Source organism: Temnothorax longispinosus, chromosome 10 (assembly GCF_030848805.1).
Source record: "Temnothorax longispinosus isolate EJ_2023e chromosome 10, Tlon_JGU_v1, whole genome shotgun sequence".
NCBI classification, from domain to species: domain Eukaryota; kingdom Metazoa; phylum Arthropoda; class Insecta; order Hymenoptera; family Formicidae; genus Temnothorax; species Temnothorax longispinosus.
Genome location: NC_092367.1, coordinates 11,986,417 through 12,058,505, shown reverse-complemented (window position 1 = coordinate 12,058,505; position 72,089 = coordinate 11,986,417). Strand labels below are relative to the sequence as shown.

Genomic DNA, 72,089 nt, shown 5'->3' with positions numbered 1-72,089 from the left:
TGGAAACCCCAATGCTGCCTTCATTAACCTTATCTCCTTTAACAGAGAACACCCTCAGGAGTTGGATATTTATACAGATGGTTCTAAGAGCGACACCTTGGTGGGCTGTGCTATCTTTGTTCCATCAATGAATATTACTAAAACGTACAATCTAAATCGGTATACTAGCTCTTTCTCGGCTGAGATTCTGGCCATTACTAAATCAATCGACCTAATTTGGGAGTTTGGATGGGATTGGGTAAACATTTGCTCGGACTCGTTGAGTGCCCTTATGGCATTGCGGAATCCTAGATCCTCTAACTTCTATAAGCTTTGTCCTCTAATCGCAGACCTAAAATCTAAACTCAATCATGCCCTTGATAATAATAAATCTATTAGATTCACTTGGTGCCCTGCTCATATAGGTATATACGGTAACGAAAGAGCTGACAATGCTGCCAGGACCGCTGCGGCTGAGGGAGTTCCTTTGGCGAATAAGGTATCCCATAAAGATTTTCTGCTTCACTGCTTGACTCCTATAAAGAGACCGACACAGAATTCTTGGAGAGAATTAATCTCGGAACCGGAAATTTCTATATGACAAATTTTTTCAAGACAGGAATTAATATTATCTATCTATCGAAATTTAATATAGATAGGCGTTGGATCGGTATGATTTCTCGAATTGTTGTCGGTTATGCTTATATACTAATGTAACCAAATATAAATTTGGACTATGCGACTCGACTGATTGCCCATGTGGCTTTGATTACCAAGATATTGATCATTTGTTCTGGTCATGCGTTTTATATACCAAAAAAGAGAAAGGAAAAAACTTATCAATAATCTCTTTAAATATAAACTCTTTGCTCCTTTCTCTGTAGTTTACTTGTTTAACAATCTAAACAGACAAATTCTTAAAACAATTATACATTTTTTGAATGAGTGTAAATTAGATCTATAATCCTCGATACTCTGCTATGACTCCCTCCCTACCGACGGATGGAGAATGAGAACTATGTAGCAAGAGGGCGACTCTTCCCCCGGAGAGCCCCCCACTCTATCTTGTGAGAAAGCGTGGTACTAAGGTTCCGACGGAACCTGGAATCCATACGGGGCATAAAGAAGAAGAAGAAGATTCGAGTTGCTGAGCGAGAAGTACGGAACGGACTTAGTAGAGAGAGAATAATAAGTGCGTGCGAGACATAGCGATAGAGATAGATCGGTCGAAAAAGCCATGCGGTAAATGAACGAGGGATTGTTCCCGGACTTTATGTACGTTTGTAAAATAAAGAACGATTGAATCACAAATATAGACTACAGATTTATCTCAGAAGTGGGATTTACCTGGCGCTGCCTGGCTGCGCGTTTGTATGAGGTGCGCGAAGATTGAGTATAGAGTTCGACGAAATGAATCGAGTGAGATTGGAACAACTAAACGTTGAGGGTTTGCGAGAAGTGGCTCGGCAGAATAATCTCGAAATACGTGGAGATAGAAGCACGCTATTCGATCGGATTTCGGACTATTTCGAGAGAACGGGCTAGCCGGAGGGAGTCACGGTTGCAGCGCATAATTCGGAAGAGGCGAATATGGGAGCGGAGCTCCAGTTGCAAGAGAAAACTAGTGTCAGGGACACTAGAGAAAACGGGTGACGAGTCCTCTGTGCCCGGTGGGTTGTTGGCGGTGGGACGGCTGCATCCGGAGGATTTCCAACAATTGGTTCATGCGGTGACGCGGGCATTCGAAGGTCTGGTGCCCAGAGCTCAGCCAGAGATGTCTGCAAGGAGCACGCCGGTGATGGACGGAGCAGCGGCGTCTTGTGCCAGTGAGGCCACGGCCGGTTCCGGGCAGAATTGGAGTCAGATTAAATTCTCGACCAAGCTAATACCCGCATTTGCCGGTGGAGAGGAGGAGAACGTGGTTCAGTGGATCGAACGTATTGGCAGTATCGGCAGGCTGCACAAGGTGTCTGACGAGGTTTTATTGCTGTCGGCGGTAAGTCAGCTAAATCATAGAGCCCTTAAGTCAGTGGAATCGGTGGCCACGTGGGAGGAATTAAAATTTCAATTACGTCGCTATTTCGAGCGAAAAGAAACGTATACCTTTATATTAAATAGAGTGAGCGCTAGATCGTGGAGAGCTCAGTCTGAAAAATTCGTGGACTATGCTGAAGACAAGCTTAAGCTTATGCAGCAGTTGAATGTCTCTGAGAAAGAGAAAATCGAGCTATTGGCGGACGGTGTCAAGGAACATTGGTTGAGAAGTTTGGCGTTAGGTTTCTGGGGGGAGTCTGTGCCGGATTTTATTAATTATATGCGTAAAATTTCCGAGAATAATGTGGCTGCCCGACGTCCGGGGCTGGAGGCAAGAGCGGCAGAGAGACCGGGACCATCCACGGGGCGGCCGGGTGCGGTGACGTGCTTTACTTGTAAACGGCCAGGTCACCTTTCTAAGGATTGCCGCTACAATTCGAGACCGACCTGTTTCAAATGCGGTCAACTGGGTCATCTCAGTAGCGCCTGTCCAACGGGAGGACGGACTCCGTCGGGAGCATCGCTGAATCAGCTGAGTGACGAGCCGGAGGCGGAATCAACGAGCGAGTCAACGATCAACGTGGCGGTAAATCATCGGGCGGAGGAAGCGTGCGTGCGAGTTGCGTTTGTCGAAAATGACGATAGATTCTTGAGTGCGCTTGTAGACACGGGTAGTCCGGTAGATTAAGAAATCGGCATATGCGAAATTCTGCGGGAACAATAAATTATTGAAAGTTAGCGATTTCGGTTAGAGTTTATTTAAAGGATACATCTTTGTTTAGATACTCACCTCGTAGAATGTCTTTCGCGGAAAGAAAAATTCTACGGGAAATTACCGACGACTTATTAAAGAGAGGCATTATTAAGCCAAGTAGATCTCCTTATTGCGCGAGAGTAGTTTTGGTTACTAGAGCCAACGGTAAAGCATGTATGTGTATAGATCTAAGACCGTTAAATCAACGAATAGACCCGCAAAAATTTCCTTTCCCTGTTATTGAGGATCAAATCGACCAATTCCAATTGCATGGAAAAATTATCTTTACAAAGCTCGACTTAAAAGATGGTTTTTATCAGATTCCGATACATCCGGAGGATACAAAATATTTCTCTTTTGCAACATCCGATGGGCAATTTGAAAGCGTGATGATGCCGTTTGGTTATTCAGAAGGTCCCGCTGAATTTCAAAAACGATTGCTCGAAATTTTCGAGGAGCTTAGGCGAAAAAATAAGTTGTTAATTTATTTCGATGATATGTTCATTGCAACCGAAACGGTGGAAGAAAATCTAGAAATCTTGAGAGAGGTGTTAATTATTTAAAAAAAATACGGTTTGGAACTAAATTTAACTAAGTGTATATGTTTTTGAAGAAAGAAATAGAATTTTTAGGATATAACATATCAAAGCATGGTGTAACCTTGTGTGAAAAACATGTTCAGGCGATATTGGATTTTCCTCGACCTACGACGGTGAAGCAAATTCAGTCGTTTTTAGGTCTAACAAACTATTTTCGGCGATTTATAAAAGATTACGCTCTAAGGGCAAGGCCGTTGCAAAATCTGACGGAAAGCGATTCTACGTTCGATTTCAATATCGACTGTATGCAAGCTTTTGAGACTTTGAAAAGAGAATTAACTTCATCTCCGGTTCTGTGCATTTACAATCCAGCGGCCGAAACTGAGTTGCACACGGATGCTAGCGGTTTGGGTTTTGGAGCGATTCTTTTCCAGAGGCAGGGGACCGGTAGTATGGCCTCCATAGCTTATTTTAGTAGAGCTACTACGGATGTCGAAAAGAGATATCATAGTTATGAGCTGGAGACGCTGGCTATTGTCAAGGCATTGGAACGGTTTCATGTCTATTTGCAGGGTATCTCTTTTCGAATAATAACGGATTGCAATTCATTGGTTTTGGCGATGAAAAAAATTAATATAAATCCTAGAATCGCGCGTTGGACATTGAACATGCAAAATTATAAATTTGAGATGGTTCATCATTCTGCAGAGAAAATGAAACACGTGGATACGTTGAGTAGAAATATACAGTCAATTAATGCAATAACGATCTAAGACGAGCTTATGTATCGTCAGTTAATGGATCCAAAATTTAAGGAAATTGCCGAAATCGTCGAATTGAGAGGTAGCGTTAATCTCACCTTGATAGATAGGTTGTTATTCCGAGTTTGTAAAGATAAACCGTTATTCGTTGTTCCGGAAGGCATGATTGTAAACATCATTCGTATACATCACGACGACATGGGTCACGTAGGGCTAGACAAGACTATACACGGAATTCTTAGTCATTATTGGTTTCCCGCGTTAAAACTTAAAATTAGACAGTACATAGACAATTGTGTAAAGTGTCTGACTTATTCGCTTACAGCTGGAAAAACGGAGGGAGAGTTAGAGATTTTCGAGAAGGAGGACACTCCAATGCAAACATTACATATGGACCATTTTGGTCCGCTCGAAGTTACCTCAGATGGATATAAGTATCTTCTGGTTGTGGTTGACGCGTTTTCAAAATTTGTTTGGTTGCTTCCAACTAAAACCACTGGTTCGGAGGAAGTGATTCAAGTGCTGATACCTATCTTTGCGCTTTTTGGTTGTCCAAGGAGAATTATCAGTGACCGCGGTACGTCGTTCACGTCTCATATCTTTAAAGAGTTTGTTAACGGTAAGAATATCAAACATGTACTGACTGCCGTTGCGTCTCCGTGGGCAAATGGGCAGGTGGAGCGCGTCAACAGATTTCTAAAGTCTACGTTGTCTAAAATTGTGGATAATCCGGCTGATTGGAAGAATGAGATTGGCACAGCACAATATGTCATAAATAATACTTTGCATAAGGCCATTAATGCGACACCCAGTAAAGTTTTGTTGGGTTATGATAGTAGAAATGTTTTAGATGATAAATTGCGTGAAATAATTAATTCACTGCGAGGAATCGATGAAAATTATTGTGAGGAGCGACAGCAAGTAAGAGATGTGGCGAAGACTATTAATCGAAAGATGCAGGAATATAACAAGCAACAATACGATAATTAAGCGTCATAAGAAATGTACACGGTATAAGGAAGGAGATCTTGTTATGGTTCGGGTAACGCAACATAAACCGGGGACAAACAAGAAATTATTACAGAAATATAAAGGGCCATATCAGATTAAAGCGGTGCTTCAGAAAAATAGATTCGTAGTAACTGATATACCAGGATATCCCCTTACGTCAAAGCCGTACAATACTATTCTCTCTCCCGATAAGTTAAAGCCATGGATACGAATAAATGAACCCTCGGCGGAATCAGAGTTAGGCGACATCAAAGCACCACTAGATATACAAAATTCCGATAACGACGCCGAAGTATAAATTGTATGTTGATGGTATCCGTAAAATAATGACAAGTCAAATTGTAAATTGCGCTGGATTATTTATTAACGAATTATTTAACAGAATGTAACAGTTCGAGGACGAACTGCATGGTCAGGACGGCCGGATCTGTAAGATTTTCGAATAAGTATAAGCGGACAAATTTCAAATAGAGATAGGCACGTGTCAGTTGAATGGCGTTAGCATGAAAATAAGTAGGAAGTCTCTGGAAAGGTGAAATAGAGTAGGGGAAGCCTTCGCGCGTGCCGAAGGAAGGCACGAACGGACAGCAGAGAGATTCGAGTCGCTGAGCGAGAAGTACGGAACGGACTTAGTAGAGAGAGAATAATAAGTGCGTGCGAGACATAGCGATAGAGATAGATCGGTCGAGAAAGCCATGCGGTAAATGAACGAGGGATTGTTCCCGGACTTTATGTACGTTTGTAAAATAAAGAACGATTGAATCACAAATATAGACTACACAGGTAACGTCGACGCGATCTCGAAATCGCTCGCGGCACCCTTATCACGAATAACACAAAGACAAAGACAGCGATTTTATATTTACGCGTTGAACAATAATCGTCTCGCACAATCGCGAATGACGACGCAGCGCTGGTCTTTACGCAGCGCGTAGGCAGGTACCCCGCAGGGCCACTCTCCGACGACACGCGATAAGGGAATACCGACGCGAACCCCGAGAGCAGATTGCTGACGCTTGTTACCACGCGAAAATTTCAAATGCGCGAAACTCCATCTACGACCGGATGCCGCGAATCCACGATCTCGCGACCCCGCGATCGCGATCCCCAGGAGGCCGATCCTAGCAGCGCACAGATATGTCGTCGCGAGGCTCCTTATTGTGTCCGCCACCGACCGTCAACACCAAGTCGAGAACTCACGAAACTCGGTCGCGAGTCGAAATTCCACGAGACTCTAGATTATGCCGTTTCCAGCTATTTTTCCCCGCCACGTCCGGCGTACGTCGCGTCCGACGATGTGCACTAACACCAACTCGAAAACCGCTACACATACGCGATATCCGAGAACGGCAGGTCGGGGCGGAACAAAACGCGACATTCGCGGCTTTACCGTGGCTGTTTACACACTAATTACGGTGGAGGGCAACCTCACCGGTCCCATTGATTCCCGGGCGATTCTGAAGCATCGTCACAGGCGCCGGGGATGATCCATTCGCTCGGAATCCGGAGGCTCGATAATTTCCTCGACAGACTTTATTCGCGAGACGTCTGCTTGAGTCGGCGAGCGAAAGCGAACCAGGAGAGATCTGGAGAGATTAGAGATGGGCAGGCGGTTCGTGAACCGTTCAATTGAACCGGTTCACATCAAGGAACGTTTCAGAAACGGTTCGTAAAAAAAGAACCATGGTTCATTTCCTAGTTCCCAACTCCCTCCACTATATAGCATTATGGAGGATAAATGTTACTAACTAGAAATTCTAGAGATATCGAACAATCGAAGAACCAGTTTTCTAGCTCTGGTAACTTAGCCGGTCAACTTCGACTTTATTAATTTTCATATTTTTTTATCGTTTGTTGGTCGTTTGTTGGTGATTGTTGGCCTAATTACAACGTTTGTTGGTTCTTAATTTTTTTTTAAATTTAAAAAGAAAAATTAGCATTAAGTTAGCCGGAAAAATTTTATTTTTAATTTCAAAAAAGCCTAATCGATGCGTAATCGTTTGCTGATGATTGTTGGTCTAATTTTAGCGTTTGTTGGTTTATTATTAGTCTTAAAAACGAAAAAAAACGAAAAATTATCTCACATATTAAAGTAATCGAAGATTGGTTTATTTGCCTACGACTTAAGCTTTATTTCTATCAATTTAAGGCTAACATCTATAAAACTGCCATATGAATACGGGCCTTAACATCGGCAGAAAGTCGCGAAAAGATCAAGAAACATGGTGGTTCGTGGGAAGCACACACACACAACGGGAGGGGTGCGAGGGGGGGGCCTTTGGCCCCCCCTCCCCCGCACCCACCTCGCCGGTAGGCTGCGTGGACCTCGCTTTACAACATAAAGTACATGCTAAGTTGTAAAACGAAATTATAAAGCACATGCATGGAGGGGTGCAAGGAGACTTACATGCGTGAGCGCACGTGAATAGAAAGGCTTTTCTCCCCTGCACCCTCCCCCATGCATGTACTTTATAATTTCGTTTTACAACTTAGCATGTACTTTATGTTGTAAAGCGAGGTCCACGCAGCCTACCGGCGAGGTGGGTGCGGGGGAAGGGGGGGCCGAAGGCCCCCCCTTCGCACCCCCCCGTTGTGTGTGTGTGTGTGTGTGTGCTTCCCACGAACCACCATGTTTCTTATCTTTTCGTGATTTTCTGCCGATGTTAAGGCCCGTATTCATATGGCAGTTTTATAGATGTTAGCCTTAAATTGATAGAAATAAAGCTTAAGTCGTAGGCAAATAAACCAATCTTCGATTACTTTAATATGTGAGATAATTTTTCGTTTTTTTTTCGTTTTTAAGACTAATAATAAACCAACAAACGCTAAAATTAGACCAACAATCATCAGCAAACGATTACGCATCGATTAGGCTTTTTTGAAATTAAAAATAAAATTTTTCCGGCTAACTTAATGCTAATTTTTCTTTTTAAATTTAAAAAAAAATTAAGAACCAACAAACGTTGTAATTAGGCCAACAATCACCAACAAACGACCAACAAACGATAAAAAAATATGAAAATTAATAAAGTCGAAGTTGACCGGCTAAGTTACCGGAGCCCAGTTTTCTTGGTAATCAATTATTTTCCTATTGGCTCCTACACATGGGACGCAACACGCTTGCGCGGCAAGAAGCGACGCAGTAGCCAATCAAAGTTCGCCAACTGTCGCCGCGCGGTAACTGTTAAGCCCCTTGCACAATGCCAGGCAACAGGCAATAGGAACAGGGAATAGAAATCAGAAATCATGTATAAATGCAGAATAAACAGTGACACAGGCAATAGACACAAAGTTTCCGTCACGTTGGAAATTCTGTGCCTATTGCCTATTGCCAACCAATCATAGCATTTGAATTTTTTAGGTTGTAATTAACGATTTTTTGGTTATTTCCTGTTCCTATTGCCTGTTGCCTGGCATTGTGCAAGGGGCTTTACCGCGTTCAGTTGCGCATTCCGTGTGCACGTGCAGCCGTGCAGCTCATTTTACTTCGTCGAAAATGCTAATTATGTACGTGTTAAACAATTTGGTGTGTATCGCCGATTGCGAGCGACTTGGGGCTCGATTTGACGCGAGTGCAGCGAATAATTCCGTCCTTACAAGAGTCCCCCGGTCGTATTGTTTTATTTAACAGAAACTCGGCGACGATTCGCTTGTTTCATTGTGTTGATCACGGCGGTGAAACGTAAAATCAGAGGTCGACGAAGACGAACAACGACGACGAGGACAATCCGTAAGTACTATGTGGCCTATGTGCAGCGTGTAATTTCTCTGTTTATGCTTTGTTCCATTACCTGTTTGTACCTTAGATTTACCCAGCTACTCTACGGTTTACTCGTTTACTGCTCTTCTACGGGTCCTAATCCTAAAGCATCAGTCGAAACAGCGAGGTCTCGTATGGAGCCGTTAACAACGGCTACGCTCTCCGGCGGAGAACCTTGATCGGTTTAGCTTTGCACCATATGATGGCCAAATCTAGCGACTTGGATACTTGGATTGGCAAATCGAGCAGCTAAAAAAGTAACTATCTCTATTTCTTGTAAACAGCTATCACTTATCAGAATTTGACAATCATTGGCTGCGTTTAGCCGATACTCCGCTAGCCTAGCAATCGTGAGCAGTCGCTCGTTCTTCTTCTTCTTTCTGCCCAGAAAGTTTCTGGGCAGATTTCTAATATGTATTGATCGATGACGTTTTTTTATTATTTAGTAATTAATATTTTTAGATTAAAATGTCTTGGCCCCGAGGTACGAGCAACATTTGGTATCATTTTACCAAGGATAAGAAAGATAAAAAAGGACGATGTCGGTATTGCAATCAGGATATATCAATGCCTGGAGGATCATCCACTGGGAACCTCAAAAGGCATTTAAAAAGTAAACATCCAACTGTGCCACTTTTGCGGGAAGATTCACCTTCAGCAGACGGTCGATCGCGATCTCTCTCAGACACTCCAAACTTAGTCAATCAACAGTGTTCAATAAGTAGATATGTTGATATTATTAAACCTGTATCGTTAAATAAAAGCAGATTAATTGACATTCAATTATTAAGAACGGTGTGCAAGGAGTATCAGCCATTTTCAATAGTAGAAGACAAAGAATTTAAGAAGTTTGTCAACCTTTTGTGCCCTAGTTATAGTTTGCCTAGTCGCAAAACATTGTCCAATTCTCTATTGTCTTCCATACACAACGAAATTATAATTAAAATATCTAGTCGATTAGCTGATTCGCAAGCCATCTGCTTAACGTGCGACGGTTGGACAAATATTAATAATATAAGTTTTTCCTGTATAAAAAAATCGAAATAAAATAATGTATGTATAAATAAACCAAGATTTTTATAAAGAAAAAAGAACCGTAAAATGAACCGTACGAAAGAACCGACTCATTTTAGGGAGTGAACTGACTCCGAACCACTCACTGAGATGAACCGTTTGCCCATCTCTAGGAGAGATCGAGCGTGATCCACTCGATGTGGAATCGAAAGCGCGCCCCTCCTTGGGGGTTGCGTGCCATGGTAATCAGGCGCGTTGTCGCGACCAATCGGGGCTGAGCGCGTCGCGGATCACACGCGCGCTGTCGCAGGCTTCCTGCGAGAATCCTTTGCGCCCCCAGGTGTCCTTGGTGCCGTAGATTTTTCCGCCCGATGTTTAGTGTGTTCGGGCTCGACTCCCTCGTCCGAAGGTCTCCTCGCCAACCGAAGAAACGCTGGCCAGGCGTCCCAGATCCGCTTGGATGTCCCGGGGTTGGTTTGGAGGTAGCTCTCGCCTTCTAGGGGGAGAAAGGCCTTATCGCGGCCCTCTCGGCCTCTCGCCGATCAGCTGCGCCGTGCGTGTCTATTCCACGCCCCGCGGTCGGACTCCTCAATGGGTCTCGCAATATCCTCGCGCCGCTCAGTCTCTTGCCGTGGGTCTCGCTCCCGTCGCCGGCTTCCGCAATCCCGGTCCCGAAGCGCAATGCCTCGGCGAGGTGCCACATTTTCATACAATACAAAATAAAATAAAATGAATAAATGATACGCATTCTCATGGTGGAAGAACACAGGTGTGCTCATACTCGTGATGAATTTCATACGGTTCTGCGCAGATGCCAGATGCAGCCATTTTTAAGTGGCAGTTTCAAATCATTTAAGGTTGTACCAAGTGACTTTGTGACATATCATGAGTAAAAAAGTGACGCATATATAAAAGGAAGAAAACAAGAAAAATGAGAAAAATTACTAACATTAAAAATAAGTACGCATTACATGTATATGTTTTTATATACTTTGTAATTATATCATATACGTATGCAATATTAATCTCATATATTTTTCAAACTGATTTATTCTTCAACGATTGTTCTTCTTATATATAAATTAAACACAAAAATAAATAAGTGAAACATAAAAATAAATAAGTAAGGCTCGCACCGCAGCCTCGCACAAGACTCTCGTATGATAGCGTAGCGTAAAGCCCCTTGCACAATGCCAGGCAACAGGCAATAGGAACAGGAAATAACCAAAAAATCGTTAATTACAACCTAAAAAATTCAAATGCTATGATTGGTTGGCAATAGGCAATAGGCACAGAATTTCCAACGTGACGGAAACTCTGTGTCTATTGCCTGTGTCACTGTTTATTCTGCATTTATACATGATTTCTGATTTCTATTTCCTGTTCCTATTGCCTGTTGCCTGGCATTGTGCAAGGGGCTTTATAACTTATAAACGTGGATCAACACACAAGAAACGTATCGGTTAGAGCCTCCGCACAAAACTTCCCTATGGTAACGTAACGTAGATCAACGCACAAGAAACGTATTGACGTATAACGCTGTAACCGATACGTTTCTTGTGCGTTGACCCACTTTTCGTTACACTACGTTACCACACAAAAGTCTTGTGCGGAGGCTCTGACATTAATGACATAACGCCAAATTCAAACTGTACAGCGGCAAGATGGAGGTATCTGGCATCAATTTCTTATTGGCTGTTAGAAATATATGCGCATGAGCACACCTGTGTTCTTCCACCATGCGCATTCTAAAGTTTCGGTAGGCCCTTTGGAGATTTCGCGGTCGCTCTCGTGGTTCGCCCGTGGGCGCGAACCCGCGCCTTGTGATGGCGGCGGGGCGCTGCCACGCGCGGCGAACCGTTCACGTCACAGTAGATATACGCATACCTAACTGTTGTAAACATTTTCTCTTTTATCAAAATTTTCCACAGTTTGTCGAGAAGAACATGCTAATCTATTTTGAGACAACCGAGCTTCTCATGCTTCTTCTGTTTCATTAAGGTATTCTTTTCATGACACCAAAGTCTTAAGGGGATGCTGGAGCCGTCTGTTTTACCGGCATTTTTTGTCGGCACGTAGCGTCGTATTAATTTGACAGAATTAAAAATTCTTCTCCAGAATTGCAGTACATACATTAATGATTCAGGGGAACTCCGATTTTATATAGAAAACGAGAAAAAATTACGGAAGTACAGATTTCCTTATCCTACTTTTATCCCAATATGGCGTCTCGAGTTGCGGCGAGCTGTCAGCTCGTCACAAGATGTATTTCATATAAGAGATATACCATTGGTACGAACGCGAAAACAAGTTCCCCCGAATTGCACAACAAGAAAAACATCGATAAACCCTCGAAATCAAGATTTGGAAGCGTAATATAAAAGTATAATGTCGATGTGCATCGTACGTATGTGTGCGTGCAATGTAGTGTGCTATCCTTGTCTATATCTTTGTCCATACAAGGACAGATATAGTCGATAACATAGAAAATGGTAATTTTGTCGGTTATACAGACGGCTCCAGCAACTGGCGAACTTCCTCGATGTCGATAATGTCAACCTTTCTAATTTTTGTTTTCCCTATATCTGTCTTTGTCTAACGAAATGACATCTGTCCTTTTTTCGATTGCTCGCCATCTTACGCAAGATCCGGCAACTACTGTTGCTGCTCTTCTTGTCATCCTGCATCCGTATTTGCATTACTAAAATAATTATTAGATGGATCTTTTTTTGTACGCATTGAATCTTATACTTCTACTTACACGATATTATTCCTACATGTTTTCCCAAGGGTGGATGATAAACATTATGTACGTATAAATTGTAGAATTTTTGTTTTAAGCAAACATTGTCGTCAGGTGACAGCTGTGTATGTGCCCCAATAAGTAATATTTTTAATTTTTTGGTGCTTTTGATATAAAATCGCGTTTTTCACCCTAGATTTTTGTGCGGACTTTAATTCTAGACCAAAAACTTGCAATTCTGTAAAGCCAATTAAAAGATCTATCGATTAACGATAATGTCGGTAAATCATACGGCTGCAGGATCCCCTTAAGAATTAACTGATTTTTTGGTACGAGAAAGTTAAAATGCATATCTTTACGCCAGAAAAAAACCACATTACCGAACATATAAAGAAGAATTATGATTTTGCAAATTTGATATTTTATATGTGACGTTATCGAAAAAGTCTATTTTCTACATTTCAATGTAATAATTTGTTTATCTTAAGATTTAAGATATTAAATATTAACTGCGCTACATATTCGCTAAACTCTATACTTTCGATAGTGCCGATAAAAATACAGTCACCGAATATTTAAACAAAATATTTATGTTAAAAGTTGACTTGAAATGTGGTTTATAGATGAATATTTTTGATGGCGACTTTCAAGGAATTATTTGGCAACGCTGGCGCTGCAAGCTGTACGCTCATGTCACATTTCATTCATAACGTACGGTTTATTATCAACTTTTATTTTCACAAATTGTCCCTTATTTTTGCCCACATTACTCCTCACTTTATGTTTCTTATCACTCATTATTATTATAAAATCTCTCTTTGATGAAAAGAAAATGTCACAATATTCTTTGATTAATGAAATTGACACTTAACATTGGCACTTTTATTATCAACTTCACATTTTACAATCGACGCCCTGAAAAGCACAGCGTTGCTATATTGTTCTGACAGTAAAATTTACCGAAAAATGAAAAATTTCTAGATACACATAATATTTTCACTTTTTTCTTATAATTAAACATAATAATCAATTATAACTTGATTTTATATAAGTTTAATGCAATATACAAGAGTTTGCTGAGGCCCTGCTTAAGCGCCTACCAAATACGCTCCTCCGTGAAAGGAATACCTTAAGCCTATTTAAATGTATACGTCTGGCATCAGAATTTTTTTTAGACAGCTGTGATTTTTTTTAGGCATTTCGAATTTTAAAGAATGATTTCAAGTAATTATAAAAATTAATAATTTAAATTGTACGAAATAATAATCTAAAAAAAAGACCAAAATTTTAATTTTGTTTATTTACCTTTATGAACAACGGTTCCAAGAATACTGAAGACTTCATCAAATCACGGAGATAAATATGCTAGCGCCAACCTCTCCAATTTTATTGAAACTTTTTTATTTTGTGTATTTTGGGTCGAAAAAAAGATTCTGAGAAGGAAAATCGTCGCTCATGTCCCGTTTGTTTATAATTAATATTTATAATATTTCGATGTCATATTTACCAAATATTTTGACTGCATATTTACCAAAAATTCTAATATAAAAATGAGTGGCTGCTATAATTTTTTAACAAAAAAGATTCGAAATTCACCAATCTGCTTGTCACAATTTCGTTTTCTCAGGAACATCACATATCGAAAGAGCTTTACCACAACACTTTACTCAGTTCGAATAGAAATACTTAAACTTATTATTCACTTTATTTCTTTCTATACTGTTCGCATGGCCGACAAATATTCACAATAATTTCTAAATTGTCTTACGAAAACGCGAACTGTCTCGAAATGCAAAGCATTCATGTAAAACGTGTCGCCGACAAATGACGTTTCTTATGTACTGAGAAAATCAATACAATCAGTACGAAGTTTGATGTATTGATTTTCCATAAAACCTGTTTGTGGAATTATTAAAAAAGGCGGAGAAATGAAATTGTAAAACAAGCGCGAAAAGCGGCCTGTTTCACGCTCTTGTTAGGAAAAATAGTATGAACAACTCGTGGGAAGAGTGGTCGAGCCCAAATGAGTGTGATGGTCGCTCACCATCACACCCAACTTCACACTCATTCAGAATCGACTACTTTTCCCACTAGTTGTACAATATACTATTAACCGAAATATTCGATTGAAATGAAGGAATTAACCAACAAAAATAAGGAAATAGAAAAATTGAGAAATTGTAAGTAAAAACAATAATTGATTAATTAATTTTTATTATGTATATTTCTTTAAATATTTTTTTAAAGAAATATATACGAGTATATTTAAATATCAGTAACACACATAGATAATACAATATATATATATATATATATATATATATATATATATATATATATATATATATATGGACGTTTCACGTCAACCGGATCACTTGTCTGCCCAAAATTTGAAGCGACCTACAAAGACGTTCGATAGCTCAAAAAATTAGTTTTTACTAGTACTTTCGAAAGTCATGTGCCCCGTTTTGAAATCCAAGATGGCTGATCCAATATGGCGACTGAAAGCCTGAAAATTGGAGAAAAATCTACATAATTTAACGTAATCATGTTTTTAAATATTGATTCGGTTTTGAAATGGTTTGGTAAGGAGTTTTCAGTGTCTGTGATGTTGAATCTGGGAGCTAGTTGAAGTTTGGAACGTTCCTGGAGCGATTGAAGTTTGGAACGTTCCTGGATTTTTTAAAAATGATTTGTCCCATTTCTCCTTTAGCACAGAGACATTTCTGAGTGATAAATACGAAATACATAAGAGACCGAACCGATACACCCTGCGGAAGACACCCTTATACTCAAAAAACCTACCCCCCGACCACTTTAAATATTCTGGCTACGCCGAAAACGATTTGTCCCATTTCTCCTTCGGCACAGACCAACTACTAAATGCCACACACAAAATACATAAAAGACCGAACCGATACACTCTGCGGAAGACACGCTTATACTCAAAAAACCTACCCCCGGACCACTTTAAATATTCTGGCTACGCTGAAAACGATTTGTCCCATTTCTCCTTTGGCACAGAGCAACTTCTAAGTGCCTGACACAAAGTACATAAGAGACCGAACCGATACGCCCTGCGAAAGACACCCTTATACTAAAAAAACCTACCCCCGGACCACTTTAACTATTCTGGCTACGCTGCAAACGATTTGTCCTATTTCTTCTTCGGCACAGAGTAACTTCTAAATGCTAGACACAATAAAATACATAAGACACCAAACCGATACACCCTGCGGAAGACACCCTTATACTCAAAAAACCTACCCCCGGACCTCTTTAAATATTCTGGCTACGCTGCAAACGATTTGTTAAAATTATGAATTTTACAGAAAATTTATAAGTTGCTTTGTGCCAAAGAAGAAATGGGACAAATCGTTTTCAGCATAGCCAAAATATTTAAAGTGGCCCGGGGGTAGGTTTTTTGAGTATAAGGATGTTTTCCGCAGGGTGTATCGGTTCGGTCTCTTATGTATTTTGTGTGCGGCATTTAGTAGTTGCTCTGTGCCGAAGGAGAAATGGGACAAATCGTTTTCAGCGTAGCCAGAATATTTAAAGTAGTCCGGGGGTAGGTTTTTTGAGTATAAGGGTGTTTTCCGCAGGGTGTATCGGTTCGGTCTCTTATGTATTTTGTGTGCGGCATTTAGTAGTTGCTCTGTGCCGAAGGAGAAATGGGACAAATCGTTTTCAGCGTAGCCAGAATATTTAAAGTGGTCGGGGGGTAGGTTTTTTGAGTATAAGGGTGTCTTCCGCAGGGTGTATCGGTTCGGTCTCTTATGTATTTCGTATTTATCACTCAGAAATGTCTCTGTGCTAAAGGAGAAATGGGACAAATCATTTTTAAAAAATCCAGGAACGTTCCAAACTTCAATCGCTCTAGGAACGTTCCAAACTTCAACTAGCTCCCAGATTCAACATCACAGACACTGAAAACTCCTTACCAAACCATTTCAAAACCAAATCAATATTTAAAAACATGATTACGTTAAATTATGTAGATTTTTCTCCAATTTTCAGGCTTTCAGCCGCCATATTGGATCAGCCATCTTGGATTTCAAAACGGGGCACATGACTTTCGAAAGTACTAGTAAAGACTAATTTTTTGAGCTATCGAACGTCTTTGTAGGTCGCTTCAAATTTTGGGCAGACAAGTGATCCGGTTGACGTGAAACGTCCCATATATATATATATATATATATATATATATATATATATATATATAATTTTAATATAACATAATTAATAATATTAAAAATGGTTAATAGTTAAAAAGATGATTAATTGATGGTTTAAAAATTATAGTATTGGAAGACAGATGGGATGATTTTTTACTAAGGGTAGCAATAAATTTCGAAAGAGAACAAGAAGAATTAGAAGAACAGAAAAATAAATTCAAGCTTGGACAGAAGAAAAAAGAAGAATTAGAAGAACAGAAAAATAAACTCGAGCTTGGACAGGAGAAAAAAGATGAAAAAGAAAAAATACCGAAAAAAAAGAAAAAAAACCAAAAATAACTGCAAATAATTAAAAAATATTCAAGAAAGAAATTAAACTTGCAAAATTTAATGTACTCAAAAATAACTTTTGTGATTAAAAATATACATTTTTTATAAAATGACGTCTTACCTCCACACATATATAACCTGAGACTCAACATCATCTTTCAAAGCAACAGTGCAATTCGCAAGTCCAACATCTTGAAAAAACGTTACCAACGAAACATGCTTAACCTTGAAATCAAAGATATCAACTTTGATTTAAAATTTCTGCGATCTAATGTTAAGAAAATCGAGGACACACTTGCTTCTCTATTTTACCGAATGACGTAATACAAAACTTTTATACATTTAACACTTACACCATAGATCGACATATGACTATGAAACTAGATTAAGATTAATAAGTAAATTTAATACAATTATGACTCAACAAAATACCTTTTACAACTCATTTTCGAGCATAGATCGCAGCAAATGGATTATAAATGCGAGTAGTAAATCTATACCAAGTAATATATTAAATTTTTTAAGCTTAGGTGGAAATTTCGCTTTACCCATTAATCCGAGAGAGAGAAAAAATCGTTTGTGCTCCGCTCTAGACATTATTAAAAATTTTGAATTTAATACATATAAAATTCCGGAGAGCTTCGTAGAGGAAACACGCCGTTCCATTACTAATTCGCTACACAAGTTCCTCAGTGTGAATAGACATGTTAACCATATCGATAGATTTTTTACAAGAGAATTTACTACTTGCAAGAATTTCTTGCGGGACAATGACGATGATCCTTGTCACCAAGGCTGACAAAGGCCAAGTAACTGTTATTCTGGATAAGAACGCGTATGTAAACCAAATGACTGAATTGCTTGGAGACCAAAATACTTATAAAAAATTGAAAAAAGATCCGATTAATAAAATTACATCAAAAATTCATGAATTGGTTAAATCTTGGCATGACAAGGGCATCATTAGTGATGGAATGTATAGAATACTAAATTGCACCAACGGAAATTTACCGAGAGCCTACGGACTGCCGAAAGTTCATAAGGCTGGCTTCCCGTTACGCATTATTGTCTCAGCGTTGGGAAGCCCGCTCTATAATGTTGCTAGTCTCCTCCAAAAGACCTTACACTCGTCAATTCCGGAACCGAAATCACATATTAAAGATAGTTGGTCCTTTGCGAGGTTTATCAATAATAAGGAAATCAAGGATGACGAAATACTTATCTCATTAGACGTCACGGCATTATTCACGAACATCCCTAAAGATTTAGTTCTAAAGGGAATAGAAAAAAGGTGGAACCACATTTCTAAAAAGACTGACCTAAATTTACCACAGTTTTTACACGCAATTGACCTTATCTTATCGTCCACTAGTTTCAGCTTTAACGGCGAAATTTATGAACAAATTTTCGGCAGCCCCATGGGATCTCTGTTATCGCCCGATGCTGCTGATATCGTCATGGACGACTTAGAGACGCATTGCCTAAGCCTTTTAAATTGTAATATCCCGATATTTATTAGATATGTGGATGACATATTCGCGGTGGTTCCCAAAAAAAGTGTGGGCTTAATATTAAAGATCTTCAACGGATATCATCCCAGACTTAGGTTCACTTATGAAATTGAAACAAATGCGTCACTCAATTTTCTTGACACGACTGTTATCAGGAACGGTAACAGACTGACAACTAATTGGTATCGCAAACCAACGTTCTCGGGACGGTACATAAATTTTCATTCTAACCATCCGTTAAAATATAAATTAAACACTATCACCAGTTTGGTTGACCGCGCCATATTACTCTCAGATGAAAAATTTCATGACGGCAATATTAAAATAGTCAAAGAAATTTTGTACAATAATAGCTTTCCTAAACCAATCGTTAATAAACACATCGCCAAGCGTCTAAACATTCTCAAAACACGCAACAATACACATAACACCTCGATTGACCATAATGCAACCTTCGATTTAAAAAACTGCATACCTTTACCTTATATCAAAAAGTTGAGTAATAGCATTTGTCGCACGTTAAAAGAAATCCACATTACCACCTTATTTACAGTCCCTAAAAAACTCGATTGCCTAATAAGACGAGGTAAGGATAGAATTGACGACCTTAAAAAAACCGACACAGTATATGTACAAGATAAACTGCAGGGATTGCAAGGCTACGTATATTGGGCAGACTAAGAGACATTTGTGCACGCGCCTCAGGGAACACCAGGGCGATATCAGAAAGCACACTAGTAATCATTCCGTAGTGAGCGAACACAGAATGTCTTATGGGCATGATTTTGACTGGGGGAAGCCAGAAATATTGCACCAAGAAAGACATACTAGAAAGAGGGAATTAGCGGAGATGTTTTTTATTAAAAAATTTGACGGCACTATCAATTTACAAAAGGACACGGAGAATCTTAACGTTCTCTACGAACATATCATAAAAGAATTATAACTCCTTCCCCTTCTTCGCTACTTCCCTCTCTATGTCCTAGCTTATTACTACGGCAACTGTTTGTTTTTATATTGTCAAGTTCGTCAGTCTAAATTTTACCACCGCACGGCTCTGACATGACACAAACATCTAACGAAGTATGCCGTTTAACGAATATTTTATATTGTATTGTTTGATCCTGACGCACAAATATGTAAGTTTCTAATTGTATAATTACGGATTTTTTATTGTCTTTTACTTATTGCGGAGTACTGAAATATGTTGTTTAGTTTCTAGATTCGGCGTAGTTAGGGCATTATGCCTGACGAATATATTTGTGAGAGATCGCTTGAAAAGGACCGGATCCACGGTCGAAACGTAGCGTTGTAAATCAATAAAATTTGGCCAATTGGGTCGCTCGCAATATCTCTGTTAATTTTAATTATTCACTGGCGACTTAAATTCTCTAATACTAATTTTTTATAAAATTATTATTGTACAATTTTTAGATATTTTGTGGTTAAAAATAAATACACATTTATTAAAAAACAATTATTACATTTCGTATTAAGAATTATAAGGAAAATCTGAAAAAGAAAAGTCATTAAGTACGACTCTTTTAAAGAATTTACAATTTTTAATATCCCGATTTTTTTTTTTTATTGGGTTGTAGCACAATGGCACATAGCTTATGTTACTCAGAAAGATATAAGCTATCCACAAAAATTTTTGAAATCGTATCAATAGTTTTTAAGATTACTCTGAACAATGGAACAAACAAACTTTTCTCCTTTATATAATAGTATAGAACTTTTGTGATTAAAAATAAGCTTATATTTTATTTGATGCGTAATTATTAGTATTTATTAGTTTAATTGGCTTCCTCATAGAGGAAGCTTTATGAGCGAAATAAAATAGGAGCAATGGTATAACGATATGTAATAAAATGAGGAAGCAATGTGCAAGTTTCTAATTTGCACACTTTTTTCTAATTTTAAATTTAACCTTTTTATAAATTGATAAAGGGTTAGCTTCGGTCAGCTTAGTAGCACAAGTGGGATTTTACAATCGATGCAATGTCAAATAAACAGTACAAAATTACCTTTTTCAAAAAAGGTAAAAAAAGTGCCAAGTACACGCAATGTATTTTGTAAATTCAAAAATCTAACCTAAGTGGTAGCTTTATATCTTTTTCACAAAATTATATTACCTAACTTAACTCAAGTGACATGTATCTAACCTATAAGTGGTAGCTTTATATCTTTTTCACAAAATTATATTACCTAATTTAACTCAAGTGACATGTATTTAAAAAAAAAAGATGTAAAATCTTTATTTTCTTCTTCACAAAATTATATTACCTAACTTAACTCAAGTGACATGGTATTACAAAAAAAGATGTGAAATCTTTAAATTAAATTGCGCCAATTGTAAAGAGAATACGTATATTGCTTTGAAAGTTAACAAATTTTTAATATTACAAAGAATTATTTTAATTACAAAGAATTAAAGAAGTAACAGTACAAAATAAAAATATTTAATTAAAACAAAATAAATAAATTTTTCTTGTAAAAAAACTTGGCGCTGCTAGACTTTGAAATTTACACATTAAAATTTAAACATTAGTACTAAGATTTTTGATTGAATAAAAAAACAATAAACATAATTTAGGGAAGAATGCAACAGGAGTAAAAAAGCAGCGCCAAGTTTTTTTACAAGAAAAATTTATTTATTTTGTTTTAATTAAATATTTTTATTTTGTACTGTTACTTCTTTAATTCTTTGTAATTAAAATGATTCTTTGTAATATTAAAAATTTGTTAAGGAGAATTAAGAAGCTATTACCACTTGGGTTGGAATAGGAAGACCCTTGAATAGGAATACGAAGATACCACTTGGGTTTTATTTCTTTAAAGTAGTTGCATAACAATTATCTTTCAAAGCAATATACGTATTCTCTTTACAATTGGCGCAATTTAATTTAAAGATTTTACCTTTTTTTTGTAATACATGCCACTTGAGTTAAGTTAGGTAATATAATTTTGTGAAGAAGAAAATAAAGATTTTACATCTTTTTTTTTAAATACATGTCACTTGAGTTAAGTTAGGTAATATAATTTTGTGAAAAAGATATAAAGCTACCACTTAGGTTAGATTTTTGAATTTACAAAATACATTGCGTGTACTTGGCACTTTTTTTTACCTTTTTTGAAAAAGGTAATTTTGTACTGATATCACCTATTTTGTAGTGTTAAGCAAGAGAATCTGCAAAACATTTTTATTTTTTATTTTTTAATTGTTCACAAAATTAGCAATAACAGCAAATACATAAAAATTAATAATATTTAAATAAAAGTAAATTATACATTTCTCACAAAAATTGAAGGAACACTAAATTTATCTTTAAAAATAGGCAAAATTCAAGCAGCTGTAATTTTGTTAAAAATGAATAATATTGTTGCGCCCGCGCTGAGACACCCGTTGCACGAACGGAAGTCGAAGATCGTCCCTGACGACCAGCTGTTTATTGATATCGATTTACTACGATTTGTTGTTGTTTGTTCTGAGTCTCCGTCTCCGAGCGGACGTGACAGCTCGATTCTGTGTTCAAATCTGTTTGCTTTACTTAATAAACGAGTCTATCCTTTTCTTACATTGTGTCGTCTCATTGACCGCGAGTACCGGTTGCGCGAGTGAGAGAGAGTGCGAGTGAACGAACGACTCGGCGAGCGCAACATTTTGGGGGCTCGTCCGGGATCGTACAAGCGAGGATTATACGAGCGACGAGCGACGATAGGACGGGCGGAAGAGATTGGACGGGCGACAGACGAGACGATGACGACGGCGCCGACGAGAAAAAGGGCTCGGGCAAGCACCCCAGAGTATTCCGCAGAAACGACGTTGCAGGCCGCTCAACAGAAGTTACGCCAGCTGCGAGAGGAGCAAGCGCGGAAGGAAGCGGAGTTCGCAGCGACGTTGCTACGGCAGGAAGAGGAACTCCTGCGTCTTAACCAGCTAAGTCCTTCTGGGTTAAGAGCTACCGGAGACTTTTGGGGTCGCGAGTTGCAAACGCGGGGGATAGAAATGCTTGCACTAATTTGGGCTATATATAAGCTTGAGCTTATACCCAAACGGCGATATATTCGATGGGACAGTTTTGCTGCGAAAATTCTTCTCGCAATTCAATTTAATCGCGCGCGCGAATCGCTGGGGGGACGCAATGAAAACTGTGACGTACGTTGGCCTCTTGCTTACGGGGAAAGGTGCGTTCAATTTTAGTATCAATAGAGGACGTCGAAGAGTTCGCGGAATTAAAAGAAATAAAATTGCGTTTTGGAGAGGAAAACATGTCGCAAAATTTTAAGAAGAATTCTGAAAAGGGTAGAATGTTAGAAATAAATTAAGATTGTGTTGTTCCTTGTTACTGCGTGTTGTGTTTTGTTCTTCCTCAGAGGTAAGTCTACGGATCTGGGAGAAGATCCCACCTACCGCTTCGCAAATCACCTGCGAAATCTCTTCGAGGGAGAACCTTTTTTTTAAAAAAGAAGACCGCCTGCTCACGGTTTTTGACCCGTGGTTTTTCCCGTGAGCCATAGGGCAAATGCCGGGCGGGGACCTGGGGAGCCCTGCGGGGTGCAGGGTCCACGGGAAGTTCCCCCCCCCTTTGTCCGAAGATTGGAAGGAAGAGCAGCGACGACCGGGCCTGCGAGGGAGAAGCTGGAAGAGGGTCACCCTAGAATCGGCGTAGGGGAGCCTGGCCAGTTCCCCCTGGAAGTGCCGAATGGGGACCTCTTCTGGTACCGGCTGGGAAGAGGACGACGTACTCGGAGCTGAGCGGATTGGGCCTAGTAAGGGTCGGCGCCCGGTAACCCGTAGCAGCAGCTCGGGGAGGGCAGGAAGCCGACCTGGTGCCCTGGAGTCCGTGAAGAGGATACGAGTCCGGAACTTCGGGCGGATTGGGCTGGGAAAGGATCGGCGCCCGGTAACCCGTAGCAGCAGCAGCTCGGGGTAGGGCAGGAAGCCGACCTAATGCCCTGGAGTTTGTGCCGAAGAAGAGCCGTTGTCTCTCGAAAACTGCCCTCCAGGATTGTCGGGACGACAATCTTGAAGAAGGGGGGCAGTGTTGCGCTGAGACACCCGTTGCACGAACAGAAGTCGAAGATCGTCCCTGACGACCAGCTGTTTATTGATATCGATTTACTACGATTTATTGTTGTTTGTTCTGAGCCTCCGTCTCCGAGCGGACGTGACAGCTCGATTCTGTGTTCAAATCCGTTTGCTCTACTTAATAAACGAGTCTATCCTTTTCTTACATTGTGTCGTCTCATTGACCGCGAATACCGGTTGCGCGAGTGAGAGAGAGTGCGAGTGAACGAACGACTCGGCGAGCGCAACAATATTTAAATTACAAGCTTAAAACCTCTACTTTCGAAAGGTTACTATTATTTTTTAGTTTCTGTAAGTTTGGTAACTTTTGCATATAGAAAACTACGAGCTGGACAAAATAGAAATTTTTTCTCTCACTTTGTAGTCCTGTCACGTGCAAAAAAAATCTGCGAAAACTTCCTAATGTGAAAGCTTGAAATTTTCCTTCCAAAATCTTCTTTTAAAAATGTTTCTACGTGTCTGCGTTGTTGTTCTGTACAATTGTTTTCTGGGTCAAAATGAAAAAGATAAAAATCGCTAATTTTTACATTATTTTCATCAATTTGTATCAATATCTATGTTATTTAAAAAAATTTGGCAATTATACCGTTTAATAGAGCAAAGTTTCAGCTTTAAGAATCTGTTTTTTGAATTGCAATACGATGATTTCTAAGGGGAGTTATGAGCAATCAAAGTCAAAAAGCTTATTTCTTGTTCAATCCGCGATAAATTAGTAACAAAAAATTGTAAAAACATTTTTAAAAAAAGATTTTGAAAGAAAAACTTCAAGCTTTTACGTTAAAAAGTCGAAAATTTTTGCGGATTTTTTTTTTATGGACATGACAGGCTTACAAAGTAAAAGAAAAATTTTCTATTTTGTCCAGCTCGTAGTTTTCTATAAGTAAAAATTACCAAACTCACAGAAACTAAAAAATAATAGTAACTTTTTGAAAGTAGAAATTTCAAGCTTTAAAATCCTCTTTTTAAATTTAAATTTTGTTCATTTTTAACAAAGTTACAGCTGCTTGAATTTTGCCTATTTTTAAAAATAAATTTAGTATTCCTTTAATTTTTGTGAGAAGTGTAGATTACTTAAAGAATTGGTAATTTGTCAAAGAAAAATATCTAGTTTGTGAAAGTTAGTATTTAGGTAAATATGAATTAATTTCTTTTGTAAACTGGTAATTAGTAGAAATAAATTCTTTATTATTAAAATAACTAATAGATAATTTATAAAAAATAAATAACTATTTATTTGAAAATTAATAATTAGTAAAAAATAATTATTAATTTTTTCAATAATAAATAAATAGTCTCAGATAAATTACTTATTAATCAAATATATACAGTATATATGCGTACATCTGGATTAATTCGAAAGAATTAGTCTCCATCTTTTAAAACATAAAATAATTTTATTCCACGACAGTGAAGTGCGGAATACAAGTTACTGAAAAAAATGTTCAAAAGACGAATCTTTAAATGAATTAGCAACCTTTAAATAATTTGAAAAGATAACACAAAATGTTAAATAAAATGCACCATTTAACAATAACTTCTAAAGTAACAAGTTTAATCTACGGTGACCTAAATTTAAATGTAAAAAGAAATTAAATTTTTTCAATGAGTTCTCAAATCGTCCCCAATCAGAAATAGATATTAGTCACGTAGAAACAAATTTCCTAATTTGTCTGAATTATTCGATACAAATGTTCTAGTTTAAATGTGACACTACTTTGTAAAATGTTAAGTTATTGTTTTCTCTACTCTACGATCAATATAGCAATCTTTATAAATTTCTTTCTCTCTAAATATAAATATTCTACACAATCGGAAAACTATTTTACAACATGAGTAAAAAAACGAAGTCAAAAAGCGAAATAATCAATTTTGACGCGATGATTAAAGGGGATTATCAATGGCGATTGTATTAAACTCTAGTCCATACTGACTAATTGTGAGCATGGACGTTTTCGGAAGTTTTGCCACAGTTATAAACGAATGACTCGCAAAACTTTTCAATTGCACTTCAAAAGTTTTTATATGAAATACAAACGATTTCATACTTAGAGGTTCTTTGAAAAGACGTTAATTTCTGGTCAAGTATATACGAATATTACGTAAATCTGTTGAACATATTTATCTTATGTACTTAAGATACGAAAGATACAAGAAGTAAACTTTCTCGCAATAGCCTCGGTAGCGCAGTAGGCAGCGCGTAAGTCTCATAATCTTAAGGTCGTGAGTTCGATCCTCACCCGGGGCATTTTTTGCATTATTTTTTATTTTTTGTTACATAAGAGCAACTTAGGTGACATCTCGTATTTTGTCCATCGTTTATATTATATGACATATCCACTTTTAAAAAAGGCGTGTGTTACCTGAGTGAATTTCGTTTGTATCGTAAAATTGAAGCCTCTTTTCCGCGATGCCGATTGGCTATCTCGATTGATTGCCGCGCCGCGTAGCTTGCTTCATCCCGTGAGGGACTGTCATCGCGGAGTGTTGCGAGTTTCGTGCGTGTAGTGCGTCGTGTGTGTCATGATGTGACAGCTTGCGTCGTGTCGCGATTATTATACAATAGCATAATGTTAAAGCTAAATGGCGCGCGCGAAGCGCGCGCGTCTGTAGTGTCTAGTAATAGTTAAAAAATCCAATAAACGTTAATTCTTATTCTATATGTGATGAAATTATTTATAAAATGTTAATAAGAAAATGCTCTAACTCTTCTTTTATATAAATAAAGATTTTATAGTTAAAGCAGAATTCTTAATTGTTTATTACAAGCGATATATAAAGTGCTTTTATTGCTTCTTGGATCCTTAAAATTTACGGAAAATGAACAATAAGGGAAAAGCGGTTCGCTTGGAAAAGAAACGGAGCACAAGAGACAATTATGTAAATGCGACGCCCGCAAGAAGGGTCTGTCGGCTCTCGGGATTGAAATGTTGAAGTTAAAATGAGTCGTGAATTGTTTGCTGCCCTTTAGCGGTAGCACAATTTGCAAGCAAACAGCCCATTAAGCTCGATTCGCCGCGGGCTGTGCCGCGCGCCGTCTTCCTGAAGGAATAGCCATCGCTCGCGGTTTCTTACAATAGTAATCTGATGTTTCATAACTTTCTTCAGAAAAGGTACTTTGTGCAAATCGTTTTAATGAGAAAAATAATAATCAAAATGATTTATCATTAGTAAATTATAACATTTATAACTGTCCAGCAAGCAAACTGCCTGTGATGCGAAAACAGATTGATGGAAGCAGATTTGCTCAGATATCTATCGTAACAGATTCGATATCATCTGTGTTCGCATTAAACTCATATTTTGTCGGCAGAAACCGAGCAGTATATATGTATATTTATCTGATTTATCATTGCGTAAACATTTAAACAATTACGAAACGGCAGATTTTGCTCAGTTTCTACAGTCAGTATGCTATTATATTCTATTAGTAGATATTCTTATATTTCTGCTGGCATTTTATCGACAAAGTTTGCAGCAGGCAATAATCCAAAGCAGGCAGCTTCCAAAATCTGTTCTCGACAGATTTGGTTATCCGGGTGAATTTTTTCAATTCTGAAATCGTATAATTTTCAATTGTTGGTGACACGATTCATTAATCGTCATACTCACGCACGTTTGTAGAACGTGCAATTATCGAGGCAATGGTCTCTATTTACGAATAGACTAAAAAAACCCTGCTTTCACTTAGCATATTTTACATCGTCATTGAGACGCGCCATTAAAAAGAGGGGGAGGGGAATGAGACGCTGTGTCTTTTCCGTGTCACTCCGTGCGATTTCCGGAAATCGGGAAATTTCTAGTTGATCCACAGCGAGTCCGGTGGAATCCGCGTTGATTCAGGTCGTATTCACGGCGCATCGCGGTGAAAAGGCGTACCGCTTTTTGAATATATTCCAATTAAAAAGTCAGAGCTTCGTTACACTCAGTTTTGCCCCCTTATTCCTGCTCCCCCGCCAGGCCATCGCCCGTTATCACCCTTCTCGCCTTCTTTTCCAGACCCGAGGCCGCCGACCTTTTTTACTTCTGGCTTTTAGTACAGGGAAATTAGGATTTTTCTGCGGAATAATTCGCATGTAGCTAAATTTTTGCATGGACCTTTATTTCGTCGTTAAAAACAATAATTGAAAAAAATTACTGAAAATGTCAATAGCTTGATTTTAAAGCAAAAAATTTTTGTAATTTTTTTCCTCTGGTAGGGTCAAAGTATGAAGTATATACTGTAATATCCTGCTGGCGTTTTTTTTTTAAACAATTTGGAACCTACTTGTGGCTGATTTTATGAAAAAAGGCAAAAAATGCATGTAACAATTTGTTTAAACCATCGTAGAATTTTCAAAAATTATCATAGAATAACGAACCAAATTGCATTAAAAAGCTGAAAGTTTCTGCTTTTCAACGATTCTTCGATCATTTTTGTACGATGATTCGTTCAAAAGATATGACATTTTTTGTGCGCGCGTGCGACGCTTCAATTTATTTGACGTCTGTCAGCGCGCTCCGTAAATTTACCGCGCAGCGCATACCTTGCAAAATTTATTACGTGAAAAGTATTGCTTGTACAAAAAAACTTATGGAACATTTTTTGTAGAGAATTTTATAAGCTACAAATTTTGTAATAACTATTTTTGCCGTAGGACTAATGAATAAAGAAATATTCGCGAAAAACTGTTTTTCTTTACCTTTGACCCTCTGTAAAATTTTTAGCAGGGGTCACATTGATGGGGACTTTTCACATATTGTTTTTAACGACAAAATAAAGGTCCATGCAAAAATTTAGCTACATGTGAATTATTCCGCAGATTTGACATTTTTTTGTTTAATTTCCCTGTACTATTTTGCCTTTCATCAAGAGAGAAGAGGCACAAGGAAAGAGAGAGAAATCGATATACAGATTTTTCTCCCGCAATTACTTCGCTGCTTTCTGCTCTATAAAGAATTAGAAGCTCCCGCGGGGGGGGGGGGGATCGCTTTTTTTCACGTTTCTTGCATCTGCCTACGCTCTCTAATGGTTATCGGCTCGCCTATACGTACGTGGATTAAAATCTAAATGAGGGAACTTATTCGTCGTCTCTGGCAAGAGTTCTGTAGCAAAAACAAGAGGCGTGTAATGAATATTCTATTAGTTCAGTTTAATAATCACAGTTCACGGGGTTGGCGAGCAACAAAAGGATTATGCAACGCTCGATCGAGAATGCAAAGGAGTCTGCATATATACGAAACAGGCCGAAGAATTTCTTTCCCGCGCACGTACGCGGGGTCGTCCCTCACGGCGAAGTATTTAACAATGCACTATGGAGACACGAAGCCAGCCAAGAAGGAATAAGAAGCACGTGCCCAAGTGCCAACATGGGCTTACGCACGTATGCACACGCGTGTGCGTGGCTATTCGTCGCGATACAATACGCACGTGGCCGAACGCCACTTGCCTCACGTATCTCGGTTGGAATTCCCCCTCGGCTCTTGATAAAGATGATCGCATATTGAACTATGGAGATAGATAAAAGTATTAACATGCGCGTTTCCGATAAAAACTTCCATATTTTTTAAAAAAATTTCTTAAGATTTTTTAAAGATTTTTTAGAGATATTTATATCTTAAAAGCGTGATTATACATAATATCAGCTAGGTTCTTATATTTAAGATCGTCTTAACTTAAGTACAATCTTAAAATGTCATAAACCAATCACAGTGCCGTATTAGCATCTTGACATCACTTAAGACGGTCTTGAAATAAGAACAGACTATGAATACCGGCCATACAGATGTATATTATAAAATTTATATTATTCTTATCATAGAAGTTCTTACTTGAAATTAATCAAGTGAATTTTTACATATACTTTATTGTACAACTGTTGTAAATTCTGTACTTATGAAAAATTCGCCAAGTTTTTTAATTCGATAATATTAAAATTCGATGTTTCGAGATATTAGAAAGAACGATTATTAAGCGCAAGTTACGATGATCGAAATTCGCTGATTGTCTGAGAAACTAATGCCGTGATACGATTCATCGTACTAAAATGTAAACTACGAGTGGAATCCCGGCTTTTTTTTATTTCTTGAGAAAACACATATCGCATAAAGCTCAAATAATAGAGTATAGGAATAAAACGAGGAGTGCGAGACTTCATCATCCATATGATTTCACGTTCAGAGTAGAAAGTTCATACTTCTTTTACGTCGAGCATATGGAGAGATCGATTCGAAGTTTATTTCATTCTGAATATACTCGGAAGTATTCTTCCTATTGTCTTATTTCCTTCCCTCATTGCTCCTGGGAAAGAAACAGAATCGAATGGTGAAACCATAATGTATTCGTTTCTACAATGTTTCGTTTAAAAACAAAACAATTTTAATTATTTATAACAGATGACATTATTCTAACATATTAAATGTAAATTTATTTAATCAATTGTCAATTGTATTTAAAGGAAACATATATGATTACAAAAATATGTAAAATTTAATTATATAAATTGAAACCGCGTAAGGCTTTTCAAGAAATCAATATTGAGAACTGAACTTTTTTTTTAAATCATAAAAATGGTGTTCTATTTTTAACGTAAATCTATCAGAATTTTCTTCTTTTTATTTAGTTTTGCAAAACAAATGTAATAGCAATTGCTTAACGCTCGAAATACATAACAAATGCAAATTTTTTTAGCACTTCGATTTTCTTGAATGCATTTTCCTTCAATTTCTCGGATATTATAGCGATTTTTGTCTAATATAAATAAATTATTATCCATATACCTTGTAGTAGTTGCTTTTTTTATTAGTGCGAGTAACTTCTTCGTAAAGTCATCATGACAATCGCATCAATTGTTGCACATTCTCTCGTTGTTTCCATGCAATTAGATCCGCAACACAAGCCAATTCCAGTCCGCACGAGCACCGTCGAACCACTCGACATGTATCGGTTTCAACCAATTATTCGTGCTTGGCCACGTGCCCATTGCCACGTGTGCATTTTAGTTACAAGAAATTATCCACTGACAAAAAAAGGATAAAAATGTAAAATAATAACGAAATGTATCCAAACGCTTTGTGCTTTGCCTTCGAAATTGTCTGGATCAGCTTTAATCGAAGCGAAAAGTATAAAAGCTTCAAGCGTGTATGAGTAAAGACTGAGCGTATGTTAAATGAAATATCGAACGGCTTTGATGGGTTTTAATAATAATTTATTTATCTACAAATAACGTTCTGTTTCGGAAAAATTATTCGATAAATTATCGACGACGAATAACAATAATTAACTAAATTATTGGGGATAATAGCGCTTGCCTTGCGTACGTGCTCGAACATTGCACATTGGATATAATTAATAATATTACTTTCACCCGCACATCAAGATTACACTAAGACGTTAAAATATCTACGAATAAAATTTGTTACTAAATTATTAATCGTCAATAAAACCTCTGGTTTCAATTTATATTACCAAGTTGCAGCGCATATTCTTTCTTTCGACAAAACAGCTGCTCTTTTCATTTATCTTCTAAATGAAATATTAATATCGCATCTATACATATAGTGACATATTATAATGATGTTGTAACATTATTACAGTATCGATTATGAAATTCTGCCATTCATTCAAGAAGACGTAAAATATTAATGTTGAATATTTCACTAAATTCGGTATGTGAAAGATAAACTGTTAAAACTATTGAAACTCTGTAATTACATATTTACATCCTTATTTGATCCTCATTTAACAGCTGGTATGCAAGAGGAAAAGTGGAAAAAACGACTACAGAATTTTTTTAGTACAAAAGTGTCTGTAACACTCAACAGGCTGAAATTTAACCGTATGCAGATGTATAATTAACGTAGGATAATTATAGTTTATGCTCATTCATTTGTCTCTCTTATCATTAAATCAGAAAAACCTTTGAACAAGATCAATATCCAAATTTTAAACATAACATTATAAGAAAGATATAACGCAACAAAAAGGAAAGAACAGTAATATACAAACGTTTCTCTTACTCATTGGTTGCTGTATAAAGCGATTTGTTAATGCAAATCTTTCCAACTAATTCGCTATAAAGTACTGGCCGCGCTGATGGAACCTTTCTTATGCACGTTTTCTTATATTTTTTGATATGCTGAATCATTATCAATTAAACCGTTTATTTCAAGCTGATATGATGGAAAAATAGCGAAAACTGCATTTAAAGTAACAAATTTGTAAAAATTTTTCTCAAACAAAAACTTTTCTCTGCGTCATAATCAGCACCTTAGTCTATGTCAGTCTAAGTTTTAGAAAATAAAAAGCAATCTTTTTTCTTAAATATCTTAAATTCATTTTTCTTCGTATATCTCGAAAATGTATGCGGGGTGGATAACTCAATTATTTTCCGATGTCGAATTATTACACATTTATTAATCAAACAAAGACCAAATCTATTTTTCCCCCGAGTTATTCTTTTTAAAAATGTATGTAAGATATACATCTTAATTATTTCCAGAGAGACATATTTTCGCACGAATTTGTACACTTTGAATAAATATATATGTAGGGAGGGAAAATGTGTGTGTGAGAAAAAAGGAGAGAGAGAGAAAGAAGGTGAAGGCGAAGGGGAACGAAGGGACACGAAAAAAAATGAAGTGGGGAATGGATTAGTTTGGGGCAATTTTGGGTAAATTTGGTTATGTTAGGTTAAGTTAGGTTGAGTGATAGATTGAGCTAGTTTTTTAATATTGGAATGAGTGATATTAAGTTAAGTAAGAGTAGAGGGGTTGGGGTGTAGTAGGAGGAGGAGGAAGAAAGGGTAAAAAAAAGTTATATAATTTTGAGTTTTTATTCAGATTTTTACAAATCTGCTACTTTGAATGTGATTTCCCATCCTATATTTTCCCATCATATCAGCTTGAAATAAACGTTTGGTAATGATTCAGTACATTATAAAATATAAGAAAACATGCATAAAAAAGAAAGGTTCTATCAGCGCAGCCAAAATCAGGTTACCCTTCGTCCTTTGAGAAACTTTGAAATAATGAAGAATGAATCGAAGAGTTTTGAAACACTATGTTAACACTCACAGCACAAGTAGTTCGTCGAAATGTTTCTTCGGAGCTCCGAGTTAAATTTCTCGATCTTCTGGAAACAATCTCGAGACCTTCGAGATTACGCGTGTTAGAGGGGACAGCCGTGGACGTAGGTGACATTTCGGAAGAGCGCGGCCGCCGTTGAAAGAAACGCCGCCGTGGAAGCGGTGGATGGTGCTGGCGGCGGTGGCGGTGGTGGCGGATGGCTGGTCTGCGATTGCGAATTGTACGGCGAACAATAAGCGTCTATGCTACCGTGATGGAGGCCCACACTGCGTACCAAAAGGTCCTTCTCGACGGTAGCTTGATGACGCAGCTGTTCCAATCGCAGCTGATTCTGCCGCTTCCATTTCGTCCTGCAACGAAATCGTGGTGTGCAAAGCTGTCCCTCTTACCTCTGCTTATCTTATTCTCTGTCCTACGATAAATTTTCCTCTACCTTCGGTTTTGATACCAAGTCTTCACTTGAGTCTCCGAGAGCGATAGAGCGTCGGCGACGTCGCTGCGGTCCGCCACGCTGAGATATTTCTGACAACGGAACTTCCTCTCGAGGTAAGCCAGCTGAGCGTGAGTGAATGCGGTTCGTCGTCTCCGTGGTTTCCTACCGGTCGGCGGTGCATTGTTAGCGATCACTCCGCAAGATTTTCCAGACGTAGTTGCCGGACCGGGCGACGGCGAGAGCGCCGGTGGTGGACTTCCTAGACGCGTGCAGGGGCTGCTGCCAGGATCGATGGTGTCCTCGGAATCCGAATGGACCGCCGAATCATCCTCCGAGTCCTCTGCAACATGTTTTTGTGAGACTTATATTCTTGGGAATAATTTCCCGATGACTAGATAATAATTTATTAGACATTAACTGATCCGACAGAATATATTTTTTAACGTTCTTTGCAATAATTCAAGTTGTAGTACGAGATAAATTATACATTTTGAAATCTCCAATTTTGTATCACTAATTTTTTCTTCCGTTAATTCAACGTAAGACAGGATTTCAAGTTACTGGATTATTTATATAAAAAAATAAAATATATTTTTGTCTGTATGGATGTTATTGACTGCGTTAACTACATATTTATAGAGAAACATCCTAGGAGACAACGCGTTTCTTTGTTATATATTAATAACTATAATTTTCTGGCTGATCCAATCAATGGATTTGGTCGGTCGGGCAAAGTCTATTACCGAAATAATAATCCAGCAAACCTCAATCGATATTGATCGATCTCGGTTAGAGAGCAAACTATCTCAATTACCGAAACCTGCTACACCCTCTGAGAATTAGCCAATAGATTTGTAACGGCGCACTAGGGGGTAATAACCTTCGATGAAAACCCCGAGACTAACGAGCCCTAACGAATCTTTCGGCACCTCGAACCATCTGTAGAATTGTTCTTAATGGGGTACCACCTCCAAGAGGGTTCGTCACCCCCGGTGGCTGTGCGTCCGCATTTAAATAATAGACTCGCACCACGGGATCCATTTTCTAACGAGAATTCTGACGATCTGTCACGTGTTCGGAAATGTTTGCGTGGAAAAAAAAATAATTATCGCCTCGCGAAATTAAGAGGTTAAACTAGTATAAAAGGATAAAAATCGATCTTTTTTTATTTTAACACATAATATGTACTTTTAAAATTGTTTTGATGAGGTTCACGTCAAAATTAAAAAAATTAACGAAGTTTGTAATAAAAGATTTTTTATGTAAAATTATACATAAATATGTATAAAATATTGTCCGTATATGTTTTCTTTTGCTTGTATAATCTCTGTTTATACAGGGTATCCATTTTAAACAATTATCCCCCAAAATTTTTATTTTTTTTTTTTAATTTTAGATGAAAATGTTTCAGACAACTGTTATATGGAAAGCGACAAATAATCGTGAAATCAATTTTCGGCAAAATCTATTTTTCAATGTCACGTAAAAGTCACCTTCAATTTTTTAAATGGAATACCCTTATTTTTGATAAAATTTTGTAGCAGTTGAAACGTTTTCAAAGACCTGTAAGAGTTAATAATATTTTTATTAAGAAGTTGTGGAGAATATGATCGTAGTAGAGTATCGGAAAATACGCAATCAAAAAAAGGGGTAAAAATTGAAAAATAGATTTTGCTAAAAATTGATTTCAGAGGCGCCGTACGGCAAACCGGGCTCGTGCGACGACCGACCCGCGAGGGACCGGCCGCCTGGTAAGTGTGTCACATTGTTTTGAGCCTTATGCGACTCACGAGACTTCTAGAGATATCATTGCCACCTTTGACTAGAGAGGATACGGCCTTAGAGGCGTTCAGGCATAATCCCACGGATGGTAGCTTCGCACCACCGGCCGCTCGACAGAGTGCGTGAACCAAATTTCCGAACCTGCGGTTCCTCTCGTACTGAGCAGGATTACTATCGCAATGACTGGTCATCAGTAGGGTAAAACTAACCTGTCTCACGATAGTCATATATAATCATATTTTCTATACACGATTATTACATTTATATATTATATATATGGGTAATTTTTTCTCATTTCTCCAAACTTTACTTTTTATAAAAGAAACAATTATGCAAAAATTATCCTTTTAATTAGTTTTAAACTTCTTTCTTATTTTTCCTATATGTACAAACAGAAATAATATAAAAGATAGAAACCATATATATATGGACATATTTCATATATTTTATGTATATTTATATGGAAAATGTTTTATCAGGTTATGTTCAAAGCGAGTTACCAACGTGTCTTGATGCATTTATTAATAATAATTATTGCGAGAAATATTTTTTTTATTGCACTCTTATAACACGTCCTAAAGTTTTTTTTAGTAAAAGTACAAAAACGGTTATACCGAAAGCGCTAGAAAAATTTGAATGTTCAGTCTTTTTTCGCTTGTTGAACAGAGCACAGCGTCTATGTAAAAAAACTTTATAAACATTTTTTTTTTTATATACAATCAAGTTAATTTATGTAAAATTAAGCAACAAAGATCTATACTGAAATAATGTTTTAAGCGATTTAAATAAAAATAATAATGAAAGCCTCAATGTTATTGTATAGAAGATAGTTATTCCGAGGATTGAGCGATACCAGCAATTGTAAAAAATTGCAGCTTGCCTTGCTGCAATTTTATATACACACACACACACACACACACACACACACACATATTTTTTTACGCTATATTTTGTTACAATTATATTTAATGACAATCGCACAAGTTTACTACAGATTTTAAAGATTATGAATATAAATAATGGAGATAATTTATATAAATATTGGCATTGCACTATTAAATATTATTAAATTTAAACCAATACTTTGGCTTAAATAACATTTTGTTATTTTTAACTACCATGCATGTCAAAATTTACCATTTTAACACAAAACAGTATTATTTTAGCTCTATTTTGATTTAGTTAAATTAACATTGTTTCAGTTAAATTAACGACATGGTGAGTAGGAGCAGTGACGACCTATAGGAATGGTTAAAAATGATTCATATTGTGTATAATTTGATACCACGAATTTAATAGTGTGTGAGAAATTAGATGCACACCACATTCATGATGCCGATGGCTAGGTGCAACACGCTATAGCTTCAGGCAGCTATGCAGAAGATTTTTTGGGCACGAGAAAGTTGTACTTATTACAGAAATCTTATTATATGCCCCTACGAATAGCTAAAAGTAAGTTAAGAATAACTTTTTCCTAACGCGAGCGTGAAATGGGCTGCTTTTCGCGCTTGTTTTGAGTGAGCAAAACTATCCATTTCGCAATGATGACGTAAGCGTTGAAACATGGAGCCATTTCTCAACTAGTGGAGAAATGAAATTGTAAAACAAGCGCGAAAAGCGGCCTGTTTCACGCTCTTGTTAGGAAAAATAGTATGAACAACTCGTGGGAAGAGTGGTCGAGCCCAAATGAGTGTGATGGTCGCACTCGCTTCGCTCGTACGACCAACTTCACACTCATTCAGAATCGACCACTTTTTCCACTAGTTGTACAATATACTATTGTTATTTAATAAATAACAAGAATTGAAACTTTAAATGTGCTTTTCTCGAAACCTTTTCTCTTCAACTGCATACTTCCTAAACTATTAATGATATCAACATGCAATTTGCGACAAAATACGCTTTAAAAAAATGCTCTATTGCGTGATGATCTTATACTTAAAAAAAATTATGTTTAATATGGGCGCCCATGAGTGGGGGCAAGGAAGGACATATGCCCCTCCTCCTGGATTTTAATTTTTTCAATTTAGAATAATTTTATAATTGACAACCAGATAACTTTTTGTTTGAAATTTATACAAGAATAAAAATCTGCATAAAAATTTTAAAAAAAATTTTGTTTGATACGTTCGTTTGGCAGAGCTTTACATAAATCGAAAAATTCCATATGCATGGGAACTGTTTTCTTTTTTAGAATAATCGGACTCGTCGATGGTATTTTGTCTTCTGAGAATCGACTATGTATCTTATTGAAACAAAGTGAAAATTAAAAGTGAACAGATTTACTAGTATTACAGATTACAACAAAATAAAATCATAGATACTCTAGTAAATTTCCTCACTTTTGTAATTTTCACCTCATTTCAAGATACATAATCGACCTCCTGGAAATTAAGAAATTCAAGAAATTTAAAATTTCCCAGGTAGAAATCTGCCTCTATTTGCCGAAATTAAGTATAGGGCCTGGATAGAAAAATCTAGTTTGGAATATCTAGGTCCAGAATACGCCCTAGAAATTTATCTTGATTTTACCTATTATAGATAAAGAATAGTCGGGAAAATCTACATGGGTTCTAGATTGCTACTGACAGATTTTTCCCAAATTAAATATAAAACTATAGGGCCTGGATTGGATAATCTATAGCTTTAAATACCCTGATAGGTCCAGAATATAATCCTGAAATTTACCTAGTTTTCCCCAAAATAAAATTTACGTAGTATATAATATGCAATTTATACACATAATTAATAATTGTGTCAATTTTTCTGAATTGTCTTGTACAAATTGTCTTCTTAATTATAGGTGGTCATAATTGTAGTTTTGAGACACTTGAGATAATGAGTGATATCGAAGATACGTCGATGTCCTCACGATTGTTGAGGAAACGAAAATATTACGCAAGAAAAAATTAGAAAAAAGAATGTGTTTAACAATGAAAACCGATAATGAGGTTAGGTTAACAATGATGTGCAAGGCAGTAATATAACCATCAATAATTGTTATCATACTATCAGTAATGACTGTGCATACGAAGAAGCCGAAGCACATGGAAATTCTGAGTCCGAGAATAACGGAAAAAAATTCTAAATGCTATTGGTTACTGCTTATAATTTTTATCTTTTTAATTATTTTTAAATTCTTCTTATTATTATTTTTCTTGTGTACAAACAGAGATTATACAAAAGGAAAAAAATATACAGAAGAAAGAAAACATAGACGGATAAATTTATAATTATTTATATATATAAAAAATTTCTAATGTATATTAAAATAGTATATAATTTTACGTGTTTTATGTTTGGTTAAAGCTATTTCGTTTTAACCTTTGTCTAAAAGATTGAATAAAAAAATTGTATAATAATACAATTTATTTTTGTTATAGAAGTTTACTTGAATTATTTACCTATAATATTTTTGTAATTTCCAACCTATTCCATTCTATCTATTATATGGCAACAATATTAGAGTAATCGTACTTATTTCCGAGTTTTTTCTTCGAAGGATGATGAAAATTAAAATTTATGATATTCTTATAAATATACATATTATACAGGATGTTTCCTAATAAGTACAAAAAAATTGAAGGGAATATTCCATGGCTTATTTTAGGAAGAAAAGGTTCTATAAACATATGTCCTAAACTGCTTTGTTTTCAAAATAAAGGGTGTCAAAAATGCACGCCTCTATAAATGTTTCGGTATTGGAAAATCGATACTGGAAAATAATTCTTAATCGACATGTACCAAAAATGTCTTTAAACCTTTTCCAAATTTTCATATTTTTTTTACAACTTTGACATCCTGTTTTTTGAAAACAAAGCAGTTTAGGGCATGTTTATAAGAGCTTTTCTTCCTAAAATAAAAATGTCCGCTTCAAATTTTTGTACTTACTTAGGAAACAACCTATACGTTTAGAAAGATAAAATGTAATAGTTATGTGTTTCAATGTAATAATTGTTCAGTTAATCGCGGTAATTTTTGCGATTTGTACGGAAGAGATTGATCATTTCTTGTAATTAGGAAATGATTAATGCATCCCGACATTAGGACCACATTATTGTTATCATCAATATCTATTATCTCGCGTTGATTATCCTCCATACGATTTTTGTCCGCTGCGCTATGTGTTTTGGTGGTGAAGATACCTTGAACTCGATCAGCCAATACATCTCCTAGAAGATCTCTGATCAGGAAAGATTTGTGCTCCTGCATCATCACCGTCAAAGAAGCGGTGCACTCGCAACGTTCACGATTGTTTATTGAAATTGTATTCTCCCTGACGAAGCGACGGTAATCATCGGCGACAATTCAGCACGAATTGTGTGAACACACTCGCGCCGCAAAAAAATCCGCGACTTTCATGCTATCGTACGGACGCTCGGCGTCATTCTGCGTCACCGACGGCCACTGCGGCTGACCGGAAACCTGGTCCCCGAACCCCAGTACCATCTCTCGTCATCCTTATCGCCGCCGCCAACTATCGCGGGGGTGGAGACACACGTACCGAGAGTCTGCAAGTCGAAAGGAGGTGATACGCGCTCGCGTACCCTCCACGCCGCTCCCGCGACCCCCTCGAATTAATCCGCCCGTTTATTTTGAACGGGCTGCCTAATGCCTGCGCGATTTCGCAGCCATTTTGGGGGTGGAAGCGCCATTCTCACTCCACCACGAGACCGGCACGCTTCACCCGATTGGTTCGCGGAGACTGGGACACGGGGGTGAGAAAGTGAAACCCTGGCGTTGCTATTGGTCGGAAGATTCTACAGTTGGGTCCTCCCCACGCTCGCGATCCGGTAACTCGGTGCATGCTTCGATTTAAGTGGATCCAGGTAAAGGTGCAAGGGGCGGTGGAAACTAGAGAGTGAGATGGAGAGGTATGCGGAAAAAGAGACGGTAGCAGATGCAGATGGGGAGAAGAAGTCATTGGCGAGCGATTACTGCGAAACGGGAGGAATAAATTGAATGTGAAACTTTTCTGCGAGCGTACAATGTATAGCTGGTTTCTATGATTTCAGTGCTTGAAAGGCGGATGCTTGCTGAGTTTCCGCTGTTGTCGGGCTCGGTCGTCTCGTTGCTCGCGCTTGTTGGCTTCATTACGAAAAGCTCCAAGAAGATGCGGCTCTGGAGCGAGACATAATAAATTCTGAAAATGTTCGTAGAAACCAGCATTATTCAATATTAATATGAGCTATGAAAAATCTTTTACCGTCCTATCCTTCGCGGAATATGATATGCACGGAAGATGAAGGAATATTTACATGTGAGATATTTTGTTACCGATATAATAACATATAACGAATTTTAAAATTGAAAAGGATACACGAAGAAAAATATTATCTTACAATAGAGGTTTTCAACCTTTCCTATTAAGGAGAGCCATATTAAAATCTTTGTAATGACCGGGGGCTGGATAAGTTTTATTTTTGGAGAATAGAAGCAAAATATCTTTGTTTAAAAATGCTTTTATATATTATAAAAGTTCGACGCAACGTCGACCGAACCGATGAACCAAAACTCATCATGATACTTCTGAATATGATGTACCAATGATCGACATACTGCTGCCAATGTATTCGAAGATACTACAGCACATGCAGCTGTGATCCTCTATTTCATGTTTTCGACTGTAGTTGGAATCTTCTTATAAACTACATTTTTTAGATGTCTCCATAAAAAGAAGTCTATTGGAGTTAAGTCAAGCGATTGTGCTGGAAAAATCTGGACGAGACTATCTTGTTCCACTCATCGGTTTGGAAATTTTCTGTTTAATGTATTTTTTGCTATTAAAGTAATTGTGAGCGGGACATGAAAAATGAATATCGTTTTAAATATATTTTGTAAAAAGGGATTTTTTATATTTTTAATTTTTTTCCTTTCCACTAACATTTGCACGCTCAATCAATCAATTAACTGTTGTCAGCGTAAAGTTTGCTACAATTCCACTATAAAAAGTTATTGTATTCTAATTAAAAAAAATAAGTTGATCTTGCAGTCTTCAAAATATTTTCGCACACAAAAATTTAATTATGCATCTTAATTATGCCCTCTTCGAATAGTTATGTTTTAATTTGCGTTTAAATTAATTTTTGTAACAATAATTACACAGTTATTGGATGTGAAAATAGTTATATTTAATGTAGAAATTTCTTAGCGGGCTAGATAAAACTTCACGGAAACCGGATTCAACCGGAATCCCTACCTTACACGAAACCGTAATTTTTTTTATTTAATAAAAATGAAGAAAGATATTTTAGGCGTGAAATGCAACGGTCGAAGATTTAAAATTAGGGATTTTTGCATTAGGGCGAAATTAGTTTCGCGTCCTAGGGGATAACACAGCGTGTATAACGTGCATCGCGTCCTTTACAGTTTGCAAATTCCTTTCCCTCTTTTCTCCCATGCCTCATTTTGCCGGTTCGCCGAAAGCAGAAGTTTGCAAGCGTAAATACGTACGTGTATCACACATGCAATCGCTCTGGATTCTGTACTCCTCGCATCCAAGCCAGCCTCTCGTCGTCGTTTCTCTCTTCGCTGCGCTTACCTTTTTTAAGTATTTGCCAATGTCTGTGGGGCCGCGTAAGTCTGTGTACGTTTCGACGCCGCGTCGCGAAATTATCCGAGATGAATTCAGCGGCATACAGCGGCGTCGCCAAGTACGGGAGATAAAGCTACGTGCGGTTTGCAAGTACCCAACGAATGCCACGTCGAGAGTTTCGTGGAAGACATATGTGAAAACGAAACCCCATCTCCCTCATTATCGAAACCATAGATAATAAGAACTGCGCTTGTATATAAGGCTGCGCGTTTTCTACTCAACCAAACGGGGCGTATACATATACATGGATATTGTAAAAAGAGAGGGCAGAATTTCTTTATTGTCTTTATTTTAATAATTTGTTTTATTGTGAGACTTCGCGAATTAGAATCTTTACAAAATTGATTAATTGCCAGTAAATTTAATGGGTTTGCCACCATGCTACGGAAGTTAAGAAAAATTTGAAAAAGTCGTAAGCTATTAGCATCTTCATGATATGTGATAATAAAGAAGGTAGATAGAAAATTTTCTTCAAAGAGTGTTGTTCGAGGTTCGTTCTTCGTTCAAGGCAAAGTGAAATAAGTAGAGAGGAAACAGGAAATCACATTTGTCTCATTTAGTCACTCGTTTAATAAATTAGAAGCCTGTTTAACAATTTAACACAAATTTTCTCAAAATTAATATAATCATGAAAGCTTTGCTATTAAAGCACTGAGAAAATGTAGGACAATGATAAAAAAAAATAGATTAAGGGACTATTCATTTTTCTGGCAAAATACATATCTCAAAATTACTTTCAATTCAACTTCTTTTTCTTCTTTTTATTATATAGTTTTCTTATTCTTCTTTCAATATGTGCAATTTCATTCTTTGTTCATGCAGTATAGAGTATAGACTTCCTGATATTCTCAATATCAGTTTCAACCTTTACCAATGCTCTCATCAGTTGATAGTTCTGAATGAACTGAGCAGAAAAGTGGCAGTAATATTCTTTAACTAATCAACTATCCCCACCTCATTTATTTGTGAATGTTACAATCGCCACGACGTTTAACGTTTCCTTCTTTAATGCGTTTATTCCCTTTCTTCTATATTTCAATTTCTTTCTTTAAGTAACAGAATTGCTCTTAAATTTTGCTCTAATAGAAAAATACTCATGATCAATTACCTTCGTATTTTAGACAAGATTTAGTCCTTCTTTTTGTGTCCTTCTTTTGTGAGCATTTCCAAGAGCAGATACCTATGATATGATAGTTTTGATCTGAGATTTATCCAATGTACATCTGCACCTTGCGCCAAGTTTATAGTCTGTGACAAGTGAATAGACTTTATTCATTTTATTCTGCTTCGATTCAATTTTGTTATTTAGCTTTAAATAATTCAGATCTGTGATTATTGCTACTAAAAGAAGAGATTAAGTAAAACCTTATAAGATATATATACGTAGAAAAGAATATAAAAATTCGCTATCATTTTGCTGACTTTACCACACTTGGCGAGCTGCAAATTCTGCAGGACCAATACGTTAGCATTAATTAAGTACCAATTAATTCTGATCATTCACGCGAGCTCACCTTGATGCAAGTGGTAGAGTCAGCGACGGCAGAGTGCATATCTCGCCCTATCCTTGAATTTTTCGGCGAGTATAACGCCGCGTGGCATTGCATAAAGTATCATGCTAACGTAACGTTGCGTGGCCGATGCAAAAACTGACGCCGAGCGACGTCGACGACGTTTCAATAGCAACGGCAATGACGGTGTCGCGCTACCAGGAACGAGAGACCCTTCGGCTTCGAAGCAAGCCGAGATTGACGCGCACGTTTCGGAATTCATTAAGTTTAACATATGCGGGATCAAGGGGCAGCAAAGCGGCCAGACGGCTTCTTCATGAGTGCTGAAAAAAGGGCGAAATGCTGGAATAAATGCATGCCAGAAGGATCGTCGAGGCCGTGAAAAACAAAGGGCTTGCCAAAGTTCGAGTTGGCGCGAAAGTAACAACGTCGATCACCGTTAAGCCATCACGTCGTGACGATCAAACCGATCGGGGGACACGAAAGACGTCCCCAATAATTGTCAAAAATAAATATTTGAGGTAAACCAGTATTTTTTATATAATATCTTTTTTTAACAGAAATATATACATGAAGAAAATTACTCCATATTTACTTCGTTTATTAGAAATAATAAATAATCCTAGCTTTTATTTAAATTTGTAGAGAATTGCGCAAATTGGAACAAAGAAATTCACTTAATTAATTTTAAGATTGCGTTTTCCTGAGTATACTTTATTTACTCTCTCTATTGAATATCGACGCTATCTCGATATGTTCATTTTGGACTATAATTTTTTGGGACATTGTCTCATTTTTCATATTTCGAAATTATGAATTTTCGGAACAATATACCATTTTTCAAATTTTGGTACATTTTTTTTCGAAACTTTGTACATTTACCGAATTATTTATATCGCCATGTGTTTGTATTTCCGTCGAATGCTATTCAATAAAGTTAAGCCGAAGATAAAATATAGCTCTCGAAACGATTTCTAAACAATCGTATGATTTATAAACATCATATGTAATTACGGTTATTTATAGGATGCTTCTTTATGGAAGAACTTTATACGTGCGTATGAGAGGAGTACCGCACAGAAACAGTTTATCGCATTTATCCTATCCTGGATGAAGGCAAATTAATGATAATAAGAGCGCGGGGCGGTTCGTATGGAATTAGCTACGAATCATCTCTCCCGCTGACTGATCGTTATCGGCAATTTGTAACGTTTGCTCCCTCGTGGGATTCGAGATCTCGGGGGATATCCACCCCCCCCCCGTCCCGTTTCGCTTCTCCACAAATTTGTGTTGCACAAATGGGATTTCATCGGTGAGAAATCACTTCCGTGATCGCACGAGGGTCGATCAAATAAGTAAATTAGACGTATTTAGACGTTCGATAAATTTTAATATGACGTGTTACGCTGAGATTTACTCTCTGATTGATATATATAATCATTATCATTATCTTATTATATTTTGAGATCTAGCGGCGCCATATTTCTTGCATAAATTTTTTTATTTTTAATTAAATATTCACATTTAAATATCTTCTATTATCTTGGTGGATTTAAAAATGTTTAACTTTTTAAAACGTTTATCATATTTCCCCTTTTTATTTAATGCAATTTTCTAATTTTCATACTTTTTTGAAAAACATTTTTAGGATTTTTAAAATTATGAAATGTACAATTATACCGAAATAACCTATATTTACAGAATCTATCTGGTTCTTTTTTTCTAGATATGCGCGAAATGCGACGCTTGATCGACTGAAGACTTAAATCTCTTTAAAAGTCGAAGAGTGAAATATTACTCAAAACGAGTGAAATGCAAGTGTAACGAAAAGTAGAAATTGAGCCTGATGTGCACTTACAATTAGAGCGATTCGCCACTCTAAAAAAGAGTAAAATTGCGCTCTATATATGATGAAATCGCATTCCATTTGAGTGAAAGGGAACTCTTTTCGAGTGTAGATCAGTGTCCATAGTCCATAGGAGTGAATTATGTCACTTTACAATTTTAAGTGGAAAACTTTGTTAGAATTATTTATCAGTCGATCTTTAGTGCATCGTGATTCATTATATAGCTTTAGAGTGAGATCGTATCCGGTAGAGTAGCCGCTCTAAAAATTTGAGTAAAAAATTCACTCCTATACTTTATGAGCGTATTTACACAAATTTGAGTGACAACTCTCTCTTTTGGACTGACTATCGCAATCACTCTAATACATTAGTGACGAAATCACTCTGTGACGAGAGATGTCTGGCGTATTCATATAATAGTAATGGTAGTAATAGTTTCGGATTATCTTGATGAATAGTTAAATACAGATAAAGAACTACGATGAGAATTATGCCGGAGCGATTTAGAACAGAAGCGGCAACGGGGGATGGCGGGCGGCGACCATCGAGTCGCAATGTGGAGGATCTCGAAATCGTTAACAATCGCGGCAGGCGCGAGCGAGATCCATTGATGTGCGACCGCGCGTGTGAATATAACTGCCGAGGTGAAGTTTCCGTATGAAGCGGCACCGTCCGGTCCGTTCCGCTTTCATGGAGGAACACAAAGCCCTCGGATTTCAAAATGACAATATTGTTTTTTTAAACACCGCGAGAAAGGAGTGATTAAAAAAGCGACTCGCGCTCAACTCGCGTCGATCAGGATTCACAAGTTAATTCGATACTTATTTAAAATTAATTAACGTATATATTATAGTGTAATTTTTCCTATTCTGTTGCTAACTTATATTTGTTAAATAAAATCCGAGATTAAATAATATTATTAAAGACGATAGAGTCACGATGCAAAGTGATTAAACGTTCGCAAATAACGACGCGTTGACTTTCTTACAATTAGAGCGCGTTATCTTCTCGTGAGTACCGTTCGATATACATATAATATTATTCGACACTATTTTATATGCGGAGTATTTTTTTAAGAGAGAAGGAGACACTCTCGAAGAATGATGGTTATGGGAAAAGGAGTGCTTGAACACGGACGATGGTCAGGCCCCTGCGGTTCCAATTACGATTGAAAGGCGCTCCTGTTTGTTCCTCCTACAACTGCGGACTCTTCAGTGCCTCGTAGAACCGTACTCTAGCCCCATGGCTACTTTTGAGTTTGGCGAGCGCGTTTCCATAGCGAATACGCGATTTTCGTGATCGCAACGGTAACTTCCTTCGCGAAGGAGAATCTCTATTCCGGCATTTGGATACAATTAACGCGCAATCCTTACATTTGCGTTTAAGAAAATTGAATAACGCTGTACATCGAGATTACACAAAGTTGCATCTCGTTGAACCTTTAAAGGCTATGAAATGTTTATTAATCTTAATTATAATTACTTTTTTTTCGAATTCTTGAGAAAATACACTGGACGAAATGAGAAACTCGTAATGATGTTCGGATCATTAAATTCAGCGCTCACATTTCCATAACGCATTCTCTCGGTGTCGGGAAACGGGACGACGTTGAACACGTCGATTACCCAACGTTCTTGCTTTCGCGCAAAGTGCCGAGTAATCAAAGGAACGATTGTCGTCACAAAGGTGCTTGATTGGCTCGTTTACGGTAATATCCAGGCTACCGGATCACATGGAATCTTGGAAAACGAAAAGTATCTCGCTCTCTTCTAGCGAGATCGCGTCAATGTAGTCATCGGCAGCATTAAGCACAGCGAGATGCCTTAATTTATTAAGTTTTATTTCAGATAGTTATAAAACTGCAAAAATAACTATAAATATATAATATAAATAAAAAGGAAATAAAAATTTAATAATCCGAGAAATATTTCTCTTCGAAGACGATAGACTTTCTCTCTCTCTCTCTCTCTCTCTCTCTCTCTCTCTCTCTCTCTCTTTCTCTCTAACTTAGGGGTGATTTTTACGCCTACTCTGTCCTGGAAAAAGCACATTTCACACGTATCGCAGAAAGTGCACTATGCGTTATACAGATTGAAATTTAACAGAAACTCTCTTTCCACCGAATTGAGAATTAAGTTAGTAACGACGTTGATTACACCTCACGTGGACTACTGCTGCCTCGTTTACGACGGTTTGAGCAATGAGTTAAATATGAAGTTGCAGAGACTTGTAAACTGCTGTGTACGCTACATTTTTAATCTTAGACGTGATGAACATGTCACGCCCTACAGGCGTCGACTGGGTTGGCTCTCGGTTGAGAATAGGAGACTGTACTTTCTAGGCTGTCAGGTTTATCGTATCTTGTTCTTACAGTCTCCTGCCTACCTGAGCGAGCTCTTCACTTCGCCTGACTCATCGCTTAGGAGATCCGACCGCCTTCTCGGTTCGTCTCTGACTTTTAACATACCGTTTTGTAGAACTGCAACGTATTGGAACTCTTTTCGTCCTTCTGCGATACGCTTTTGGCATTCTCTTCCTATCAACATAACATCTGCACCTTCCCTTCCATCCTTCAAAAACCTCCCCGTTTACATTTATTCGCTACTGAATCTGGTTAGTGGCCTGCCAGTGCAATTTTCGTAATGCAATAGTATCACTAAGTACCTGGTTATACAAATTAGTAGTCGCGTTATATATACATTAGTAGTTATATTAGTTAAGGTTATATTATACGTCTACCGGTGCAATTTTAGTTGTGCAATCGAGTTTATTCGTGTCATCTACACTTAGTTACATCTTGTTCATGCTTATTCTTTTCTTTTGTTTAGTTTAGTTTAGTTTAGTTTTAAGCATGTTGGATGCACTACAATGGCTCATTGTAATGCATCCAATATTGTAATGCATATTGTAATGCATTCAAAGTTCTTGCGTTTTTACCTATGTATCTATGATTTTGATTTTGCCCTTTAGCAAATGTTCGGGCATAATAAATTTATTCAATCAATCAATCTATCTATCTCTCTCTCTCTCTCTCTCTCTCTCTCTCTCTCTCTCTCTCTCTCTCTCTCTCTTAAAACGATAAAGTATACTACCAATGGATAGTACACAATCGATATTATTAATCCTCCCGATAAGTTTTACGATATTTAATTATAGGAGCGTCTAAAAAATACTTTTATCAAGATTCTCTAGATTTTACTGATATCATCGAAGAATAACGATTGCCATTATGGATTAAGACTAACGTTATCAGGGAGAGATCTTGCGGCTGAAAGCCTGAGGCAGTGGCGCGCGAGGAGAACGAGGATCCCATGCGGTAACGGTGGTGTATCAGTGCGCCGAAGTTCGGAGGGTGGCTTGTTTACTAGCGACAGTTGATTTGACAAAGCCACGGGTCCATTTATACGAGCGAATATTACAGGGGCGCAGTCGAGGGGCGGCTTGTTATCCGCTCATTGAAGTTAACCACGGGGCTAAGTGCGCGAGGAGGGTAGCTACGGTAGTGGCAACGGAGGCAGCGAGGACCGGAGGGATCAGTGGGTGGTGCGTCACGATGGTGAGTAGGAACATGCAGGAGTGGAGGGAACGAAGGGGGGAGAAAGAGAGAGAGAGAGAGAGAGACGGTTTGCGCGAAAGCCGGCGAGCCAATAAGAGGCCAGATCGTCACCGCCGAGTAACCCGGGCTTTCCACCGAATTATTCGACCGAGATTGAAAAGTTAGCGCCGGCTGGCTAGCGATATTCGTGAATCGCCACCCTTGTAACTCTTCTGTCGGTTTTCCCGGTTAAAATACATATACCTATGAAAAATGGCAGAGTTGCGTTTGCATAAAATAATAAATGTCCAAAAGTAGTGAAAAAACAACTCTACATTTAATAATCAACTGACGTTAGTCATCTTACATCAATCTTTATTAAAGATTCTTTAATATCATCGTAATCACAGTAGTCAACCATTTAACAGAGATTAACCCATTAAAACCTAGAAGGCTTCTATATACGCGCTTTCCTATTTTAAATCCTTTTAACTCAAGTCCTAATCAAAATTTTTAGATCGAATAAATCGATATAATTATTATTCCAGTAATTTATAACAAAAGTTCTATTTAAAAGAGTAAACAAAATCATTTATTAATTAAATATTTGTCAATAAAAAAGCAGGGGTTACTTACTCTTTTTATCCTCACTTTCAACTTACTTTATATCTTTTTCTTCAGATATTCCACCTCATCGACTAGATTTTCAGAAAGAACAACACTCTTTTTTACTCCTACACACCAATAATTATATGATCTAAGATATTTGATTAGGACTCGAGTTGCAAAGATTTATAAGAGAAAATTGCGTATAAGAAGTCTCCTAGGACTTAAGGAGACTGGAGAGTCAGATTTTTTATTTGTTTAAATTTTATTTTTCGAAAGTACTATAACACTCTTTTGTATAAAGTAAGTATCATTAATTAAAGTAAGTAAGTATATCATAATGGATGTAAATATCATTAATTGATGTGTAAGTACATCATAATTTAATTGATGTAAAGTATATCATTAATTGATGGGTAAACCACACTTAAATTTTAAATGCATTTTTTTTTAAATTTTATTGTTTAACTTCTTATAGTAATTTCTCCGAAACTAATCTTTATATCGATTTAAAATTTTAAAGCAATAATGTTTGTTTATTTGGCTCTCAGGTAAACCATGAATAACCCCGTAAAAAAATATTTCATTTTAAGATATTAATTTTTTTATTGTAAAAGGACTAAAAAGTTAGAATTTTTTTCTTAATAATAGCTGCCATTTTGTTAATTTTAATTCAATTTTTTTTGGTGATTTACCGAATAATGATAAGCCTCCTCAAGATTTCTAGTTAAAATTTGCTCTGATCAAACCACCGAGAGCCGAGATATTATTGCAAAACGACTTTGAAACAAAAGCGGAATACATTTCAGCCATAAACATATATGATATATCTATCGTATATTTATATGAGGTTTTGTTAATAAAAAATATATTTTTCTACTCTTTATATATTGTATAAATATACCTCAAAATTTCACTTTTGCACATTTATTCAGTTTGTCACAAAATATTGTCAAAAACAAGAATGATATTCCTCTAGTCATTCTGATCTTCTATATAGTCGCCTTAATAGGTTAATACAAACGCTTTTACCAAATTTAATTTTAATAATGTTGCAATTTCTTATTAAAGATTATCGCTTTTTTGTGCAATTTCACAATTTCCAACATTATATATATTTTTGTAGCCTACTTTATTTGGTTAGTAAGATACAAGTCGTAGCTAAAAACTCGTGGGAGAGCCAGGTCGAGCGTGCATATAACGTCTCTGAAAATGTTTACTTCTGTGTAACGCTGCGGTGCCTGCACTCGGTGATTCCCTGACACGTGGATAATTAATGCCTGCAGGGTGGGCATGATGAATATATCTTCGAGGTCGGACGTAAAAGTGTACCACAATGCAGAAATAAATAAATGCGAAAGAAATTTAATGGTTGATGTAAAATCTCGCAAACAAATCATGTGCATTGAGGAATTTAATAAGTCACAAATAAAACGATCATCCGTCTTGGCTAAAGAAAACGCTTACGTTTAGAAAAAATTGGTTTATCTGGTAATTAGAACAAAGAAAATGCATGACAATTTTTTACATGTCTTATACGCGCATGTTTGCGTATGTCGGCGATGTGAAAAAGTCTTGGAAAAATCTGTCAGTATTATAGCGAAAGAGGAAGTAACAAGGAGATGATTCTTCTGAATAGGTCGGTAAAGATGGAAAAGGGTAACGGTGGGCGACGACGCCGCTGCGAAGGGAAAAAAGTTTCTGGAGTAACCGATGCGAAAATACGGGTAATGACTACTTTCTCATGTGTTATAATTACGGAATAATTAATTGAAATGTTTTGCTGTACGCAAAGGTGCTCAAGTAAAATGAAATATATAGGTGTAGCGGAGACTGCTGCTTTTTTTTCCTCCGACCGAGGAGAGACCTCGGTGAAAATTTCTTTTCTTTTGTGCTCCACGTTATTCTACGCGCGAGAAATTAGGTAGGAAAACTCTTCGCAAAGAAACTCCTGGTTAATTAATTTGCAAGCGTATTTAATTGGTCTGCCGCGATAGTTCTCTGGCGCGAGAGATTCATTAAATTAACTCCATAAAATACGATCGTAGAAAATAGAGAACGCGCGTTGAGGGTAACGGTGATAGAAATAAAGCGTCGGAAAGTGTATGTTAATACAGATTTCATACTCAGTTAATTTCTTCAATCAAAAACAAGAGCGAAACAGGAGGAAAGAGAAATTTAAAACGTACTCCACAATAAATCTGCATATTGTATTCGCAACAATGTTTGATTTTTCCGACCACAGGTTAAATTTTTTTTAATATTTATGATATATTTAATAATGTAAATCAAAATCAAAACAGATATATTGTTTTATATGTATATGTGTGTGTTCATATCCTGCGTTTTCCAGCTCCGGCATTTCCTGTTAGCCGTGCGTCGCTTTCATCCACTAGCCGCCTCAATATCCTGAAAACCCCCTTTGGACACTTTGTTATTTGTTACCGCGACATCACATCCGCGAGTAGCGCCAACAGAACAATGGCAAGCCGCAGGAGCCCAGCGAAGAAGTCGGATCACGCGGTGGACAAAGCGAGGACGCGCCTTTGTTAGCGTTCAATTGTTCTCTCTTTGTCCCGGACATTGTTTCTGATAACTCTTCCGCCGTAACAAGGAAGAAGCTCAATTAGAACGGTTTGAGGGCTTAAACGCCCAGAGGCTGTTATGGTTTAAGAGGTGCGGTTTAAGAACCGCAATACCGTCACTGATCGGAGAACATTGTTATCGCAGGGAGCAAGATGATCATTTATACGCGCACGGACAATTTCTAATAATTTATTTGCATAAGGAAAATTTTTCAAAATACCTTCACTAATTAAGATTTTTTTTAACATAACTTTATTATATGTGGTTGAATTCGCAATAAAATAACTTTTGATTTGGTAAGAATTAAAAAATTAAAAAATTTGGAAACAATGTTAAGTGATGGGATATTTTAAAAAATAAAAAAAAATAATTTATTTCTCATTATCTTTAAGTATTCTTAAAATTGTTCTACTTCTATTGAAAAAATCTTTTCTATATCTTTGATAATTTTAATGATATTAGCTTCAAAAGAAAAATACCAATTTTTGCAAAGGGATGTTTTAGCCTTTAAACGTTTACGTTTAAACATGCGATTAGGCACCTAGCTATAAAAAAGTATGTGTACCTGATTTTGATCTAGAATATAACATAATAAAAACTCATCAAAATTTAAACGAAAAGGTATTTTTGTGGGGTTCCTTGTTAGTCATATTATATCACATCACAGATTATTTTTACAATAAATAAAACTAAAAACAATTATTAATGTTATTTATAAATGTATACATAAATTTTTCTCATATTTTTCCTTTCCAATTACAATTAAAAAATTCAAAAAAAAATTTTTTTTTTAATTTATTTAAATATGTAAATAATTCCAACGGCACTTTTTATTTATATCAATTAATTTAACAATGTTCCAAGTACGTCTGGGAATTTTTTCAAGCTGATCGCACTCGTCAATTTAAAATGGTAGACGATCAAAGTGTGTGTAGGGTCAGATTGACCCAGAGTGTTCACCGTGAATGAAAAAAAGGTGTGTTCTCGAAGGGTTAAAATACCTTCCGAGCAGTATTTATTCTAATGTTTTGTAAAATATTTTTTTATTTATAGGATGTGGAAGGCGATAATTTGTCGCATGATGCACACCCGGAAACGGCTTAATAAAAAAGATCAAATCATTAAAGACGCTAAGAAACGCGACCAATATTTGGAACGTGAGAGGATAAATTTGAAAGTAGAAAACAAAAAATTGTATTATACAAATCAAAACTACATTAGACGCATAAAAATTTTGAAGGAAACGAACAAAAAAATGCACGAAGAGAGAAAAAGATACGAATGTATCGAACAAATTTTATATGTGGGCGAATTAGCTTGCAAAGTTAAAGAGGAGATTACGAAACAGATCTTGAATAAGAAAAATCATAAAATTAAGTCGGTTGTCATATATGACGAGATGGTGACTTCAGGAAAAATCTTTTGAAATTAAATTGAAATTAAATTAAAATTAAAACTTCTTTTTTTGTTAGAAAAAACTTATAAAATTCAGAGCAATTAAATTTTTTAAAATTGTATTTTAACTTTATTAATGAAGAAACAGTATTTAATTCCAAAGCGTTATGTTCCTTAGTCCACTGAGACGTTATTAAAGAGAAAATTCTTTCAATGGAACCCGGACTACTTTGAAAAATCCCCCCGGACGTCCCCGGACGCTCGTAAAACTAGGACAAAATCCGGAGAAAACCGGACGGATGGCAGCCCTAGTCATATATGAATTTCGTGAATGTTAGAATATAATTATATGTCTATCAAAGTAATTTAATATACATTTGGATTTTTTACATTAATAAACGTCCAAAAACTAGTGAATAATTTATCTCGGCGTATTATTGTTAATTAATATGTCCTATTATCAGGCGCATCATCTTAGTCTACAAATGCGACACAAAGGAAACAACGTAAGTTCCTGCGCAAGCGTCGACACAGCAATTTTCTGTTTTTGTTATCCTGTCGCGTTGCCTTTTCTCTATCTTGGAACCACCGTTATCTTTCGAAACGCGATAATTTTCAACGTTTCCTCGTCAAGTAACCGCGGTGAGGAAACGTCCTGTCAATGATCCGATGCAAACCGGGAGGAGGGAGGAAAGATTATTGATTGCAAATATACGGTTCCATCACCTATCCATTACCCATCGTACCTGCGCTCGAGGAGAGTTACCAGGATATTCAAAGTATCGACCTGCGGTCATTGCCCTCTTGTCGTCCAGGCCGACGAGAAACGGAGCGATAGAAACGTCACTTTAGCAGAGGCTCCGTCGCGCGTATGATACCCTAGTGAAAAAACAAGACCGTGCTTTGAAGCACAAATTGAGATAAATCCTGTTACAGCGTCAATTAGTACTCACCGCAGCCAGACACCTCGTTGCTCGCAAAGTCGCGAATAGCCTGATTATACATAATTTACGATACTTTCTCGGCGAACGTGTGCACAGTTCAGATTCGTATTTTTGCAAAATTTCGTTTTAAACGTCATATTAAACGTAAAGGAGCGACTTGTTTTCTTTATACAATAATTCTTCATGTACATTTATGTGATTTTATTTTAGTACATCTTTGTTCATTTTGTCTTCTATATTATCCGTATTGATAAATCAAAGTCTTCTGTATCCTAAGAGTTTTAATTAAGATATCTTAGATATTGTGCATGCATTAGCGACAACATTGAATTGGTGATTGTTGTCGGGAATTGTTATAACTATGTACAACGGTTACGCTAGTCGTTATCAACGTGAAGTAAACAGCACGAGGCTACTGCGGTACAGTTGTGTTGCGTATCGGTGCCTGTGTCACCGATATACTCGTGTGTTGCGGCGTTATTGGAAATATGCTCGAATATTTGGATATTTTTTCGGGCTCGGTTGCACGCCGTTTCATGATCGCCTGTGATCGGTGCCTGAAATTAAGACGCACGGAAGACGAATCGGAGCCGATAGGAAAAACACAATGCAACGAGACAGTACCTATTCGTCTTATCCTTCGTCTTAGCAGCTCACTTTTAATCAGCATCTCATAATCTATACGTACAATCTATCCTGTTCCCGGAAACATCCTAATGGAATGCGGAAACCAGCTGAATTTACTCAAAAAAGGGATTATTTAAGAGTGTCTTAAACTTCACTTTAGCTCTCGTAAATCGACGGAAAGCTCGCTGTTTTAGATGTAATTTACAGGTAATTTCCAGGCGCGCACGTCGCACCGCACGACGTCCTGCTATCCTGGCGCTTCTGGAACACCCTCCTACTCAGAGAGCTGTAGCGTAGCCCGGAAGTGGGAGCCGTATGTGCAAGACAGAAAAAGAAAGAGAGGAAGAGTCAACGAGAGAGCGAGAGCGCGCGCGCCCGAGAGAGAGAAAGAGAGAGAGAGAGAGAGAGAGTGTGTGTGGGGAGGGAGAGAGAGAAAGAGAGAAAGAATGCTTGAGTTATAGCTTCCTGGTGGCACGAATGCTTCTGGCGCCACTCTCTTGACGAGTGACAGGACATTGATGAGCATGTCGAAGGACACTAAGTTTCGTGATGCAAAAGAAAGGTACGACTACGTGGATTCGCGTTGTGGCAAAAATTCGAGTTTGCATGCGGCCCTGGTACAAGGGATGCTTGCTATTTGAAAGCGCATATGCCATACGAGGGTGAGAGAATCGTGGCGCCGAGCCAAGGGAAAAAAATCTTTCCTCATGCTATCCTGGTGCCAAGAATATTTGTGAGGGACGAATGCGTGCCACACACACACACACTGACGGTCGAAGAACTTTCATTGTAGCTGACTGTTTGTTTAACAAAAAAATAATTTCAGCAATTCCACATTCCCATTCTTTCACTTTTCTCCCTGACCTCTGGGAATATTGATTTTTAGAGACGTTAGTTCAATTACATGCCTCAAATGTTTGTTACAAACGTTTGTTTGCTATATATATATATATATATTGACAAGAAATCTAACATTTGCAAGATTTCTTGTCAAGGCGTCACTTGCAAGTGCAAGGATAACAGGGAATAAGAGTAGAATTCTCTCGGTATAAATATTATCTCAAAATCTCGGGTACTCGTGCATTCGCGTAAAAGGGTGCGTCTCGCTCCGCGCGTACTTGGCGCGAGACACTACCGTGTCTCTTGATTTTATATATTATTTTTAGGAAATCGAGATCCGCTTTTTTAAATATGTCCACATATCCACTCAAACTCACGTTACCTTTTCACTCGTGTTAACTCTTTTGTTTTTACTGTAGCCATATGACCATCTATATCTAGAATTATGAAATACTATTACTTATTCCAATACGTTGATTTTACTACAATTTTCGTAGCCTATCCATAAACGGGAATGTGTTCCCAAATAGTCAAATTTGTCGAGAACAAATTTTTAAAACGTCTGCTGTAAATTATGTCGATATTATAGAATGCCAGCAGAAATATAACAAATTTTACTAACAGAATATAATGTTAGATTTATTGCAAAAATTGAGCAAAATCCTCTATGTAAATGATGTATTCTATATTTAAATGTTTACGAAATGACTGCAGATTCTACTCCATTTCTGTTGACAATCTGCTCTTAGATTATATCGGCAGGCTCTGTCTGCAAAACATGAATTTAAAGATGTATGTCACTTATGTCAAAATAACAGGATAAAGCTGAAATTTACAGAGATTGCTTATATATATCCCAAAAACCTGTGTTAAATTTGCGATCGATTGTCCGACCCGTTTCTGAGATATTTGCTTTAAAAGTTACAGAAATTGTATATATATATGTTACGGGCAAAGTCAGCATGGTGTGCAGTGTCGGCATTGCCCGGGCAATGTCAGCATTGCACAACGCGACTGGGCAAAGTAGTTTATTAGCGGACATTGCCCGGTTTGATGTGGGCAAAGTTAACACTGCCCATCCAGCGATGGCAATGTCAGCAACGATTATCACATTGCGGACTTTGCTCGGTTCAAAGTGGGCAATGTCGACAATGCTAAATCTCCGTGGGCTAAGCTGCGCTAAATGTATGGTAATTCTTCAGTTTAGCTACCTCAGCACAGAAATCGATGCAATTAGGCTTAATCGACGCGTTTTTGCACGAAACGAACGAATCTGGCAGAAAAAAGTGTCGCTCTGCCCCGCGACGCGAGATACACACGTGTGTATGCCCTGCTTTAACGAAAATCACAACTTCTATAAAGCAAGGCATACACCAGCATACACACGTGTGTGTGCCCTGCTTTAACGAAAATCACAACTTCTATAAAGCAGGGCATACACACGTGTGTATGTGCCCTGCTTTAACGAAAATCATTAAACAGTTACATCGTGCAGAATAACCAAGCATCTCGATTCAAGCAGTTAGGTCTCACGCTGGGAGTTTCATTAGTTTAATTATGCGTGGGAAGCACACACACACACAGACGGGGGGGTGCGAGGGGGGGCCTTCGGCCCCCCCTTCCCCGCACCCACCCCGTCGGTAGGCAGCGTGGACCTCGCTTTACAACATAAAGTACATGCTAAGTTGTAAAGCGAAATTATAAAGCACATGCATGGAGGGGTGCAAGGGGGCTTACATGCGTGAGCACACGTGAACAGAAAGGCTTTTCTCCCCTGCACCCTCCCCCATGCATGTACTTTATAATTTCGTTTTACAACTTAGCATGTACTTTATGTTGTAAAGCGAGGTCCACGCTGTCTACCGACGGGGTAGGTGCGGGGGAGGGGGGGCCGAAGGCCCCCCCCTCGCACCCCCCCCGTGTGTGTGTGTGTGTGTGTGTGTGTGTGCTTCCCACGCATAATTAAACTAATGAAACTCCCAGCGTGAGACCTAACTGCTTGAATCAAGATGCTTGGTTATTCTGCACGATTGATTCATTTAAAATTGGCGCAGTTTTACATGCGCGTGCGACCACTGAGCATGCGCATATGGCCGCAGGGCACGTTCAGTGTTGCTACATGTCGTCGGTTCAACTTTGACGATTAATATCTCGCGTCGCGGGGCAGAGCGACACTTTTTTCTGCCAGATTCGTTCGTTTCATGCAAAAACGCGTCGATTAAGCCTAATTGCATCGATTTCTGTGCTGAGGTAGCTAAACTGAAGAATTACCCTTATTTAGCGCAGCTTAGCCCACGAAGATTTAGCATTGTCGACATTGCCCACTTGGAACCGAGCAAAGTCCGCAATGTGATAATCGTTGCTGACATTGCCATCGCTGGATGGGCAGTGTTAACTTTGCCCACATCAAACCGGGCAATGTCCGCTAATAAACTACTTTGCCCAGTCGCGTTGTGCAATGCTGACATTGCCCGGGCAATGCCGACACTGCACACCATGCTGACTTTGCCCGTAACATATAGATATACTTCCCATGTATTGTAAATATCATAATATGTATCTCATCTGCTCATGTACGGTAAAAATGAATGAAATTTTTATGGTACACTTTTATGACATCGAGAATTGCAATTACGGTTTTTTAAGATTTTCTGTTTATATTTTTTTTTTTCAATTTTTTAATGATTTATTTAAACAATGTCAAGTACAAAAATGGGACAAAATTGCAATTTTTACGCTTTTTCTGTCCCAATAATACCATGTTGTTTATGAATAATTTCTGAGATTAGCTCTACACTGTTTAATCAAGAAAACAAAATTATACTACATATAGCTATCTGACAAACATCTTTAATGCAGAAACAGATGATATCGGATCAGTTGCGATATCATATCTAAGCGAAATCTGCTGCCAATCTATTGTCATATATACTGCGGGCAAATTGTTTACTGGGTTATTCTTAATAATTATACGAAAATTAAGTTTTAGAACTTCTGTGTGTGTGTGTGTGTGTGGACAATATAAAAACGTATGGGGACGGTGCGTACCACTCTTATAAGCCCAGTTTCACAAGTGTCGGTTAAATTTTAATCTTAGATTAACTCACTCTTCGTCTCCTTCTAACGTCCAAGGCCCGTATTTATAGTCATGGCTTATTTTCAAGATCTTCTTAAGTACAGTCTTAAGGAGATGCTGAAGACAGGTCTGTTTTACCGCGATATTTTTAGACACACAAATCTTTTGATTGATTTCACCGAATAAAAAATTTTTTGTCCAGAATTAAAGTATGGACGATAACGAAGACTGCAGGCACCAATTGCGTATGAAAAACGAAAAGACATTAGAAAATTACAGTTTTATTTTTGATTCTGCGGTCGACTTATGACAACATTTGCTGCACATAAAAGTTTTAGACTGTGTACGTATACAAAAACCTTGCAGCAGTCACGGAAATACAATAAAGAAGAATCCTGTGCTTGCAGAAATGAGCTGCGAGCTTTAGTATAAAAGAAAAGTGTGTTTAAAAATTTCATATGCACATGTTACGCGTCTCCCTGAATTCAGTCAAAAACATATGCCCGTTCTAGACTGGAGGATGATTCTATACTTGTGGCTCTAGTGTAGACGGATAAAAATCTATAGTTTATGTATAGTTTATGTCACGTACACTATAAAAAGGAGGATGAGCCGAGAGTAGGATCATCCTCCAGTGTAGAACGGGCAATACGGATCAGTATAACGGGTAGCCCTAGAGCAGGTGCTCTGTATGTATGTGCAGAGAGAAAGATATATGAGAGTGGTCATGCCCACGTTTTGGCTGTTACCCGAATCCTGTCGGTATAATATGTGCACGTTTTTGTAGTTCTCTTCCGTACTATGTCCACGATTTTTTTATTCTCTTTGGAAATAAAACCAAAAAATCGTGAATCTAACGAAAGAGAACCAAAAAATCGTGAACATAACATGAAAGAGAACCCCAAAATCGTTGAAATTACCACAATAGTGGACATAGCACGGAAGAGAACCACAAAAACGTGCACATACCGACAGGATTCGGGTACGACCAGAGAGAAACCTGAGAGAGGCCATCCCGGCGTTTTTCGTCAATTTTTGTATGTCGCATTTTCCTACGCGCTGCCTGAGAAAGTGCAACTCAACTACGTCGTTTCGCTCGGTAACCGCACATGGTTTGCGTCCGTGCTAATGGTTCGTGTCCGAACTAGCCCTGGTAACCATTCCTTTGCAATTCTGCTGTAAAACTGCACGAAAAGTCGTGCACTAACTTTCGGGCAGATCATGCGTTTTCTATTTCCAACTTTAACTATTTTTCTGTTGGCAGAAACTTGCTCTCGTCGTAGTGCAACAGAATTGTGGAAGATATGTGTATGCATTTACATATAACAGAATAGTGCAAGAAATGCGGCAGATGCTTTGCGCAAATCGCAGTGCAACATAATCGCGCCAGATTTGTAGCAGCGCCTACTGCTACCCATACTGCTACCCAGCACAAAATATTTTTAAAATATTTTTTAGGAAGATTAAAATAATTTACAAAAATATTTTTTATATTTATTTTATAGCACCGCAGTGGTGTTGGGTAAGCCTTGCTGGCGAAGATTGTCGCGAATGTCATGATTTTGCTTCGCGCTTCGCCGGAGGCCTGCTTATATTAGATCCCAACTGAAATTTACTTGCGAGTTAGTTTTACCATTATGCACCGCCTAGCGGCATTGTTGCAAACTAGCACATACAGCAGAATTCAACAAGAATTACGGCAGATGCTTGCGTAAGAAGTAGAGCAGCAGAAATACAAATGATTTTGGCAGAAATAAACAAAACAAGGCAAATGAGAGCTCGTTTGCGACGATGGACGGGCGACAGTAATAAAATATTACAAATTCAACAAATTGAATAAAATATATATAATAAAGTAAACGTTTCGGTCCTTGGTTTGGACCCTCGATCCTCAGTAGGTACATATATAGCTGGTCGAGTGAAATGCAGTGGTCACAAGTAGTAAAAAATGCAGTTATTCCGCTCTCCGATTATGAGAGTGTGGATCTCATATCCTCAACGTGACTGTTACCTTAATTCCATAAAAAGAAATAAATAAAACAAATATATATAGTCATACCTTAAAAAGTGATCACAAGAGATACCTGACAGTCAAATTGATAAGATATACGACACCATCTCTCCGCGTAATACAATAAGTATTACGCGGCATTTTTTACTACTTGTGACCACTGCATTTCACTCGACCAGCTATATGTACTGAGGAGGGTCCAAATCAAGGACCGAAACTTTACTTTATTATTTATATTTTATTCAATTTGTAATATTTTATTACTGTCGCCCGTCCATCGTCGCAAACGAGCTCTCATTTGCCTTGTTTTGTTTATTTATCGTTATTGAGAGCGTTATGTTTGTTATTTTGGCAGAATATACCGTACATCTGATTTATCAAACATTTTTCGAAATTTGTAACGCCAAAATGGACCGTATAGCCTACATCTCACATATAACATAAATTAAAAACAACTTTAATAATATTGATGATAATTATTTACACTTTATTTTAAAATATTTATTATAATCTTTTAGATACTTTTATTTTCCGGATATAATATTTACAAATTTATAATATTTACAAAATATTCAACGTATATATTTTCAAAATATTTAAATCTTTTTTATAAATATTTTATAAATATTTTATAAATATTTTGTGCTGTCTGGGAGATTAGCGCGCTCGTTCTTTTTCTGACGGGCAGATGTTTGCACGCTTTTTTCGCATTTCTGTCACTCGGATCTATACGGCAAAAACAACAATTTAAGCGACATTATACACTTGTGAAATTTTGCTGCAAATATGTTTCAAGAGTCTAGCACACTCGACTGCTCTTTTTCTCACGGGCAGATGCTTGCACGTTCTTTTCACGTTTCTGCTGGTCGGATCTGTACAGCAAAAACAACAATTTAAGCGACATACACTTGTGAAATTTTGCTGCAAATATGTTTCAAGCGTCTAGCACACTCGACTGCTCTTTTTCTCACGGGCAGATGCTTGCACGTTCTTTTCACGTTTCTGCCGGTTGGATCTGTACTCAAAAGATACTTCCATATTGTTTTCACATTTCTGCTACATGTTTACTTTTAACAAATAATATAAAATTTTACAGTAGCTTCTTACAGCAGACTACTGCAATAGTACAGTAAGTACTCGTTCTGCAATCACAGATATTATGCACTTTTGTCGCAATTTTGGACTGTTTTCTTGCGCACTTCTTCGGGGACGCATCTGAACTACCAAACTGGTTACCAGGGAGCCAGTTAGAGGGGATATGCTGCGGCCGCGGCGCACAGTGGAGCCGTTTGCGCAAATCGCGGAAAAAATTATGTTACTTGTAAAATATGCAATGAATGATCATAGAACCTTTCAATGTTGACTTATAAAAATTGCAAAAGTATATATTTATTAAAAATTAATGATAGGAACAAGTATTTGATTGAAATTAAATAAAAATTCAATTTACATTTAATTTACGTATAAGAGCAAAGTAATTCTTGCGTTTCATCGCTTAAGTCTAAATTTTTTTTATGTGGTTTACTTCTTAAACTAGTTATTAACGGATCGGTTGTAAACAGACGGCTACATTTTTTACTATGATTAAGTCGATATCGTTTATAGTCCTTATTTCTTGCCTCTTGAGCTTTTTCCGATAATGTCCCAACAGGTAACGCTGCATTTTCTATAATTTCCTTACCGTGAAGAAAAATTTTATGAACGGTAATTGGCATAAAATACCAAGAATATTTTTCAATAAATATTTCCGCTGCCTTGTACGCATAAGAACCGAATTTTTCTGAATTTATTTCTTCACCACAATTAAGGAGGTTCTACAGGTACTCTCTAGTCAGTTGAGAGATGAAGAGAAAATCTTCAAATTCATCGATTCTAAGTATTCATAAAATATTTTCGTGAATTTTGATGACGTTAGAGCTTATATCATACCCATATTAGTCGAAGCGAGGAATAATTAAAAATATCGTGTAAGTGCTCCTTTGACTCTGGCGGCTTATAATGGAAGAAAATGTGGTAACGTCGCGAACTTGACAGTTCTGCTCATATGACCGTGGTTATTTCACAATTTCACATAATTCTAGAGCGAGTACTTCTCCGTAAGCGCTCGTAAACGTTAGGTGCTTAAGTTTGAGGTGCTGTCATACTGTGGTGCTGTACTGGCTGTACACTTTTCGCGCGGGTGCAGTCGCTGCGACATTGCCAAATCTCCCTTGTTATTCGAAGCACGCTACGTGAACTGTGATATGGCCTGTTTCAATAGCCAATATCACAAAATTTTACGCGATAACCCTTGTTTTTCTCGATATTTCTGAAAAGCTTAGATTAAGATCTATAAGAGCTCCGTTTTTTGAATCTCTGGTAGGTTGCCTTTATATAATTAATATCTCGTTTCCTGTCTCCAAGAGCCCCTCTGCCATATGTAGCTTATGTTAAAAACTGTGATTTCAAAATTCATTTTTGCAAATTTTTACACGGTAACCGATGCTAAAAGTTTTCGAGCACTTTTCTCGCATCTTAATTTATACGTCCATAAAGTTTTTTCCAATTTTTAGATACATCCATTATCTGTAGAACCTCCTTAATCGTTTGTAATATTGTGGAAAATCTTCTGATTAATTCCTCGTCAACTCCAGTTATTTCTGCTGTGATTTTTGGATCAGCAAAAAATCGTCGAGAAGTATTTCCGTCATTAGATGATCCGGAACCTTGTTTAACGATGTCTACCCTCAGTCCAAGTTTATTATAAAAAGCGTCTTGTATTCTTTTTTTTGTTTCTTCTTTTTGAACGCGTGTTTCTGGCGTTGTTGACCACTTCTTGAAAGACAAATTGTAGGCAATATGTAATATAGGAAAGACCGGGGCTAAGCCGACACTATTTTTTCAAAGGCAATTTTTAATATTTAATTAAAATTTTTAGGCAAATTCAATGATATATATTTAAAGAGTGTTTCTTCAGGTACAAAATTGATTCAGAAAGTTTTGCTGTACGTCGCTTTGTTTTGCCGCCAGGAAAGGAAAAGTGACGCGAAGACAAATTTTCGAATTGAAAAATGACGGGGCGAACTCGACACCCCGCCGGGGCAAACTCAACACTTTGTTTGATCGCCACAATTTGATCTGGAACTTATTTTTTTATTGTTTAAAAGTAAAAATACATTGTTTATTAATTGAAAAGACATTGTGTATTAGAAACAAAAAGTCGGAATAAAGTAAACAATTATTTAAAATAATAAGAAAAAAAAAGATTAAACTTTTAATTATCTTTTTCTGAACTGTCTGAAAAACAATTTATACACGTAAACTCGCGATCAGATGTGCGCACACATTCGTCATGAGCCATACGGTTGCATAAGATGCATTGTTTGTTATTAGAAGCTAATGAAATGTTTTCCGAACACACGCAACAGATGTTCCTTAAATCGTCATCGGAATCGGACAAAACAGTGACCTTTTTTGCGATAATGTCACATTAGGTTAGTGTCGTCTTTGCCCCGGTGGCGTCGTGTCGACTTAGCCCCGAACGTCGTTTTTTACTTTTGTTACTCCAAAAATATATAAATTTTGAAAATATGCAAAAATTATTATCGGATTCGTATAAAGCATCGAATTTCCCATCAAAATCACTTAGCGGTAGATTCGCAAGAGTAAAGCTCAATGAAAGAGTAGACATTTTCGAGAGATCAGAAAAATTACTTTTCACTATCAAAAACACTTATGTCGCGTTAAAAATTACACTATAACTCAGAATGTTACCAAATTCCGTTGATAATACTGGCACATAAAGACGCATTTACAGTAGCAAAGGCAAGTTTCTACGATAGATTTAAATTGGCAAGAAGCCTAGTGTCAAGTTCGCCCCGCTGTCGGCTTAGCCCCGGTCTCCCCTACATTCCATGAATTTGATTCGTGCGTGCAAGGGTGACATTCCTAATTTGAGTGCTTCTTTTCTTTGTTAGACCTTTTATTAATTTCTGTTAAGTTGTTCATTTGAGATGGTTTGGAACCGCAAATGAAGCACGAAGATGATGAAGGCGTGTGGGTTACAGCTTGAGCTACCTTATCGTCTATCATCGTAAATATCATTTGATGATTTATTTTGAATGTGCATGGTTCCGAACTTTTCTATTTCTGTTTTTCGTAATTGAGCAATTTCGTCATCCATACGTTGCTTTTCACTTTTTATTTTTTCAGCAGTTTCTTTTGTGTATTCAAATTGTATTGCTCTGCAATATCTCGTTGAAGAAGGTCAATCATTATTCCAAATAATAATATTTTTATCGTAAAATGAATTAAGACGTAAGGGCACCATCTGTGACTAATTCTTGATAGGAGATGGAAAAGCTTTTCATGTCTTGAAAGGAGAAAGGAACTTCTGAAGGATGTTTAATTGGGTAAATCTACAAAATAACGTAAACATTTACGATAATGTTGACGTATATTGCCAAAATCATGATTATAAGGAATAACCTTCATAAAGCTTTTAGTTATCACTTATTTATTATTAAAAACTAATGATTACTTTTATTTGTCATTATTTTCTTAATAAATAATAAGTAATGAATAAAATTATTTTATTGTTATTTATGTTCAATACCCGGGTACCCGGGTACCCACCTGTGTATATATGGTATTAGTAAAATTTTTAATGTTTGCATAAAAATTTCTTTATAACCGCCCGGATCGTCGCTATTTGAACTTTTTACTATCGAAATATGCAATGAACTTTTTGTTTTAATACCCGGAAGTAAAAAAATTATTGTCTTGAAGTTTACCTACTTGATTCTAATACCCAGGGTACCCAGGTACCCACTTTTAAAAATATGAGTTTTATTATAGTTATTGACTAAATTAATTTATAAATAATTAATATTTATTATAAAAATAATAAATTAATACAAAACAATTATTTATAAATTAATTTAGTCAATAACTATAATAAAACTCATATTCTTAAAAATGGGTACCCGGGTACCCTGGGTATTAGAATCAAGTAGGTAAACTTCAAGACGATAATTTTTTACTTCCGGGTATTGAAACAAAAAGTTCATTGTATATTTTGATAGTAAAAAGTTTAAATAGCGACGATCCGGGCGGTTATAAAGAAATTTTCATGCAAACATTAAAAATTTTACCCATATATGCACAGGTGGGTACCCGGATACCCGGGTATTGACATAAGGGTTAAACAGTTAAATACTTTTAAAGCGCGTCACTAACCTACATAGGTTAGTTGACGCGCTTTAAACACTTAAATACTTTTAAAGCGCGTCACTAACCTACATGGGTTAGTTGACGCGCTTTAAACACTTAAGCGCGTAACTCACACACACACACACGCGCGCGCGCGCGCGGGGGGTGCAAGGGGGGTCTACGGCCCCCCCTCCCGCACCATCCGCCGGTAGGCAGCGTGGACCTCGCTTTATAACTTAAAGTACATGCAAGTAAGGGTGCCTCCCCATGCAGGACGGAATCTCGGAAAACGGAATCTCGGAATCATTCTGATTGGTTAGTCCCATGAGGCTATTGGTTAGCCTCATGGGACTAACCAATCAGAATGATTCCGAGATTCCGTTTTCCGAGATTCCGTCTTGCATGGGGAGGCACCCTTATGCAGAACGCGTCGTGGACGTTTCTCAAATGCACACATCGCGTTGTGGATGTTTTTTACGCTCACTAAGCGATTTCGGTGTTTGGGCGTAACACATGTATGTATAGCATTGCCGATTAAGGGATTTCGCGCTTTGACTGTAAAAGAAACACGTTAGACCGCGAATTTACTAAAGCAGTCGGTTAATTCTAGTTTTAACTAAATTTTTTCAGTTAGAACGCGAATATACTAATTAAAGCACTCGGTCAATTCTAGTTTTGACTAAATTATTTCAGTTAGAACGCGAATTACCAGGCTGGTTTAGTTAAAACTAGAATTTACCAGTAAATTCGGGTTTTGACGGATTTCGGGTTTTAACTGTAACATATATACCTATACATATAAAATACACACACACGCACACACACAAAAATTGATATTTCGTATATGTGTTTGATAAATCTATATTTGTATTCAGAAGTGCGTAAGTATCCAACTGTAATAACTGGGTCCTAGTTAACAATGGATTTGGAAAATCCAAACAATCTGGCAATGCATGAATTAAATTTTTTGAGTGATGAGGAGGAAGTAGAAGATATGCTGATGCGTGCTCCTAAGCGATATTTCCGTGATTATCAAAATTCTTTTGAATTCTACAGTGAATGGGAATTTAAACAAAGATTTCGATTTTCCAAAAATTCAGTAATGTTTGGCATCTTACCTTTAGTAGAAGAAGGACTTGCTAAAATAAACAATCGAGGCTTGCCAATATCTCCTGTTGTACAATTATTAATATGTTTAAGATTTTATTCAACGGCAAGTTTTCAGGTATGTAAATTGTATATTATTATATATGTACACATATATACGTGTGTTTGGGTGTGTATTAATAATATAAGAATAAATTATTAAAGAATTTTTTTGTAGCTTGTTTTAGGGGATGTAATAACAATAATATCACAACCAACAATTTCACGAATTGTGTTCAGAGTGTCCACTTTATTAGCTAGCCATATTAACCGATATATCAAAAATACCATCGTCAGATAAATCACGTTTAGAGAGTAAACGACTATTTAAGAAACTTGGACGTGGTAATGGAGGCATAGGTTTTCCTAGTATTGATGGCGCAATAGATTGCACACATATTCGTTTAGTACACACTAGACTTCAAAATGTTAATGAAATTTTTAGAAATATAGAAAAGGATACTTCTCTTTGAATGTTCAGGTACATGTTTGAGTAATTTAAGAAAATATTTGTATAAATACAAAAGGATATATACAAAAAAGACTATCTCATCTCAATTTTTCTCTTTCTAGGTTATTGTTGGACCACGCACCGACATTTTAGATATTGTTCCTGAATGGCCAGGAAGTGAACACGATAGCCAAATCTTTCAAAATTCTCGCATATATATGCAATATAAACAAGGCGAATTGGATGGAATGCTTGTTGGAGATGCTGGATATCCCGCATTGCCTTTTTTACTTACGCCGATTGGTAATCCTAGAACGGATGAAGAAATAAAAGGTTTAATACATGTATTTTATAACTGCAATTTTAAAATTCTTGTATAATTATATTATGTTCATGACATATATATTTTTTGTTTCAGTTATAATACAATTCATGGGAGAACAAGAAGAATTGTCGAGAGGACATATTCGGTATTTGGAAACGTAGATTTCCTTGTCTGTCAAAAGGGCGGCTTACTACAAAATTATTAACGTCTACATCAATCGTTGCGGCATGTGCTGTTCTTCATAATCTCTCATTGATTTTAAATGATTACTTAGAAGACGATGATGAAGAAATAGTAGATATAAGTAATGAAGTCCCGGTGGTCGAGCCTCGCTGGCAGCTTGGAGACGGCATTCTCGTACGAAATGCTCTTATTGAACGACTGTTCAGGTAAAATTTCTATCTATTATAACACACGCACACGCACACACACGCGCGCGCGCACGCACGCACGCACACACACACACACACACACACACACACACACACACACACACACACATAATGTCAACAATAGTTCAAATATGTCGCATTTCATAATTTATAGGTAAATATTCAAATACAGAAAAAACAGGTAATGAGAGTGATACATATCATGAAAAATGTAGTAAAAAATCCGCGAGTTTTAAAAATAGAAAAGAATATATGAATGATAATGTGAGATAGAAATTAATCAATAAAAAGAAAAGCTACAGCGATGATGATGATGAAGATAAAAGTGAAGAAAGAGGAGTTTAGAAAAGAAGAAAGTTTAGACGTGCAAATATGGAGAATAGAAATGAATCTAGTTTAAATAACTTTTATTGTGTGTAAACATAAACTGTTGTTTATACATGAATTAAGTATAAAACATAAACTGTCAAAATATAACATTCCGCGAAAAACGATCTAATATGAATCTAACTAAAATCATATTAAATCATATTTAATTTGGGTAAAATTCAAATTAAATCCAGATTTTATATTAAAATTATATTTGTTTAAATACAGTTTTAATTTGCACTTATTAAAATCAGTTATGTAGATTTAATATGATCCACAATAAAATAGGGCTTTAATTAAAATTTAATTAAAACACTTATGTGGATCATATAACACTTCGAATCAAATATGGTTTTAATTTGTATTTAATAAGATAACTTATGTGGATTATATATGATCCAGAACCATACATGATGCAGAATATTTATATATAAGACTTTAATAAAAAGTTAATGTGTTCTGTATGCGACTTTTACTCGATTCAATTGCGGCTTTAACCCAAAGAGCCCAGCGGAGTAAGCATGTGAAATCGGCCCTTGATCATACAGAGCTGACATTAATGTCACAAGTTAGTACCAATATGATAAAACTTTCCACCAAATATTATTTTAAAAAATTCATTTTTTTAGAAGTTATGCAGGGAGTAAGTAAAATAAAGAAATATATTTTTCTCGAAAACCACTTGACCGATCTTGATGAAAAAAATATATGTTATGTAGACTAATAAAACAAATTAACAAAAAAATGTCTAAAATGTTTGCCAAAAAAAGACCAAAAAAAAATATTAAAATTTTTAAATATTTTTTTTTTTAGGGTGATATTTTTGAGGTACCCCTTTGAAATTTTTACGAAAATTTCTCTTAAAGTGTCCACTATAACATATATTTTTTTCAATTTTTTTTAAATGGTGGAACATAGTTAAAAATACGAAAATCGTAAGCGTCGCGTCACTCCGGCGCACAGTGCAGTGCCATTCCGCGTTGCGGGTGTTTGATGTAACTTTACTAGCACATATGTACGTCTGCAATTAGCCTATAATATGTATACTTTTTAATTTTTATAGTTTCCAGAGTTTACCACGTGGAGGTTGCAGTACGGTTTTAAACTCCTTATTGGGGTGCTTTTTTAACGTGAGTCCCCTCGCCTCTCACTATATTTCCGTAAAATCGGGGTGCTTTTTTAACGTGAGTCCCTTCGCCTCTCACTACGTTTCTGTAAAATCGGGGTGCTTTTTTAACGTGAGTTCCCTCGCTTTTCACTACGTTTCCGTAAAATCAGGGTGCTTTTTAACGTGAGTCCCTTTGCCTCTCACTACGTTTCCGTAAAATCGGGGTACTTTTTGAATGTAAGACCCCTCGTCTCTCATTACACCCTACACCTATGATTTATTTAATCTTCTTCACTATCACTGTCTATTACTGGAATGTTATTTGTTTTCTTAAACAGATCGCTAATGGGCTACGAACAATTGGATGCTGCTGTCATATTGCTGCAATTATATATTATCTATCTCATGCAAGATATTTAGCGAAAATTTTGAAACCAGCAGAAATACTGAGCGATCTGTTTAAGAAAACAAATAACATTCCAGTAATAGACAGTGATAATGAAGAAGATTAAATAAATCGTAGGTGTAGGGTGTAATGAGAAGCGAGGGGTCTTACATTCAAAAAGCACCCTGATTTTACGGAAACGTAGTGAGAGGCAAAGGGACTCACGTTAAAAAAGCACCCTGATTTTACGGAAACGTAGTGAAAGGCGAGGGGACTCACGTTAAAAAAGCACCCCGATTTTACGGAAACGTAGTGAGAGGCGAAGGGACTCACGTTAAAAAAGCACCCTGATTTTACGGAAACGTAGTGAAAGGCGAGGGGACTCACGTTAAAAAAGCACCCCGATTTTACGGAAATATAGTGAGAGGCGAGGGGACTCACGTTAAAAAAGCACCCCAATAAGGAGTTTAAAACCGTACTGCAACCTCCACGTGGTAAACTCTGGAAACTATAAAAATTAAAAAGTATACATATTATAGGCTAATTGCAGACGTACATATGTGCTAGTAAAGTTACATCGAACACCCGCAACGCGGAATGGCACTGCACTGTGCGCCGGAGTGACGCGACGCTTACGATTTTCGTATTTTTAATGTTTATGTTCCACCATTTAAAAAAAATTGAAAAAAATATATGTTATAATGGACACTTTAAGAGAAATTTTCGTAAAAATTTCAAAGGGGTACCTCGAAAATATCACCCTAAAAAAAATATTAAAAAATTCAAATATTTTTTTTGGTCTTTTTTTTGGCAAACATTTTGGACATTTTTTTTGTTAATTAGTTTTATTAGTCTACATAACATATATTTTTTTCATCAAGATCGGTCAAGTGGTTTTCGAGAAAAATACATTTCTTTATTTTACTTTTTCCCTGCATAACTTCTAAAAAAGTGGATTTTTTAAAATAATATTTGGTGGAAAGTTTTATCATATTGGTACTAACTTGTGACATTAATGTCAGCTCTGTATGATCAAGGGCCGATTTCACATGCTTACTCCGCTAGGCCCTTTGGTTTTAATTTGATTTTTATTAAAACGTATTTTTGTTTAAATAATGTTTAAATAATATTTGCGGTAAAATTTGTTTCTTTATTTGTCGAACTTAACATGTAAAATATTTGATTCAAATTAAAAAAAAATAATATAGTCATATAAGATTATATATGATCAGATCAGAATATTGCATCTCAAAGTATCCGATAGATGGCATTCGATGTGATCTGTTTCTCGTAATTAAAATTTGACAAAGAGTGTTATAAGATAACGGTATCAAGAAGACACGACACTGTCTCGGAACGACACAATTTTTGTATCAGTTATATCGTAAAGTCCACTCTTATAATAAAGTAGCACGCTTAAAAAATAAAATTTTATATAATCTTGTTTAAATTTAAATTGGTAAATTTAAAACAAAATTATATAAAATTCTAATAAGATCAAATAACATTTATATATGACAAATTTGACTTATATGATTATATTTGACTTATATGATTATATTTGACTTATTTGATTTATATTTAACAAATTAATTTTGAATTTATTACCATATTTAATCCACATTTGGCAAATTAAAACCATATTAACTCTGCATTTCCTTAGGTCTGTGCGGCTGATTTTGCATATTTTAACAAAGCAAGGTCCAGTTTAATCCATATATAGATTAAATAAGATGGGGTACTTTAATTTGATTTAAATATGACATATTTAAATTATAATTGATTTGCATATTCGATTCTAATAAGATTCTTAATAAATTCATATAAGATTTTAATACGGTTTTAATACAATCGTTTTTCGCAAACTGTCAAAATATAACAAACTCTTTATTATTAAATGAAAAAGCTTACATAACTAAAAATATCAGTATTTTCTTTTTTATTTGATTGCTCTAAGTTGTGCTGTTTTTATTTCTATTTCCAAACTTTGAATTTTTTTTTAATGTTGCAACTCTAAACTGTAAATTTCTTTTAAATGATTTTCTTTCATACTACTCATATTCTCTTCATGCTTTTGTTTAATATATGCTAATTGCTGTTCTTGCTCCATCCACTTGCTTTATGCGTTCAATATGTAATGTTTCTTCTGTGTTTGATTGACCTTCACCT

At 36.8% G+C, this 72,089-nt stretch overlaps 2 protein-coding genes, 1 long non-coding RNA gene, 1 other non-coding gene and 1 pseudogene across 4 annotated transcripts; 4 read left to right on the top strand and 1 right to left on the bottom strand.

The window, feature by feature from the left end:
* Positions 1–8,258: 8,258 nt before the first annotated feature.
* LOC139820560 (uncharacterized) lies at positions 8,259–9,616 on the top strand. Its single transcript, XR_011734015.1, has 3 exons — positions 8,259–8,808; positions 8,885–9,095; positions 9,301–9,616. It is a non-coding gene; the product is annotated as an uncharacterized lncRNA (long non-coding RNA).
* An 8,254-nt stretch (positions 9,617–17,870) lies between these two features.
* LOC139820875 (uncharacterized) lies at positions 17,871–19,557 on the top strand. Its single transcript, XM_071791462.1, has 3 exons — positions 17,871–17,939; positions 18,057–18,820; positions 19,317–19,557. Exons 1-3 carry the CDS (start codon positions 17,871–17,873, stop codon positions 19,555–19,557), a joined length of 1,074 nt encoding a protein of 357 aa, XP_071647563.1.
* A 6,318-nt stretch (positions 19,558–25,875) lies between these two features.
* On the top strand, positions 25,876–25,948 carry Trnam-cau (transfer RNA methionine (anticodon CAU)). Its single transcript has one exon. It is a non-coding gene; the product is annotated as a tRNA-Met (tRNA).
* A 4,928-nt stretch (positions 25,949–30,876) lies between these two features.
* LOC139820813 (uncharacterized) lies at positions 30,877–39,544 on the bottom strand. The gene is made up of 3 exons (XM_071791354.1): positions 39,127–39,544; positions 33,200–33,539; positions 30,877–33,116 (listed from the first exon to the last, which is right to left on the bottom strand). The coding sequence occupies exons 1-3, from the start codon at positions 39,194–39,196 to the stop codon at positions 32,849–32,851; spliced, it is 678 nt and encodes a 225-aa protein (XP_071647455.1). The 5' UTR covers positions 39,197–39,544; the 3' UTR covers positions 30,877–32,848.
* Positions 39,545–66,200: 26,656 nt separating this feature from the next.
* Positions 66,201–68,889, top strand: LOC139820388 (putative nuclease HARBI1; annotated as a pseudogene).
* Positions 68,890–72,089: the final 3,200 nt, after the last annotated feature.

Coding starts and splice junctions, on each gene's coding strand:
- LOC139820875 (XM_071791462.1), top strand. CDS start 17,871: ATGACGATGATCCTTGTCACCAAGGCTGACAAAGGCCAAGTAACTGTT. Junction 17,940..18,056: donor TTCTGGATAAGAACGCGTAT/GTAAACCAAATG, acceptor TGGCATGACAAG/GGCATCATTAGTGATGGAAT. Junction 18,821..19,316: donor AAACCAACGTTCTCGGGACG/GTACATAAATTT, acceptor CACGCGCCTCAG/GGAACACCAGGGCGATATCA.
- LOC139820813 (XM_071791354.1), bottom strand. CDS start 39,196: ATGATGCAGGAGCACAAATCTTTCCTGATCAGAGATCTTCTAGGAGAT. Junction 33,540..39,126: donor ATTGGCTGATCGAGTTCAAG/GTATCTTCACCA, acceptor AACATGTTGCAG/AGGACTCGGAGGATGATTCG. Junction 33,117..33,199: donor ACTTGGTATCAAAACCGAAG/GTAGAGGAAAAT, acceptor ATTTCGTTGCAG/GACGAAATGGAAGCGGCAGA.